Source organism: Oncorhynchus tshawytscha, linkage group LG01 (genome assembly GCF_018296145.1).
Source record: "Oncorhynchus tshawytscha isolate Ot180627B linkage group LG01, Otsh_v2.0, whole genome shotgun sequence".
In the NCBI taxonomy this organism is placed as follows: Eukaryota; Metazoa; Chordata; class Actinopteri; order Salmoniformes; family Salmonidae; genus Oncorhynchus; species Oncorhynchus tshawytscha.
In genome coordinates, this window is record NC_056429.1 from 30,094,781 (window position 1) to 30,166,869 (window position 72,089).

At 42.1% G+C, this 72,089-nt stretch overlaps 2 protein-coding genes and 1 pseudogene across 3 annotated transcripts in view; all 3 read left to right on the forward strand.

Moving 5' to 3' along the window:
• The window catches only part of gsx2 (GS homeobox 2), a 3,234-nt gene extending 1,812 nt beyond the window's left edge, over positions 1-1,422 (forward strand). Inside the window, exons 1-2 of the mRNA XM_024402784.2 lie at positions 1-374; positions 614-1,422. The exon at positions 1-374 is cut by the window's left edge and continues 1,812 nt beyond it. Of these exons, the coding sequence (XP_024258552.1) occupies positions 1-374; positions 614-954 (715 nt within the window). The 3' untranslated portion in view covers positions 955-1,422. The remainder of the gene's footprint in view (positions 375-613) is intronic.
• Positions 1,423-7,833: 6,411 nt separating this feature from the next.
• On the forward strand, positions 7,834-8,809 carry LOC112235115 (annotated as a pseudogene).
• Positions 8,810-19,468: 10,659 nt separating this feature from the next.
• pdgfra (platelet-derived growth factor receptor, alpha polypeptide) lies at positions 19,469-40,042 on the forward strand. Of its 2 annotated transcripts, XM_024418766.2 has the most exons (28): positions 19,469-19,736; positions 23,172-23,250; positions 23,604-23,888; positions 24,004-24,267; positions 24,694-24,824; positions 26,097-26,259; positions 26,776-26,968; positions 27,083-27,198; positions 27,364-27,663; positions 27,758-28,158; positions 28,286-28,454; positions 28,582-28,771; positions 28,989-29,104; positions 29,358-29,484; positions 29,712-29,908; positions 30,574-30,668; positions 30,814-30,946; positions 31,365-31,469; positions 31,910-32,020; positions 32,293-32,446; positions 34,068-34,225; positions 34,595-34,710; positions 35,434-35,556; positions 35,737-35,848; positions 36,002-36,101; positions 36,317-36,422; positions 37,609-37,844; positions 38,073-40,042. In XM_024418766.2, exons 2-28 carry the CDS (start codon positions 23,193-23,195, stop codon positions 38,212-38,214), a joined length of 4,401 nt encoding a protein of 1,466 aa, XP_024274534.1. In that variant the 5' UTR covers positions 19,469-19,736; positions 23,172-23,192; the 3' UTR covers positions 38,215-40,042. The 2 variants fall into 2 exon arrangements, with proteins under 2 accessions (XP_024274534.1, XP_042176262.1); XM_042320328.1 differs by lacking the exons at positions 19,469-19,736; positions 23,172-23,250; positions 23,604-23,888; positions 24,004-24,267; positions 24,694-24,824 and adding an exon at positions 24,902-25,193.
• The last annotated feature ends 32,047 nt before the right edge of the window (positions 40,043-72,089 follow it).

The following is a 72,089-nucleotide window of genomic DNA, read 5'->3' on the forward strand; positions in this document are numbered from 1 at the left end:
GGACTCTTTGATTATCAAGGACACGGTGCGACCCATACCTCTTAACGAGCATCCACGACAAGACTTTCTCTTCCCCATCAGTATGCACTCGCCCACCATGATGACGGTCACCGCGCCAGTGTGCCCGTCCAGGAAAAGCGGCACTTTCTGCGTCTGCCCGCTTTGCGTCACGTCCCACCTCCACTCTCCCCGCAGCGGCATTTCGATGCTGAAGAGTCAGTTCCCGAGAGCGGAGCCCCAATATTGTCAGAGGATATCACACCACCAACAGTCTCCGCCACTTGCGCACCCGTCTGCACGCCCTGTCTGCACGCCTGTCTACAAGCCCATGTACAGCGTCACAGACCCCATGAGTTACCACTGTCTCTCCATAGGTAAGACTATGTGCTCTCTGACCAACTGTATCTGCAATATAACAACCTGTCAATTCAACCTTTGAAATTAGAGCGACACATTTTAATTGAACCACTACATCATGTCTGTTAGTTATTTAGTATATCCAATTACGCACAGTAAAACCAATGCAATGTATTGCATAAAACATGTACTGCAGTGTTAGACATTTGGAATAGAACTATAATGGTTGGCTAAATTGTTGTCTTGTCTCCATCAGGCTCCTCTGAGAGCAGTCACATCCAGAATGGCAAGAGAATGCGCACGGCTTTCACCAGCACACAGCTATTGGAACTGGAGAGGGAGTTCTCCTCCAACATGTATCTTTCCAGGCTCAGAAGAATTGAAATAGCAACTTATCTGAACCTCTCGGAGAAACAGGTGAAAATCTGGTTCCAGAACCGGAGGGTGAAACACAAGAAGGAGGGCAAGGGCACACAGAGGAGCGCGCACAACGGTTGTAAGTGCGCAAGCGGTCACATGGATTACCCAAGGTCTGAGGACGAGGAATCTTTATCCCCTGCATCAGCGTCAGAGGAGAAACATATCTCCCCAATCTGAGGGCATCTCAGACTGTCACTGCACAGACTTCCATTACACTACTGGCACTTAGTCTACCATGGTTCATCACGAATTCTGCAACACCAGACGACCTCCGGGCCATGAGATGCTACTTTCAGTCTGAGAAGAAGTACTGGAAATATCCTTGGTTTCCCCTGGTTAAATTATGTAGGCCTATTCGTACGTTCATTTTATGTTAACTGTGAATACATGTTTTATTTGTTGAAACATTTTTTTTTAAACAGTGACGCTAAATCCTTCAGGGTTCAACCCAACGTCAAAGTTGTACCTCAGTGCTTGTCATACGATGCTTGATATCATTCTTATCAGTGTAAATATGATGGCCGTTGATCCACTCTGTTTCAGTTCTTATTTTTCCACGTGAAATTGTATGTACATAGTAGACTAGTATGTGTGTATATAATATGTATATTTGTATTTATTCTAATAAAACATTGGTGAGTTGTATCTCAGACAAAACATTTTTATTTTAAGGGTTGGTATGGTGGATCTTTGATGCAATCCTTACAGGCTATCGTCATAGCATATTAGTAGAGCTTTTGTGTTTGATATATTTGTCAAGAAATGTATGTTTTTAGTCTGTATTTTGACTAAAATGTTAATTTAATATAATAATTACACACATTTTACCATGAGACCATTTCAAAGAGCATATTGGACGTCATCACAGGCAGGTGGCCAGAGACGCTAAGATAAACAGTATCAGATTTCCATCCACGTTAACCTTAACTTACATCCTGAGGAAGATACTCTAGTACAGGGATCATCAACTATTCAGTCGCGGGCTGATTTGTTTTCTTGAGTGGATGGTCGTGGTAACATAATTACAAATGCGTAGATTGCAAATTGACCGCAAGAAACGCAAACAGAATGTTTGATTAAAACATAACCATTGCTTACATTTGTATGTGATCACGTCTGTCTATTAAGCGTGGGAATACTTGGGAACAGATTCCCCAAATTAAAATCGATTGGAGCTGATTTTTAGTCTTTTATGTTCTATTTCTTTGCTCAGAAAACTTGTGAAGCCAAATAAAACTACCCACGGGCTGCCAGTTGGGAAACCCTCCTCCATTATATACACTGAGTTTACAAAACATTATGAACACCTGCTCTTTCCATCTCATAGACTGACCAGGTGAATCCAGGTGAAAGCTATGATCCCGTATTGATGTCACTTTTTAAATCCACTTTAATCAGTGTAGGTGAAAGGGAGGAGCCAGGTTAAATAAGGATTTTTAAGCCTTGAACGGGTATGGTTGTAGGTGCCAGGTGCACCGGCTTGTGTCAAGAACTGTTTTGTACATCATGCTTAGGGTCATGTAGAAAAATGCTGAGCAGGCCATTATTTTGGCTACCATGGCTATATGCCCCTATCGGATGACAATGCCCCCATCCACGGGGCATGAGTGGTCACTGATTGGTTTGATGAGAATGAAAATCATATGCCATGGCTGTCTCAGTCATCAGCTCTCAACCCAATTGAACACTTATAGGAGATTTTGGAGCGCGCTTGAGACAGATTCTTCCACCATCATCAACAAAACCTACCAGCTCTCACAGTCTCACGTCAGAATTAGAAGTTCATCCATGTTTCTCAAACATCAATATTCAAAGTGTTTAACTTTAAGGTTAGTAATCTATACTCATTTTAAGAAGATAAAGAATCGATGGTTTAAAATTCTTAAAAATGTCAGTATGTTCCTTGGACTAGGGTATGCAGTGTCCAACCCACAGGGGGCTGCTCCTACTCGGGTTAACCACGTTGTTGTGTCCCTCTCTGAGGAGGTTGATAAAGAGTTCATTCACTGTTCATGAACTATACTGGCACTTAATGAGAGTTCACTTGTTTTCTATACTTAACAACTCTCACTCACTCACTCACACCCATTCTCATCAACCCCTTCCCATTATAAAAATATAAGACACATTTAAAAAATGTCAAATTATGATATAAAGCATTAGAGAAAACTAACATGTAACCTAAACTGACCTATTTCAACTCAGACTCAAATGCGTAGGCAGGCCTAAGCCTAATATAATTTAAAATTGGTCATCTGAAATTGAACAAAAGTCTAAATAAATATGTTTGTTATATTTCCATTGAAGTAGACCTACATTCGTTATTAATTATTTTTAAAGTATTATTATTATTATTAACACCACCATTATTATTACGTTATTATTGATATCTGGGCTTTATTTGAACAGTAGCTACATAAAGTACTAGGCCTATAATTGATCCTGCCCACAACGTCATGTCCTGTTAATCCCCGGGATAATAGACATTTCCATTTTTGTCATTTAAGAGACACTCTTATCCAGAGCGATGTAGAGTTAGTGCATTCATCTTAAACTAGCTAGGCCTCTATCGTTGTCCTCCATGTTATGTTGCTTGACCAAACGGAGTTTAATTGCTGTTTCAGTCCCACGTTGGCTGATTATGCTGCAATTCCTTCGAAACCACAGAACAAGGATACATAGAACTGGGCAAAGGCTTTGACAGGTTAGATTGTCCTGCCTTGGGACTCGCATTTAGCAGTGGACCCCCGACGGCTGCAGACTCTGGGGGCTTTGAAGAGACAGCTACAGGGTTCCTCGGAGGGAGAGAGAACGATTTGGTCACTGTTTCATTAAGCACTATTTGAACCTTTCAGTTTATGGTAAATTGAAGGGGCACGCTGTAAATGGAAGGATTACGTAGGAAAGGCGATAGGAAATTATCTAACGGTTAATTTAACTCGTTTGAGTCGACGTTTGGGATACATTCCTAATTGAGAAGGGAAGCAGGTGAAGTTTTGGTCCCACGCAGGTCTATTCAGACCAGGAATAAATGGTCTCTTTTCACATCCCGCTGGTGATCATATATTATCGAGGGAAAGCCACCTAATGAATATATATTGAAGTTCCTATTAATCGAATTAGACTTCACCCCTTGCAGGTGTGAGAGTGAAAGACCACCGGCCCATTAAAACTGATTAACAAAGGAACTGCAGTTTTGGGAAAGTCTCCCCCTTTTCAGACTCACGGCCCTGACCTCGAACTGTCAGTCCACTATAATAGCCTGAAGCTCATGTTTATTATACCTTCAGGCCATGGCAAGACTATCTGGGGAGACAAACGAAACTCTCAAAAACACCATCACAGTCGTGTAAGCCAGTCAAGTTATTGACTACAGTCAAAGAAAAGGAATAGCATGAAGCAGTTGTGTAAATTCCTGTGGCATGACTTTAAACAAATTGCATATTGGCCTAAATCATAAACCTAAATCATAAACCGTGATAAACCGTTTTCTCTTTGCCCGTGGAAACCTCTGCAAATGTGACAACCTTCTCTTCTGAGTCCAAGGCCTTCGAGTGACTAGCCGTTTCACATCCGTTACACTCACCCCCCTTTTGACCTCCTCCTTTTGCGCAGCAACCAGTGATCCGGGTCAACAGCATCAATGTAACAAGTATAACTTTAAACCGTTCCCTCGCCCATACCCGGGCTCGAACCGAGTACCCCCTGCACACATCAACAACAGTCACCCACGAAGCATCGTTACCTATCGCTCCACAAAAGCCGCGGCCCTTGCAGGGGTCTCAATCGGGACGTCACCGATTGAAACGAACCACTACTTTTCAATCCGGTCTCAATCGGTGACGTCAAATGGTGATGAAACTGTGAATTCTGATTATCATTTAGTGGCTGAATAAATTAATATAGCTCTACAAAACAGAGGACAATGAACTGAATATGATGATATCGATTAAATACATTTCAGAAAGACCAAATTGCAGGCCACTGCAACATAATAATGATAACACCTTATTTTGATGCAGAGTGATGTACTTTAGCTCAAGTGACTTATGAATAACTATACCACCAGAATAGAGATGTTATAGGCCAATTGTTATATTCAGTTGTATAATGGCACATTTATTTGTGTGTGTGTGTGTGTGTGTGTGTGTGTGTGTGTGTGTGTGTGTGTGTGTGTGTGTGTTGTGTGTGTGTGTGTGTGTGTGTGTGTGTGTGTGTGTGTGTGTGTGTGTGTGTGTGTGTGTATGACATTATTACTAATCACTACCCTACACTGACAAAAGTAAAAGTTCTTCAATTGTTTTTCCTTGACTGATAAAGAACCTTTGAGTTAAGTGTGGGGTTCTTGACCTGGCATCTGAGGTTCTTATGAATTCTAAAAGGTTCTTGAAATGTATGGAAGCCTGCAGATGTTTCCCTTTCATAGCACACAGCAAATTGGCCAGTGTTAACTTGATTTTTCAGTTGAACATTTCTAGTGATGAATCAGTAGTTACATTAACACTGTAAAGAGTTAAATTAACACACAGTGGCGTAAAATAACCCCAGTGTTGGTGTTAATAACCAGAGTTGAACCAAAATCGCATCCATCATTACCATACAGGTAACTGCCAAAATAATGGAATCAGTAAATAACAGATACAAAGTATAATAAAAGCTGGTGCTTCTATACAGGTGTGGTTCCTAAGTTTATGAAACAATTCATATCCCATCATGCTTAGGGTCATGTATAAAAATGCTGAGCAGGCCATTATTTTGGCTACCATGGCTATGCCCCTATCGGATGACAATGCCCCCATCCACAGGGCATGAGTGGTCACTGATTGGTTTAATGAGAATGAAAACGATGTAAATCATATGCCATGGCTGTCTCAGTCATCAGCTCTCAACCCAATTCAACACTTATAAGAGATTTTGGAGCGCGCTTGAGACAGATTTTTCCACCATCATCAACAAAACCTACCAGCTCTCACAGGCTCACGTCAGAATTAGACGTTCATCCATGTTTCTCAAACATCAATATTCAAAGTGTTTAAGGTTAAGGTTAGGCATTAACTCTGAATGGTTAAGGTAAGGGTTAAGGTTTGGGATAGACTTAAAAACATATAGAAAAAACACGTTTCTATCGCTGTGTGAAATGTATATCGCTGGACTCAAACTTTGGAATGCTTATTGTTATCTGCCATCCCTGTCAACTCCCTAGCAAAACCAAAACTTACTTGAAGTTAACAGCGCTCACTGTTGCCCCTAGTGGCCAGTTTCCACGCCCTCTCCCGACATTCTCGGACAGGGATGGACGTGACCTGGCTGAACAAAACACCAAATTATGGAATTCCTCATGGAAGAACGATGCCGCATCCCTCCGATAGAGTTCCATACACTTGTAGAATCTATGCCAAGGTGCAGTGAAGCTGTTCTGGCTCGTGGTGGCTTTATGTTGGTATTTCCCAGCATGCAGGTTGATAGAATTATTTGTTTCAATATCTTTGTTTTTTCATGCACATTGATTGATTACTTAATCCTATGCTACTGAAATATAAATAACATTGTAAAAAAAAATATTCCAATTTGTTACATGGATTTATTGCACCCGCTACTGAAATGGTTGCTCCAGTTTATATATTTAAGGTAGTCTCATGTCTCTGTTTTCTCAACGCTGGCAGTCATTAAGGTGAAGAAATATTCCCGAACGCTGGATGTCCCCACTCTGGCTGGATCCCAATAGGATAACAGACATCACATTACAACAGAGCGTAATGCGATTTGCAGGACTGATATGGCCTGTGAAATGAGATTCAGCCCACTGTATTTGGGTAAAACTAGATTCCTCAAAATAAAGCCTTATGAAATATGTATTCTCATGAAGAACTTAATTTTCATGGCAACATCATCACTTCGGACCATTAATTTCCTTTATTTAACATTAATTTAACAAGAAAACATGTCCTTTAGTGATAGCCACTGAATTAAAAATGAATGAATTCAACGCTCATCTCTCTGTAACTAGCAAACAACAGTCATGGGTGGTACTTGTAACTCAAATATTCTCTTGTAAGGCACCCTGAGAAATATGCAAACAAGGCCTAAAACCCTAAATCAGGCAGATTTACCAAGGTTTGCGCTGATGCTAAATGTAACCTGTTATTTCCAGAGGGGAATGAATCACAAACTTAAAAGTCCCAACATGAAACTTACCGGCCTTACAGCCATGTTAACTGACATGTTTGTTTTAACCTGAAACACGAAACTTTTTTCTACCTTTTAGCCTATTTGTTTGGTAAAAATGTGCACATTTTGAACAACTACAAAAGATTATACCTAAATCAGACATGCTTGATATTTACTAAATGGAATAATATATTCACATTATAAAAATTAATTCGACAAGAACAGATTCTTGGAGGCCTATATGTAGTCTATATAGAAGCACTATATATACGTGCTTCTACACCTGCATTGCTTGCTGTTTGGGGTTTTAGGCTGGGTTTCTGTACAGCACTTTGAGATATCAGCTGATGTACGAAGGGCTATATAAATAAATTTGATTTGATTTGATTTAGTCTTACAGAACCGTATTCAATTGCATAAGTTCACTATGACTTGTTGCATGAAATGTAGGGCTACTTCATCCACCTTTCGTACTCAAAGGGGTGTTTAATTTATTTCCTTTGTAAATACGTATGTAAAGCTGTCATTCACCATGACTGGCTTAGCTGATAAAATAACACCAGCGCCATTTATGGAACAACTGGGAACATATGTAAGTACACTCTTAAAAATAAAGTTGCAAGTTGGAACCAAATAAGGTTATTGAGAGTGATAGGGGAACCATTTTAGGATCTCTGAAGACCCATAAATAGGATGGCTCTTTTAAGAACTATACAACAATCCCAACCAAGAAATGTTTTGGACCTCCAAACACCGTCATTTAATAGACCCTACTGGCCGATAGCCCAGTTATTCGTTTAGTGTCAGTCACGTGACTAGGGTCAGGTATGCAGTCATAAGTGCACTCCAGGTTGTGGCCTCACTTGAAGGATATATATCAGGGACATACATAAACGTCCTAAACATTATCGCTGGGGAAATTTGCTCAGTAATGGATACCTCGGGTATTTATGATGGTGGGCGCTTCCAACTGCCGTTACGGGAGGAGTATGACTATAACCCGCCCTCCTGCCGCTACAGCGGCGACACCGAGCAGGTACGGATCCCCATTCCCGCTTGTGCCTCTGTCGAACACCAGAGTAAGGAGACTTTACTGCCCTACGATCTACCTCCCTGTCAGCACTCGAGCCCTGGTCAGACCCAGGACCAGGACCAGGAATACCTGACAGGCCAGGGTCGTGTACCGGACGACTACCATCCAGGAGACCGCCCACTAGTGGGGGGAGAGTCCCTGGGACACTTGTCATTCTCCTGGATGAGCTCCAGAGTTCACTCGTATCAATCACTCCCAGGTGAGCAGGCTACTTTGGGGCTACTTCATTATTACAATATTTATTTTATCTGCATGTCATAATTGTGAAATTGTTCTCGATTGATTTTTATTAGGCCTACACTTATGTTTTGAATCGATTTTGTGTCTGACAGGTGAAATTAAATGAGAGATGAGGGAGCAGAGCAAAGGTTTCACAAGGCATCAAAACTAGGCCTAACCTAGAATAAATAGGGTTAAAGTATAAGAGTAAAAATGCATACAAATCAAGATAAATTAACTGAAAAAAATAGCCACACTCCTTGTAACCTTGTACAGTCTTTTTTTAAGGTGGTCATTCCGAGAACACAGACCAACACAAGCGGAGCCGCACCGCGTACAGCCGGGCTCAGTTATTGGAGCTGGAGAAGGAGTTCCTCTTTAACAAGTATATCTCCAGGCCTCCCAGATATGAACTGGCCACCACACTCAACCTGACGGAGAGACATATTAAAATCTGGTTCCAGAACCGGCGGATGAAGTGGAAAAAAGAAGAAATGAAAAAAAAAAAAATCTGACCACCACGAACCGGAGAGTTCCAATAACAAATGCTAAAACGTTTGGAGCATCATATGACCCTGGGTTTGAAACTATGCCGGATATTTTTTTGCACTCGTCTATTAAATCATATACTGTATGTCCTTGAACTTTATAGCCTACGTTAGGCCTATTCCGAGGTTCAATGAACAGTTTACAATTTGAAGTTGCGAGCTATTACGTTATTTATACAGTTAATGTGCATATCTAAGTAATATGTTAAGTAGTTGCCACATTGATTTATAATATCTAACATTTTAATTGAAATGGATAAGATCACCCATTTGTTTCACTCGGAATTTATTGTCTAATTTATTTTAGACATACAACAGTTTACATAAATGAATCACTTTTTTACTGGGTTCTAAACCTGCATGTTATGACGAAAGCATGATAGGCCTACATTCATTCATTATCCATGTATGGATCAATGAATGATTGTGTTGAATAGATTGAAGTCGAAATAGGAAGAATATTCATATTCTGAGGCAACCTGGTCTCAGAGCATTTCGTATTATTCTGTACATAAATCAGAGATACCCCATTTAGTATATGTTATGTTTTATATGGTATGCATTAATTTGTGGATGTCCATCACTCATTTCATATGATATGTTATGAATTGCAATTCCTATTATATGTTACGAATTTTCACAACATATGAAATGTTATGAATTTTCAAAATGTATGATGTGTTAAGAATTCTAGCTAGGTGGCTAACATTAGCTCGCTGGCTAATGTTAGCTAGGCTAGGGGTTAGGGTTAAAGTTAGGGTTGTTTAGGAGTTAGATTAAAGGGTTAAGTTTAGGGTTAGGGGAAGGGTTAGCTAAAATGGTTAAGGTTAGGGATAGGGTTAGCTAACAGGCTAAGTAGTTGCAAAGTAGATAAAAATAGTAAGTATTTGAAAAGTTGCTAATTAGAGAATTTTTTAAAAGTTGTCCTGAGATTCGAATTACCAACCTTTCGGGTTGCTAGATGTTTGCGTTATATGTTGGGAAATGCCTTCAAACCTAGCCACTAGGGGCAGCAAATGAGCAAACCATAAAGTGGGCAGGGGTGGTGGAAGGGCGCTATCCCATGAGTCTGGTTCAGAAGTTTGCGTTATTGATCCCCAGGCAGGTTACCCATCATACTCAGTATTCGATGTCCATCCATGTTTAAAGGACATTGTGAGATGAAATGGAAACTAGACACTAGGGTCAAGTAGGTATGGTGCATGCAAGCATCTGCCTCTGGTTACATATTTGAATCCAGAAATAGACAGTTGTTTTTTATATTTTTGTTTTAAGCCTATCCCAAAACCTTACCATGGTCATTCAGAGTTAATGCCTGAATGTAACCCTGGACCGATTCAGAGAAGAAGCCAAACACTTCGACATTTGACATTTAGAATTTGGTGTTTGAGAAACATGGATGAATGTCCAAATCTGACATGAGACTGTGAGAGCTTGTTGCACTCCTAGTCGTGGACACTGGTTTGTTATTTTTTTACCTTTGTTATTTTTACCTTAATAACCCGTACATGCTGACCAGACTGCCCAAGTTGTGTGTGCGAGCTTTGCAAAATAGATGTAGTAGATAGTAGTTCCCCTTGCTCTGCAAGGGTCGCGTATTTTGTGGAGCGATGGGTAACGATGCTTCGTGGGTGTCAGTGGGTGATGTGTGCAGAGGATCCCTGGTTCGCGCCGGGGTATGGGCGAGGGGACCGTCTAAAGTTATACTGTTAAAAATACATGTTATTCAGTCATTTAATCCAAACTGCTTGTGCGTGTCACCCGGCGTCTTCGTAGCCAGGTGCTAAAATAGAATTCGGAATAGAACTTGGTTCTATTTTAGACACTTGACACGCTCCAAGTCCCGTCTCTCACATCTACTCCCTGATTTTTACGAGTAATACCCACGTGGGTGATTGAAAGGGGCACAGTAGCCTAGTGGTTAGCTCATTCGACTAGTAACTCAAAGGTTGTAAGATCAAATCCCCGAGCTGACAAGGTAAAAATATTTTGCTCTACCCCTGAACAAGGCAGTAAACCCGCTGTTATTGAAATTAAGAATTTGTTCTTAACTGACTTGCCTAGTTAAAAAATATGATGGAGGTCCAGTTGGTGGCCAAACTGTATCTTTAAATTGGTTGACAAGGTAAAATAACCCAATGTTTGTCTGCCATGACAAATTAGCTAAAAACAGCTCGCTTGCTAAATATCCTTGAATGTTTCATATGTGTTTTGACCTCTCCCCATATTAATATAGTTGTTTCACATTTGGTTTTGTTATTTTAACCTAGGTGTTATGAACGCGTCTGCAGGGAATAGACTAAATCGACCTGTGCTCACACTTAACCATTTGGAAAGAGTGCCTAAACCTAATGTTTTAACCCTTACCTTAACCATCCGGAAAGAGTGCCTAAACCTAATGTTTTAACCCTTACCTTAACCATTCCGAATGAGTGCCTAAACTTAACCTTAACCTCGAAATTTTACTGGAATTTTAATGGAACAATATAGAGCATCAGGAGCAACAAAAACACATCGAAATTTGCCATTTGGAGAACGTGGATGAACGTCTAATTCTGCACTGATACTGAGAGCTTCTTGTTCCACATAGCCTTAGCCAGCAGAATGGTTGGTCTCATAAATCTTAAAGCCATTTGCAAAGGGTTTACCTTAAGGGTGTCAAGACCTGTAATTTGAGTACAAATTATTTTATGAGCGGTTTAAGATATGATTTCCGTTTTCGATTGGAGGCCAATTTTTATAAACCTGCGGCTAAAGATAACAAAATACCTTTTCAAAATGAAGAATAATGCATATTGCAACATTTTCTCTTTCAGGGCCCTGTCACAGCCAAACTCAGAGAAAGTGAAAACCCCCCCGAGTTTGAACAAACAATTAAGTCACTGTGTCACCTCCACTGTTTGTGCAAATGCAAGTTGCTCAGCAACACAACACAACCGAGCGACTTTACTTTCAGCCAATAGGGGTTGGATTAAATACATGGTATTTTTGTAAAATCCTGGGTTATTTGTAAAACATCAATGTTGGCTGATATGAAAATGTAATTCTTTGAAGTTTTGAGGTCGATTTTTGCATCAGGACTATATTCGTTTTCAGCAGGTTCCCTTATAAATTGATGTTCAGTTATTCAAATATCTATTGGACTCATTCATTGTGTACTCTGAGGTCATCTGGACCAACCTTTTAAGCTAAATATGACGTATGCACAAGTCATTTTCATATTGTTAGAATAGTAAGATAAGGATATTTGTGTTTGAATGGGAGTGGAATGGAATGGGCTGCACCTTTTGGGTGCGGACCACTGTGTGAAACGATGAGAAAGCCCCTACAGTCCCAAGGGCGCGTTTCAGCAAGCTAGACAGCGCTCGAGGGGACAGATAACCCTATACCATGCAATGACCACTGAATATGCTCTTGAGACAGTAGACTATGCCTAATCTTACGTAAAAGACATGTGTTTGAATGTCTGAAAGTTAAGTTACATTGCTGATTGAAACAGCCTAAGATTAGACGAGTTTTGTTAGTCTATCTACGAATTACCTTACAAAAAGCTTAAAGCGGCAATCAGCTGTCGAAACAATAACAAATAGAGGTAAAAATCTGAGGGACAGGGTCGAAGAAATGTTTACAACTCTCAAATTCATAGACAGAGCTATGGATGCAAGGACTGACCAACCATGATATCAACATTATAGTTTAAACCATGTTTTTAAGTTATGTAGTATCTGTTTAAATGTACTTTGTTAACAAACATTGGAGTAAAACAAGCTTATATTTTGGTATCTGTTGGGGTGTGACAGTTGAACTAAGCTAATAAGGAATTTATAAGTTATATTCTTCAATAATCAATGAGTAGGCAACTACATATCTTTCATTTCTAAGTCCAAGAATGGATGTATCAACTGCAGATTGCTCCTCTGACATTACGTTTACGACGGAATATCGATTTCAACAGGCTGTGTATCTTCACATTTCTGTGGTGATTAAGATACATATTTTTGGCCTATTCTAATTCAAAATATGCAGATGTATGCCTTCATTAACATATATTCTGCCCAGAGGCAACACAAATATCCATATGACCTTATATATCACTGATTAGGACCTTTCATATAGCTCTATATAACAATGTTTTTGTCTTCATATAGCCTAAGTAGTGCAATCTCTTTAGAATTTAGAGGGCTCTCCCAAGCTGCTGTTTAGAAGTCTCACATGGCACATCCATAGATAGCTTATTCCTATTAATTTGTATGGGTTTACAGTATTATAGGCTATTGAAACGGTCATTTTGACTGATGCTGGGTTCAGACACTAAAACAGGTCTGGAAAAACAGTTTGGGGACAATTATTGACCAAAAAGCCTCCAGTTGAAACCAAAAACATTTGAATGCCCCCTTGTGGATGCTTGCTTCTCAGTGGAAATAGGCTACAGGTAACTGACAAAATAAAGGAAACACGATTAAATGAGGGGCACAGAGTATACTGAAAGCAGCTGCTTCCACACTGGTGTGGTTCCTGAGTTACATAAGCAATTTACATTCCATCATTCTTAGGGTCATGTATGAAAATGCCCAGTTGCCCATTGTTTTGGCTACCATGACTAGAAGAGAGCTCAGTGACTTTGAAAGTGGGGTCTCAAAGGAGCATTGGTGGTTTAAAGGGTGCGTGTGTGTGTTTCTGTGTGTCAGTCACAAGATCTCAAGAGATTCTGGAGCAGTGCCTGAGACAGTATTTTCCACCACCATAAAAAACAAAAACAAATGATGGAATTTCTCATGGAAGAATGGTGTCGTATCCATCTAAAAGATTTCCAGACACTTAAGGCACATTGAAGCTGTTCTGGCTCGTGTTGGCCCAACACCCTATAAAGACACTTTATGTTGGTGTTTCCTTTATTTCACAGTATGCAATATTTTCTTGTTGGCAGTCAATAAATGTTATCATCCTGATCCCCAGTTGGTTATTGTGCTACAGAATTCATGAATTATATTTCCAAATTATTGCTATAGACCAGCGGTTCACAAACCTTTTCACTTTGGCCCCATCATTGGGGAACATCTGTAATTCTTCAGGTTTAATAAAGCTTATATCCTCTAATTCCACAGCCCTACATTTTGCCATAGCATGGATTTTTTCCCCTTCAGTTTAACGCTCATTCCCTGCAATTCTCTACACCTTTCCATGGGTTGGAGAGAATATTTTGCAGTTTTAAAAGGTTATTTCCTGCAATTGTACACTTTTGCTATGTCTTATGTGTTCGGTGTGATATCTGAGTAACTCAAACATTACAACAAACTCAATGGGCTAAAACACCTAGCCAGTTGATCTGGACATTTCTGAAAAGTTATAAATAGCACTCGAAGGTCTGCAATGACTGACGTGACAAGAGGAAAACTGCTGATGCACTACCCATTTTCGAAAATGAACCTCATGCATTGTACTATTACAGCTGTCCAGAGTAAGTTGAATGTCCTTACATTTGTTGAAAGTCCTTACAAAATTATGTACTTTTTAGTCCTTACATTTTCCCCGACACCCAAAAGTACTTGTTACATTTTGAACGCTTAGCAGGACAGGAAAAGGGTCCAATTCACAATCTGATCAAGAGAACATCCCTGGTCTTCCCTACTGCCTCTGATCTGGCGGACTCACTAAACACATGCTTTATTTGTAAATGATGTCTAAGTGTTGGAGCATGCCCCTGGCTATCCTTAAATGTAAAAAAAAAAACTAGAAAATGTTTGTCTGGTTTGCTTAATAAAATTAATTTGAAATTATTCATACTTTTGATTCTTAAGTATATTTTATCAATTACATTTACTTTTGCTATTTAAGTATATTGAAAACCAAATACTTTAAGACTTACTCAAGTAGGATTTTACTGGGTGACTTTTACTTTTGAGAATTTTAACAAGCATTTTTCTACGGCTGGCCATGCTTTCCACCTGGCTACCCCTATCCCGGCCAACACCCCTGCACCCCCCACAGCAACTTGCCCAAGCCTCCCCATTTCTCTTTCACCCAAATCCAGATAGCTGATGTTCTGAAAGAGCTACAAAATCTGGAACCCTACAAATCAGCTGGGCTAGACAATCTGGAACCTCTCTAGAATTATCCACCGAAATTGTTGCAACCCCTGTTCAACCTCTCTTCCATTTCGTCTGAGATCCCCAAAGATTGGAAAGCTGCCGTGGTCATCCCCCTCTTCAAAATGGAGACAATCTAGACCCAAACTGCTACAGACCTATATATATCCTACCCTGCCTTTCTAAGGTCTTCGAAAGCCAAGTTAACAAACAGATCATCAACCATTTCGAATCCCACCGTACCTTCTCCACTACGCAATCTGGTTTCTGAGCTGGTCATGGGTGCACCTAAGCCACGCTCAAGGTCCTAAACGATATCATAACCACCATCGATAAGAGACAATACTGTGCAGCTATATTAATCGACCTGGCCGAGGCTTTCGAATCTGTCAATCACCACATTCTTATCGGCAGACTCAACAGCCTTGGTTTCTCAAATGACTGCCTCGCCTGGTTCACCAACTACTTCTCAGACAGAGTTCAATGTGTCAAATCGGAGGGACTGTTGTCCGGACCTCTGGCAGTCTCTATGGGGGTGCCACAGGGTTCAATTCTCGGGCTGACTCTTTTCTCAGTATACATCAATGATGTCGCTCTTGCTGCTGGTGATTCTCTGATCCACCTCTACGCAGACGACACCATTTTGTATACATCTGGCCCTTCTTTGGACACTGTGTTAATTAACCTCCAGACGAGCTTCAATACCATACAACTCTCCTTCCGTGGCCTCTAACTGCTCTTAAATGCAAGTAAATGCATGCTCTTCAACCGATCGCTGCTCACACCTGCCCGCCCGTCCAGCATCACTACTCTGAACGGTTCTGACTTAAAATATGTGGACAACTACAAATACCTAGGTGTCTAGTTAGACTGTAAACTCTCCTTCCAGACTCACATTTAAGCATCTCCAATCCAAAATTAAATCTAGAATCGGCTTCCTATTTCGCAACAAAGCATCCTTCACTCATGCTGCCAAACATACCCTCGTAAAACTGACTATCCTACCGGTCCTTGACTTCGGCGATGTCATTTACAAAATAGCCTCCAACACTCTACTCAGCAAATTCGATGCAGTCTATCACAGTGCCATTCGTTTTGTCACCAAAGCCCCACCACTGCGACCTGTATGCTCTCGTTGGCTGGCCCTCACTTCATATTGGTCGCCAAACCCACTGGCTCCAGGTCATCTATAAGTCTTTGCTAGGTAAAGTCCCGTCTTATCTCAGCTCACTGGTCACCATAGCAGCACCCACCCGTAGCACGTACTCGAGCAGGTATATCTCACTGGTCACCCCCAAAGCCAATTCCTCGTTTGGCCTCCTTTCCTTCCAGTTCTCTGCTGCCAATGACTGGAACGAACTGCAAAAATCATGAAGCTGGAGACTCATATCTCCCTCACTAACTTTAAGCACCAGCTGTCAAAGCAGCTCACAGATCACTGCACCTGTACATAGCCCATCTGTAGATAGCCTATCCAAGTACCTCATCCCCCATACTGTTATTTATGTAGCAGGGATCGGACCAAAACGCAGCGTGGTAAGTGTCCATATCGTTTATTATAAAACATAAACTAAACACTAAGAAATACAAAACAATAAATGTGAACATGAACGAAAACCAAACCGAAACAGTCCCGTGTGGTGACAACTACAGACACGGAAACAAACACCCACAAACCAACAGTGAAACCCAGGCTACCTAAGTATGATTCTCAATCAGAGACAACTAACGACACCTGCCTCTGATTGAGAACCATACTAGGCCGAAACAAAAACCTAAACATAGAAACACAAAACATAGACTGCCCACCCCAACTCACGCCCTGACCATACTAAATAAAGACAAAACAAAGTAAAATAAAGGTCAGAACGTGACAATTTATTTTGCTCCTTTGCACCCCAGTATCTCTATTTTCACACTCATCTTCTGCAGATCTATCACTCCAGCGTTTAATTGCTATATGGTAATTATTTCACCACTGTGGCCTATTTATTCCCTTACCTCCCTTATCTTACCTCATTTGCACTCACTGTATATATACTTTTTCTACGGTATTATTGACTGTATGTTTGTTTATTCCATGTGTAACTCTGTATTGTTGTATGTGACGAACTGCTATGCTTTATCTTGGCCAGGTCGCAGTTGTAAATGAGAACTTGTTCTCAACTAGCCTACCTGGTTAAATAAAGGTGAGAAAAAACTTGAGTCATTTTCTATTAAGGTATTACTTTTTTTAAGGTATTACTTTGACTGAAGTATAACAATTGTGTACTTTTTCCACCACTGTATGGTAGTAGGTGCCAGGTGCACCAGAACTGCAACACTGCTGTGTTTTTCACACTCAACCGTTTCCTGTGTGTATCGAGAATGGTCCACCACCCAAAGGACATCCAGCCAATTTGAGACAACTGTGGATTGCATTGGAGTCAACATGGGCCAGCATCACTGTGGAACGCTTTCGACACCTTGTAGAGTCCATGACCCAACAAATTGAGACTGTTCTGAGAGCAAAAGGGGATGGGGGTGCAACTCAATATTAGGAAGGTGTTCCTAATGTTTGGTATACAAAGTGTAGACTGTAATGATTATGTATTAGGTAATGCTGGGAAGTGAGTGAGTGTGAGTGTGAGTGTGTGAGTGTGAGTGTGTGTGTGTGTGTGTGTGTGTGTGTGTGTGACGTGACAAACTATACTGGGTTAGCATTAGTGCCATACATGTCTTCCACTCTTGTTTAAAAATGTGGAATGTTGAATCAACATCCAAATGTAATCATATCATATCCATAGAACACCCTTATACTTGTTTACAAACACAACGTGATAGATATGAGTTGATGCAAGAAACAGTTATCACAAACTGCATCCTCAAGGGCCAGCTGACCTTTTACAGAGTTGGAAAAAGTAACACTGGTTATAGCCACAATGCGGTCTCTGAATCTTGATCAGAGAAATTAATAACTTAGACCAGAGATTGTCAGAAAGTGAGCTCTAGCTGGCCCATATAGGCTACACATGAAAATGTCTGAATGCAGTTGGCTACACATGAAAATGTCTGAATGCAGTTGGTTACACATGAAAATGTCTGAATGCAGTTGGCTACACATGAAAATGTCTGAATGTAGTTGGCTACACATGAAAATGTCTGAATGGAGTTGGCTACACATGAAAATGTCTGAATGCAGTTGGCTACACATGAAAATGTCTGAATGCAGTTGGCTACACATGAAAATGTCTGAATGTAGTTGGCTACACATGAAAATGTCTGAATGGAGTTGGCTACACATGAAAATGTCTGAATGCAGTTGGCTACACATGAACATGTCTGAATGCAGTTGGCTACACATGAAAATGTCTGAATGCAGTTGGCGACACATGAGCCCTAATACGTGTAGGTATCCAACTGATTTGTGCAGCAATGCATTGGTTTTGTATAGCCAATTTGCTTACAACAAATCACAATTCCGAAAATTCCAATGAACTTACTATTTTAACGGACTGACGTTTTGAATGTGTTGTTGTAGAGTCTCTACACGTTTTAGGCACAAAATGTTGACTTCTTTGTTTGGAGAAAAAGGTACACTGTTGTTGTTGTTGTTGCGATTCTTCGTCTGAGCCAGGAACATGTGGAAGTCATTGTGCTGAGAGGCTGGAGAGATGTGTTTCTCTGCTAGGGAAGCGCTGCGGTGCGGGCCGGGGCACCGCTGGAAGTGCCGCTGAGAGAGAAGCCAGGTCAACCGGCCTGGTCGTCTGACCTGGCTCCGTATCGCTGAGTGCAGTGAGATATAAATTCATAATGACCCTTTATCCTGTGTGTCTGTTAGGATAGCTTCATGTCTGGGGTGAGGCAGGGAGTCACATATCACCTTCACAGAGTCCGTAAACTGGGGCAATGGTGTGCCAAATCTGCCAACAAAGCAACTATAATTGTGTTGTTTTTCTTTATAAGCTATTGCCCAAAAAACAAGAATGACTGGAAGTTATTCTATCTGAGAGTTAAATGAAGCAAATATCTGGTTGAGAGAGAGAGAGGGAGAGAGGGAGATTTGAGTTGTGTAGTTCATGGTGTTGGAGCGCCCCCTATGCGCTATGGAGGCTTGGACGCTCATGTTTCCACATTTCGGGTTTTGAAAAGTGCCGATGATCTCTAGGCTATACTAGTGTTAGACCAAAACTCTCCAAATACAACCTATTAGTATACTATTGTTACTATTTAATTACATGTGTACGACAATCACATTTATTTGACTTATTTTAAACATAGGCCATCTTAATAATTAATAAAACAACCCTGGTCATATTTGTACATTTGAAAGTGTGTTCCGTTTGCGAAATGTCGCTTGATAACTCAAATGTATATTGCGTGCTTTCCTTCTACAATAGTCTCTATACCGGATTCTTATTTCTCCCCCTTTCCTACATCACTACATAGCAGAGAAATCTGACTCCCGCTCCAGTCTCACTGAGAAAACAGCTAGGACTCTTATTTTGAAAGGAACCACATGCTGGAGCGGAGTAGAGGGGGTCATTTCCTGAGAGTTATTTACTTTGAGCCAGACGATTAGTTTTTTTTGGGAAGGATGGACTGTAACGTTGAATCAATTACAGGTCGCTGTAGCTCAAGCGCATTTGTGAGCGCGGTCGTGGACGCAGACGGAGGGGTGCACATATGCTAGCTCTCAGAGTGAAGGATCGTGGCCATTGGATTACTACTACTACACTTGAGGAGAGGAGCCTTCACTGAGAGGAGCCTTCGCTGAGAGGAGCCCTCACAGGAGTGATTTTATGCTCCTGATTTAATTCTACTGGGATTTATCATCGAGACGCATAATCCAAGGGAATTTAAAAGGTTTGTATTTTAGACAAATTAGCTAATCTTTTTCAATTTTGCAAACTTTAATTTTCTCAAGAATCCTATTAATTGAGATCATTTTTATCTGATTTTTTTTTTTAAGTTACTAAACCACTTTTAGGCCAGTTGAATATGTCCTATGTGAAAATTCACAAAATAGCCTAGCTTTTTATTATGGCACAACATTGTGATTTTTTTTCCTGATAAGAAATTATTCATTAGACCGGATCCATCCATCACACTTTGGGGGCTTTTTATTATCCTAATTTCGCTACGAGGAAACATTTCACAAAACGTGTTTAAACTTTGAAGATGCATTAGCTTGCAGGCTATGTGTTACTTCTTTCTGCATTGAACGGGATTCAGTTTTCCATGCAACATATGGTCTCACCCGGGATGCCGAGCAGAGAAATGTTGCTACCTCGACTGGATATAAACGCTCGATTTCGGCCTTACTGCTGGAGGTGTCACCTCGAGAACTGAGCCTCCATTGTGGGATAGCGCTGCCTGCCCTCTCATCTAATGGGAAACACATTGGAAATTGGATTTCAAGTTATTTTCGTTTCTGCGCTTGGAATGTGTGGAATTAAATGGAATAATGTGTATTGGGATTTGCTTTCTGAGATGGGAAACAGGCTGTAGCCGATCGGATTTTAAGTTAGACACAAGAGTCATTTTGAGACCCACTACAAAAAAAAGTAGGGTAAGGGGGACCCCATTCCTGGTTGGATGTAATTTCAGTGCGCCAGACAACAAAATGCAAAAAGCCTACACGCATATTGTCACCAAGAAAAGTATTCATAATTAGATCACAATTGAATGATGCACTATATTTCTTAAGATTTAAATAAGTGAGTTGAGCGCTGCACGAAAGTCAAATTTCGAACAGATAGAACAGTTAAAGTTTTTCATCAGTGAAACTCACTGCCTTGCTTGCCTCAATGACCCTCTTCATTTCGAAATGCTATCTTTATAAATCTCTCTGCTATATTCCCATGGAAATCAATTCTGCACACGTGGGATTGCATTTAACAGTTTAAGTGTCTGTGGAGGACAGTGAGCTGAACATCCCTCCCTCAGCTGTTGCTCCAAAGTGTCAAGCCCAGAACGGCGCGTTTGGTAGGCTGCACATTTGTTGGGACTGTACTGTTGGTGGGGGTGAGGAAAATAGGGGAGAGGAGAACCAGCGGACAAGCGGTACATTTGCACAACAGGCTGGATAGGAAATGTCCGGCACCAACGATGTGCGCAAAAGTGTTGAAGTATATTAGTCAGGATTCTCACGCTAATGTTTGTCTTACAGACTTCTCTTCAGGGAGGGCTCTTAATTACAGGCTCTCTAACCCTGGGTTTGATTTGCCAGTCATAATTAGCCAGTCCGGGATGAGACAGAGCGGATTCGCACAAACAACTCTCTTACAGTCAAAGTAGCAGCAAACTGTTATAAGACAAAAGGGATTTTGATAATGGATACAAAAATAATGTAGACTATTTTAATCGCCCCAATGGGAGAATAGAACAATTAGTAGATAATTTAAAATAATTATCCTATAGTCACAAATGTGTTTAAAACAAAGAATAGATTAGAGTAAAACTGGTAGACTGCATTCATGTTTCCAATGTTTTCAGCGTTGAGCGCGCGCCTCTGCTTGGAGTTGCGTCTGTCTCTGATCATTTGCTGATGGAATTCAGGGTCCGAAATATCACAGACAGACAGATAACACACAGACCAGGAAAATGTCTGTTGACCAGAACATGACCAAACGGCAAACTAGATTAAACCTAGATTAGTTATTTAACAGCTCAAAAACCTATATTGGTCGAGTTGCTTGGTTTTACAAGCCAACACTGAAAAACATAAAGGTTCTTAAATGGTTCTTCCTCAGCTCTTAAGGTTCCTTGGATAACTCTTGCACGATAAATAACCTTTGACTTAAGTGTGGGGTTCTTGACGTGGCATCTACAGTTCTTTGGAATTCTAAAATGTTATTTAAATGTACTGAAGCCTGCAGATGTGTCCCTTTCATAGCACTCAGACAATTGGCCAGTGTTAACTAGTGTTGATTTGTCAGTGTAACATTCCTAGTGTTGATTCACGAGTTACATTAACACTGTAAAGGGTTAACTTAACATTCAGTGGCATAAAAGAAGCCCAGTGTTGGCGTTAACAATACAGAGTTGAACCAAAACCACACGCATCATTATCATATTTCCCAGCATACTATATTACAGGTTAATTTTTCAAATTGTTTGCTTCAATATCTATGTTTTTGCATGTACATTGATTGATTTATTAATGTTATTCTACTCAAATATGAATAACATACATTTTTCTAAACGATTCGTTACTGAAATTGTTGTTCCAGTTTAGATGTAGTAGTCTATCCAACCCTAGCAGTCATAAAATTAAAAAAGTTAGATATTACAGTTCTGTCTGTATTCTAATAGGAATTACACATCTCTTTGCAAGGCATCATGATGTAACAGGCACGCCTGATGCAGCCTCTGAACTAAGAGCTTAGACTACTGTGTTAGGGCAAAACTAGGCCCTCTAAAGAAGGCCTTATGAATATTAATTATCTTAACTATTACAATTTTAATGATAACATAGTCACTTAGGATCTCAATTAGTGAAATCCACAGTACTGAACATGAATGAATTCAACAACCATGTCTCTGTCACTAGCAAACACATTCACGGGTGGTACTGGTAACTCTAAAATTCACTTGAAAGGCCAGGGTGCTAGATTAGGCAGGTAAATCAATCAAATTGAAAATAGAGAAGGCCAGATTTAAAAATGTCAAAGCAATAAGAAGAGAAGGAGCACACAATTTCTGTAGTTCTATATAGCCTAATGCACATCCAACTCATGTTGCTGCTACTAATGTGCATTGTATGGAGAAGACAAATACAGTCTGCAAGTTTGTAGCCTACCTAGCCACAGAAATATAATATTCCTTTTGAGGGGACTAGATGACATGGAACAAAGGAACTTTCCTGCTGGAGAAAGAATTTACAGTCAGAAGATGCCTGATGCAAGCAAAACATGTACTATGTCGCCCCCTAGCGACTTCAGTGCCTGCATTTATTTTTTAACCTTGGCCCCTATGCTATTCAACCATATCCAATGTTTTATTAAACATCTCCCAAGAACAAACCAGCGTAATCATTGACTCATTGTGCCCTTTACAAGACCTGGCTTGCCACAGTTACAACTGGAGAAAGGAGAAGGACAGCCAGTCTAAATGCTGTGCTGGAGCAATACAAGTCCACCTATTGATTTGAATTGAGCAAATTGCAATGTTTTCCAAAAAGACATAGGTATCTTCTACCATGAGTCAATGTATTTTCTCTTCGCCTAGGCTGATAGTTTTGTTTTTGCAACATCTGGTGGAACCATGTTTGACCTGCCTGTGTTTCTACTCTTCCAGCTGAATGAACCATCCGTGACCATGGATGAAATGAAGAGATGTCTCATCATTGGGGTGGTCTTGTTTGGATTGTTATCGGGTAAGAGGCTCATTTAAATAAGTGAAAACCTTTCTATCACCTGGGGGTGTATTCATTAAAACATTTACTCCAAAAGGAAAATGTTTTGCAACGAAAACTAGAGTTTATATTGGACAAATTCAGGTAGATCCCTCCTCATTTTGTTTTCCGTTTGATCTGTTTGGTTCTTAAACAGTAAACGGTTTCTGTTCCAAGATGTAATTAATACACCTCTGGGTGTGTTCATTAGTCAGATTCTGTTGCGAAACAAAACAATCTGCCTTTTAGTTTTAGTTTTATCACTGTTAAAAACCTGTATGTTTTTGTATTGATTACCCTATGGACGTTCAGTGAACTGTTGCGCTTTCCTTTAGTTACCTGCGGACTGACGCCACCGACCATTGTATCAACTGAAGATGAGTTTGTTCTCGAGCCACTCTCTGTTTTCAACATCAGCTGCACTAGTAAAAGGAACGTTGCTTGGGTCGAGCCCTTACCGGTCAACACATTCGTTTTGCCTGGATTTTACATGGCCACGCTCTTCATCTATAACGCTTCCGTGACACACACCGGATATTACATCTGCAAATACCAAGACGAAGAGGGCGATGAAGAGGATGATGAAGACAATGAAGCAGTCATATACGTTTTTGTCCCAGGTAAATTTGGTGGAAATGGTTGTCATTTCCATGCACCATCACTTTATTCCATTCTATTCTACTTCCCATAGCTTGCAGTTTTTTTGACCGAACAAACTTGTTTTGCCTTGTGCAGATCCCAAGGTTCCGTTCGTGCCCGAGGAGCCAGGTAGCATGGTAGTTCTAGTCTATCCTGGTGAAACCATCATCCCATGCAGGGTGTCAGACCCTCGATCCCCGGTGGTCCTAAAGAGTGTTCCCAGTGGAGTAGAGGTGGACGCTGCTTATGACAACAAGATCGGCTTCATTGGCAACCTGGACGCTGGACTCTACGTCTGTGAGACCATCGTGAACGGCGTGACAATGACCAGTGACATCTACACCGTGAAGGACAACAAACGTATGTCCAGATGTGGATGATTTGACTGCGCTGCTTAGTTGTCATATCACATTGGTTGTATGTATACATGGCTATAAGCCGCTTTGGATAAAAACATATATTTTATTATTTGAAAAACTGTCTTTGTTTAAGAGAGAGAGAGAGAGAGAGAGAGAGAGAGAGAGAGAGAGAGAGAGATCTGACTGCATTGAATTAATGACATCATGTCATTAGTACCAGGGGAGATGACTTCACATGGTTGTTGTCAGACAGACGGAGAGAGTGTGATGGCATCAGCCTGCAGTGAACTCTGAGAGGGGGATGACCTCATGGCTGTCAGGGGGAGCAGTTGACCATGCAGGGACCTGTAGATGACCATATTGTCCCTGTTGACTGTATTGTTCCTGTTGACCATATTGTTCCTTCCTCCCGTGGTGGTCTGTACAGTGATGGAGGACTTCCATGTGGAGGTGAAGGCCAGCGAGGAGGCAGTGAGACTGGGGGAACCCTTCAACATCACCTGTGTGGCACCTCCAGGACTGCCCTACCAGCAGCAGTGGCTTCACCCCATGAAACAGGCAAGGGCCTTATCCCTCTCTCCGTCTCACTCTGTCTCTCTGTCTGTCGGTGTTTGTCACTCCTCCCACACCCTCCCCCTTTCCTCTACTTCCTCTCCCGTGTTGGCCTCCTCTCTTGCCTCCCTTTTAATAATATCTATATCTCCTTGTCGTCCGTTCTCCATAGCCCACTTCTCTTCCCTCCTAAGTATGTCTCCTTCTGTCTCTCGATCCAGCTCTCCTTCTCTCTTTCCATCCTTTATCCCTCTTGGTGTCACTACGTCTGATTCATCTCCCCAGTCTTCTTGTAGTGATGAATGGCTTGGGCTCAGGCACAGTGTGGGTCCGCGTAACATAACTCTGAGGATGGATGGGCCTTAGTTGTTAAAGGTATGTGTCACTAAGTACAGCTGTATCTCAGTGCCATGTCCATTACCAGGGCTGGAGCCAAATGGTGCATCATGGATAGTATAGTGCATCATCATCATAACCCCAGTCAGACAGAGGGAAGGAGTGAGACAGTTGTTTGTTCAAAAACAGGGCAAACGGGTAGAAGCAAGAAGGAAGTTCAAAGGAGAGGGGAAACAGTGAATCACGTGACCTCTGTGACCTCTGGATGTGTAGAGGAGATATGCGCCCCCACCTCCTCGTAACCCCAGTGAACGTAGGATGTGTGTGGATGTGTTTGAGCATTGAGTGTGTGTTAGGTCAATGGCATGTTTATATGAGGTAATGAGAGTGTGTCCATTCGTGTGTATAGTCGTGCGTCATTTAGTTCATTTAAGTTTGTGTGCCAGTGTATATGATAGTAGTATGGGTAGTGGATAGAGACTTTGTCTGAAGTGTCTATGTTGATTAAAATGTACGGTGTCACCGCCATCTTTGTGTGCACTGTTCGGTAATCCCTGCATGGCATTGTGACAGAGCGTCTGTTTTAGTGGTGGGATTACTCCAAGCCCTTTTCCAGAGACAGTTAAGGTAACTAGAACTCAGGACTTCTGACTCTTGGCTTTAGTCTCAGTTGCAATTACAGGCTTTTAAAAGCCTTGGGTCCTGATTTATCTCCTGTGGACCAGCACGTGTTTTAACCATCAGCTCACAGACAGACAGAGAGACCTGCTGCTCTGACATACAGAATGAAACACTAAACCTGTAAAAAGGTGGAGAAGAGTATAGAGACAAGATATTTTATTTCCTAAAGTGTTTGTGTTTGTGTGTATGCATGTGTGCGTGTGTATGTGTGTTTGTGTCTACAGTGGTTTTAATCTCGTGTCCTCTTGTTCCTCTATCTAGGCTGTGGATGCAGTCCAGTTGAAGCAGGCTCTGCCTGATAGAGTGGTCTACACCCTCAGTATCCCAGCAGCCTCCTCTCAGGACAGTGGGGTGTATGAGTGCTCTATCACCAACAACTTCAGTGGAGAGATCAGAGCCAACATGGTGGCTGTCACTGTCTTCGGTACGCTCGCTCGTCCTTGTGGCCAATTCAAATTGTTATTGGAAAAATATGAGAGATGTTTATCGCCAGTCAAAGCATGCATTGTAGACATTTTGTCTTAAGACATTGCCTATCCTTCAAAAACATGTATATTTATTACCAATACCACTTAGTTGTAGATGCATTAAACAGAAACGACTTGGGATTTTTTAAAGATGTATTGGAATCCAGCTGATATTTGGTTGGAGTCTTTAGAAGTAGTCTCATTGAATTCACATGAATGCGTAGAGTTAATTCATCGTGCCGGTCAGTGTCAGTATGAGGCGCTAGAGGGAAGGGGTTCTACAGTCTCCCTACAGTAGAGTCGAGGCACACCTCTGCTTTCATCATCAGCCCCGATGCTTTATGGGATGGCTTCAACAGATGTGTGCCAGACTTTCATTTCTCTTTTTCGGTTTCTCTTGTCCTTCCTTTGGGGTGTCCCCCCTCTTCCTCTCTCTTTCTTCTACTTCCTCTCTTTTGCACCCCTCTCTGTAGAGGAGAACTCCTTTGTGATGTTGGACCACAGTGGGATTGGAGCGGTGGAGTTTGTCAGTATGATGGAGGACACAGAATTCACCATCAGTATTGAAGCCTTCCCTGCTCCTAAAGTCACCTGGCTGAAAGACGGTATCGCCATCACTGAGAACAGCTACTTCCTCACCAAGACCAGACGTCTGGCGGGCAACCAGTAAGATCATAACATTTGTATATAGCAACGCCGGTGTCTGTGTGTCTGTGTGTCTTTGGAGCTTTGTGTGGTGTGTGCTGCACTGAGCTATGTGGTTCTCTGCCCATCTCTCAGCTATCAGAGCACTCTGACTCTTCGGCAGTCACTAGAGAAGGACAGTGGGAATTACACCGTCGTGGTCCTCAGCAGCGCTCACACTGCCCAGTTCTCCTTCACCCTCAAAGTGAAAGGTGAGAATAACCTCAAGCCAAATGAAAATGCACTTCTACATGTGTGTGAACATGCATTTATGTTTCTGTGTCTTCAAATGTGTTAGCAACGGAATACGTCAATGTGTGTGTTATCTCAGTATCGTCCTAAATATGACATTGTCTGCCTGTGTGTGTGTCTTCCAGAATCAGGCCCAGTACTGTTCCAGCCAGCCTCAGCGCCAGTGCTGTTCCCCCAGAGAGAGGAGTGGATTGTTCCCCTCCACACCCCCTTCACCCTGACCTGCAGGGGCGAGGCCGAGCTGGCCTGGGACACGCCCGTCTACCTATCGGAGCAGACCGAGGAGGACAACAGCGGCCTGTTCATCACCACTGTTACCGTAGAGAACGCGACAGCAGGGCACACTGGCTTCTACACCTGCTTCTACAAAGGAGGGAACTCCACTGAGGAAGGAGAGGACAGCAGCATCTACATATATGTGCCAGGTATAGGGAAGACAGCACTGTGGTGCTGGATTTACATGTGTGCTAGCAATTTGTATTATAGGAAACTTACCATGCCCTCTTCTCTCTTCCTCAGATCCAGAGGTGCCCTTCGTACCCTCGCTGGTGCCCTTTGGAAACCACGTCCTGAATGGTCATGATGAGATGGAGATCCAGTGTCGCGTATCAGACCCCGGTGCCAATGTGACCCTGGTCAACGCTGATACCCAGCAGGCCGTGCCCATGGTGGTTTACGACAGCAAGAGGGGTGCCGTGGGCTTCTTCAGCGCAGGAACCTACGTCTGTAAGGCCCTCGTCAACGGAGAGGAGCACCTCAGTGAGGAGTACATCGTCCACGGCTGGGCAGGGGGGTCGGAGCTGCGTGTGGAGCTGAAGGCCCAGAAGACAGCCCTCTTGGTGGGAGACACCATTACTGTCATTTGTGTGGCCCGGGGGTCTGAGATACTGGAAGACCACTGGAAGTACCCTGGAAAACTGGTAAACAAAAGCACATACATAATTATTATTCTCTTATTGGAGAGGAAATTCATTGACTCATTTTAAAATGCATTTGTTTGTTTAATTATAAATGGGTATAACTTGTGTGTGTCTGTGTGTGTGTCAGGTGGACCGGGGCTTGAAGTCGGTGCGTGAGAATAAGAGGGACCAGGAGATCCAGTACACATTGACTGTCCCCCAGGCCTCAGCCAAAGACAGTGGCATCTATGTCTGCTCCATCACTGACATCATCAGCAACGAGAACCAGACCAAGAAGCTGGCCATCACTGTCTATGGTACGTTTGTGTCACTGTTTATTTACCTAATAACAAGGCAATAATCTTGGTTTATCATCTTGCTATAAGTACCTGTAACCTTTACATAATGTATTAATGGTTCTGTCTCCATTTTCTGTCCTGATAGAGAGGCCATTCGTGTCGCTGCGCCCGGCGTTCAGTTCACAGGAGTCAGCAGATTTGGATGAGGTCAGACAGTTCCAGGCTGACATTGACTCCTTTCCCAGCGCTCAGGTCACATGGCTCAAAGATGGCCTCCCTCTCAACGACGTGGCGGCTGAGATAACCACCAGCCTCCGGCAGGTCAGCGAGACCAGGTGAGAAAGACTGCCACTCAACAACACCTAAATACTCGCACACTACACTCATTGGCTAATAACATGTTCAGGTCAGCAAGATCAAGATCATGGCTATTATTAAAGTCTGGTGTTGTTGTGCGATGTTAGTGGAACTAGTCTCTCGTGACAGACTTAACAGCGTGCTCATGGTTGCCATGATTAGAGTGTAATCATACATGTTGTTTGGACTCTGTAGGTACCAGAGTGTTCTGACCCTGATTCGGGCCAAAGAGGAGGACAGTGGAAACTACACCATCAGAGTGCAGAACGGGAACCAGACCCACAGCCACAACTTCAGCCTGCAGGTCAAAGGTGAAGCAGAGGAATGCTCCAACCACTTCATTTGGATTGACCTTTATTTTACTGACCTAACAGGGCTCCCATACTCCCTGACACTCTCTTTCTTTTACCCACCTCTCTCTCTCGTTCCCACTCTCTCTGTGTCTGTATTGTGGTCTGACCCCCTGTTCCCGCTGTCTGTGTCTGTATGGTGGTCTGACCCCCTGTTCCCTCTGTCTGTGTCTGTATGGTGGTCTGACCCCCTGTTCCCTCTGTCTGTGTCCAGTGCCTGCAGTCATTGTGGACCTGATGGACCTCCACCATGGCTCAGCCTCAGGCCAGTCTGTAGTGTGTATCGCTGGAGGCATGCCCACTCCTAAGGTGGAGTGGTTCATCTGCAAGAACATCAAACAGTAAGGGCACACTCTCACGACCCTGCCTTCTTCCTCTTCATCTCTCCATTCTATCTCTTTTAGTCCAACAATAGCCCGTTTTTTTTCTTAGAATCCACATACACCTACTGTACATTGTTCACCTCTACCTGGCCACTTCATATGCTACTATGCCCAATGTGACAATGTCATGGTATCATTTGGTCTCATGTCTTTACCCTTCCTTCCTTCCTTTCTACCCTGTCCAGCTGTGCCAACGACTCGTCTGAGTGGGTGCCCCTGCCTACCAACAACACAGAGATCACTGTGGAAGCGCACATCGACCAGGACAACCAGCTGGAGAGTCAGGTGATCTTTGGGCATCTGGAGAACACCTTGGCTGTTCGCTGCCTGGCCAGGAACGAGATGGCCACCGTCAGCAGGGAGGTCAAACTGGTGTCACAAGGTGAGACATACACTCACTAAGTCACACTTACCTCTTCCTTCAGTTAAACAACAAACATGGTTGGCAGAGTGTGGTGAGTAGATTTACAGTATCTTAGATTGCCATTTTGCCTGCGGTATATTTTCTTCCTCCTGTGGTCTCCTCTTTTACTAGCTAGTTTCTTCCTGTAGTTGCTTCCCTTTGTGACACTTGAAATGTGATAGGCGTTGAAGAGACTTTGGTGGGCTGTCAGTGTTGAGGCAGCTGTCTGGTAAAGCTGTCTGTGGTGGGGCAGCGTGTCCCACACTGTCATTGTGCAGCTGTGTGTTAGCCTGGGAGACTTTTACTGTGAAAAGTGAATCCCCAGTAGTTTAAGCCATTTGGCCCCTCCAGCTGTGCCCCCCCCGCCCATCTCCTTAATCCCTTCAACACACCGTTTGAGGCCCCACTGGTTTGGCTGATTGGGTGTGAGACTGCATGCTGAACTATACAATTTAAATAGGGTATTTGGATTGCCATGTTGAAGTTCTTCATATTTGACCTCATTTGATGTTTTTCAATTCATCAAACTAACATTCCCATATTGACTTACATTGATTTCTCCATGTTATTTTTGTTCTCTGTGGCATTCTCCATGTTGTGCTCTCCATCTCATGTGTGTGTGTGGTGGTTCTCTTCCTGAACAGACCCTCACTCAGAGCTGACTGTAGCTGCTGCTGCCCTGGTGCTGCTGGTCTTTGTCATCATCTCACTCATTGTTCTGGTCATTATCTGGAAACAGGTACAGCAGATGATCAATGCCCCTCACACACAAGCACAAACCCACCCACTCACTCACTCACTCACTCACTCCCTCACTCATCTACACTTTAAGTGTCCTAGAGCCTTAGGTACTGATCTGTTTTGCTACGTCCTCTGTCCTCCAGAAGCCTCGCTATGAGATCCGTTGGAGGGTGATAGAGTCAGTGAGCCCTGATGGTCATGAGTACATCTACGTGGACCCCATGCAGCTGCCCTATGACTCCAGATGGGAGTTCTCTCGTGATGGGCTCGTACTGGGTGAGCCGGCTGCACTGCTTCCTCTGTGGTCCTGCTGTGGTCATGTTCTGGTCAGAGTGTCACATCACCACGTTCGGGTGGTCAGAGGTTCACAGCACCATGGTCTGATGGTCGTGTTCTGGTCAGGCTGTGGTCTGGATGTCTCCCTCTGGTCTTTGAAGTGAAGATGTGATAAGGCCATCTGGCCTGGCAGACAGGGGTGGCTGGGACGTGCTGCCTAGGGTTTGGGTTGTGACTCACTGATCAAAGAGAATCTCAACCACTGGGGACCTGGGGAAGTCACTGATGAGAGGGCAGAGACAGACGTGTGTACGTGTGTTTTTGTCTGTGTGTGTGTGTGTGTGTGTGTTTGCTTGCCTGTCTTGGTTTGTGTATTTGTTTACACTCCATGTTAACTGATTGTATGCCATGACCGCAGGACGTATCCTGGGCTCTGGGGCGTTTGGGAAGGTGGTGGAGGGAACTGCATACGGACTCAGCCGCTCCCAGCCCGTCATGAAGGTGGCCGTGAAGATGCTGAAACGTGAGTTGACCACAGACAGCTATACAGAGAGCTATAGAGAGGATCATTAAGGCCTGTGGAGATTGCCTGGAGAGAGCTGTGTCCTTGAACACCATCAGAGTCACAACAATACCTTTAGGCTCAGACACACCGGTAGCCTTTGCCGGCCGAGAGTACTTAGCACCTCTGAACGGAGTGCCGGCCGTAATTTGTAAACTGAGTGCAAACCGATTCTACACGTACAATCACATGAAAATGTTGTCAGTCAGACGTCCATCAGCGGGTGGTCCATAAAACACACACATCTGGACGGCAGATCCACATTCGGTGCGGTGTGTGTGCTCCCTTACGTTGTGATTGATGAAACAATTGCAGGCATTGATGGGTGTTGTTGATTAGTTGATTGATTTGTGTGTGATGGACTGATAGTTGTGGTGTGATTGATTTGTTTCTCGTTGCAGCCACGGCCCGCTCCAGTGAGAAACAGGCCCTGATGTCAGAGCTGAAGATTATGACTCACCTGGGCCCTCACCTCAACATCGTCAACCTGCTTGGGGCCTGTACCAAGTCAGGTGACTACACACGCACAAATGAGCGCACACACATATGCGTATAGGCACGCACGCACACACACACACACACACACACACACACAGTTTTGATAGCCAAGAAGGGAAGTTGCCATTTCTCTCTGAGCCGATGGTGGATGTGGTATTTTAATAGGATTTTTATGAGTGTAAAAGCTTGCCCTCTTGACGTTGCTTTTAGCCTTTACGAGCCTCTGATAAGACTAGCCAGCAGACTGATGCCTGTGTCTCTATCTCTTTGTTCTGTTCCCATGCAGGCCCCACCTACATCATCACTGAGTACTGCTTCTATGGAGACCTTGTCAACTACCTGCACAAGAACAGAGAAAACTTTGTCAGCGTGCACCCAGAGAAGACCAAGAAAGACCTGGACATCTTTGGCATCAACCCTGCAGACGAGAGCAGCAGGAGGTAAAGAGACATCCCAGCTAGCACATTTGGTTCCTTGGAAGTTGTGACAACCTACTTTTTTGGTTTCGCATTGGTTCTGGGAACGAACACATACGTTTCCTGACTGGTAAAACTTAATGTTTTTTAAATGTTCTGAGAAAGGAAAGTGAACATTTAGCCAGTTTTGGGAATGTAGATTTTTAAGTTGCAGGGAGGTTCTGAGAACATTTTACTGTGATTCCCTGAAAGTTTTCCTGGGAGATTTTATTAACGTTCTGAGAACGTAAATTAGAGGTTATTTGAAGGTAATTAAATCATGTTCTGAGAACATGTTTCAATAAGAATTAATAACCTTGCTAGCTTAGGTTAACGGTTTTGAACAGATAAGACACATGGAAATGAATTTGCTTAGGTATTAATCATGGAAACAAATAAAAAAAAATATTATGGCACAGCATCAGTGAGATTCAAACCTATGATCTTGTGTGTTTTGTCCATGGAATTAGTCACTGCGCCACTAGGAAGGAGCAAACCGATCCCATTTCAAAGGAAACAAGCACTCATTAAGATTAGGTGTGGCCAATTAGTTGGCGGGCCAACACTCCTGAGCACAGAGGACAGAGAGAGTCTTGTTGACGCTAAGATTAGAATGTCTATGTTTTAAATAACACTCTTAGAATGTTCTTTGAACGTTACTAATGTTTTCTTGTGTTTTTTTATGGAACATGTTCTTAATGTTCAGAGAACATGACTTGAAATATAATCATGAGGAAACCTGCAGAAAACATTATATTGAATAACTGAAATTCTCACAGAAGAACATTTGTTTATTAACATTCTCTGAACAATTTCAGAACATCACTTTAAATAGAACCGTGATGAAACCTGTAGGAAATGTTATGATGAAGTACTGAAATTCCCACTTAAGAAACATATGGTTCTCAGAATGTTATGTGCTAGCTGGGTATCCTGCACCATTCCCAGAAGGTTGTATGCAACTTAATGATAGGACAACCACACTCTCAACCAAGCTCTAAAAATCATATGGTTCTCAGAACATTGTGTGCTAGCTGGACTATAGGATCAGCTCCGAAAACATACACAGGAGCGCACACTCACACACAGGCCAGGAAACACAGACACAGACACACACACCCACCCCTCTGTCGTGTGTCCCCCTCTTCAGTTGCTCCTCCTTTACCCCACTCAGTCATTCTGTCTCATTGACGCAGCACTTTACTGCACTCACTCAGTAACATAACGTAACCCTACCCCAGGCTTCCTCATGGCTGAGGGGGTTGTCTGGCGTCTTCCACTAATCAAATCTGTGTCTGAAGTGGTACTCGGCTTTCAGGCTAATCACATTACTCTTGTTTGGTACCTGTTAATGGTCTCTGTCCAGCTCCTCTCTGTTTGCTGATCTGTGTTGACGGATGACTCACAATGACCACATTTCAGAGTGTGACCACACCACTATTTAATCTCAACCACCCTGACCATCAACCACACCCTCTATGTAGGGAACCTCACAACATACAGTAAACTGGGCCTTCTTAGAGAACCAATGGCGACTCTAACATGTCTGTTGTTGGTCTCCTCCCGACCTCCCCTTCTCCCTCTCTCCCTCCCTGTCGCCATGCAGCTATGTGATCCTGTCCTTTGAGAGTGGTAAAGGGGACTACATGGACATGAAGCAGGCAGACACCACGCAGTACGTGCCCATGCTGGAGATGAGTGACGCCTCCAAGTACTCCGACATCCAGAGGTCCGAATACAACCACCCGCCATCACAGAAGGGTGGTGAGTACACAGTCTGACAGCCTCCTTCTCTTCCCTTTTGCTCTTCCTCTCTTAATCTAACTCTCCTTGCCCTCTCGCTGTGTGGCTTGGCTGCGTTGGCTGAAGTGCAGGGTTTAAGTCAGTGCTGGTTGTGTTGAGGGGTCCACCCTTCTCAGTATGTAGGCCTGCCTGGGCCGGCCTGTAATCATATAGAGCGGGTAATTGTAGCACACATAATAATGCCTCGTTCTCCCTGCCATTAGGAATAAACAGGTTACAGCAACCAGTTCTATATTTACATGCACATAAACATACAAACACTTTATTCACTCACTCATAGACCGACTGAAGCTAAATGGGTTTGTGTGTCTGTGTGTTTTCCTGATCCAGATAGTGAGATGGACAACATGCTGTCAGGGGATGGTAACGAGGGCCTCAGCACCACAGACCTGCTCAGCTTCACCTACCAGGTGGCCAGAGGCATGGAGTTCCTATCCTCTAAGAACGTGAGTGACCAAGGGCTGGGAATGATTGTAGATCAGAGGGACTGGTAACATGATGTTAGTTCAGTGCGGTGGGCTGGGGAGGATGTCATACAATAGAATAGCTACCCAACAGACAGGTGACGATATCAACTAGAGACACAGAGGTGAGCCTAGGAAACCATATCCATCTTTTAACAGTCTGACTTAGCAACTAAAGAAGGAAGTGGTGGCGACATGATTCCATTGGCTTAGGAGAAGCTGGTGCCACTGGCAAGCTGGTTCTGTCCTCTCTGTTGGTACACAGCAGGGAGTGGGTCGGTTGCCACGTCAACCCTGTACATTTCAGAAGTAACCACGGTAATGATGGCAGGCAGGTTGTGGGCTGCTGTTGTGCTTGATGACAGCTGTGAAAGCCAAGAGGTTGGCTAAATCAGGGGTTGTGTGATAAGCGGCCCTATGAAGGCTGAGCTCACTGCTCAGGAGACAGGCCAGGTCTTTATATAGAACACCCAGTAGGCTGGAATTACACTGAGTACAAAGCAGTTATAAGCTCCTCATAACAGCCTCCTAGTTATTATCCTTGAATATACTCTGGGCCGGAGTGGTCAGTCAAGGCCGTGTCTTAGGCTGGCTTGTTGACATAAAGCCACCCTGTAAAACACAAGGAGGTAAGAGAGAATAAAAGGAAAGAATGTGTGTTCTGATTGAATTGAGATTAATGAAATGCTGAATTTTGTGGTGTAGTGTGTGCATCGGGACCTGGCTGCCAGGAATGTCCTGCTCTCTCAGGGGAAGATAGTAAAGATCTGTGACTTTGGCCTGGCCAGAGACATCATGCACGACAACAACTACGTCTCCAAAGGCAGCGTGAGTTTTCCTCTAGGACGATACTGACTGTTTGTGTACCCTGATGAACTTAGACGTGTATCTGTGAAGGTGGTTTGTCCCCTGCTAGTTCATGTTAGCACTCCATTATGGTCCACTATTGTAGTGTCTGTTATACGCGTGCAGTGTGTTTGATCCATCTGCGCTCTTTGTTGACCACAGACCTTCCTGCCAGTGAAGTGGATGGCCCCGGAGAGTATCTTTGACAACATGTACACCACCCTCAGTGACGTCTGGTCCTACGGCATCCTCCTCTGGGAGATCTTCTCTCTAGGTGAAACTCAGCTGACCCCTGACCTTTTTCAGTGACACATTAACAACAACGTGTTAGGGAGACGGCTGACTCCAGATCAGTGTGTAGATACAGTGTGTTGACAGTGATACGGGTGTTTGCTGGTGTACTGATGGCAGTGTGTTTGTGTTAAAGGTGGCACCCCATACCCAGGGATGGTAGTGGACTCCAGCTTCTACAACAAGATCAAGAGTGGCTACAGGATGGCCAAACCTGAGCATGCCCCCACTGATGTGTATGTACATATATTTTTATGTATAATAATTACATCTTGTGTTGTGTACATTATTATGCCAAAACACTATTTGAAACCACTACGGAAGGCTATGTACTACTGCTGTAAAAGTCGAACGCACAGTACTAAACTGTGATTTACAATGCCATGGCTGTTCCTCCCTGCACTGTTTGTCCTGTTCTATCTGTTCAACTAGTGTGTTTTCCCTCCTCCAGGTATGAGATGATGATGAAGTGTTGGAATAGTGAGCCTGAGAAGAGGCCTTCCTTCTTCAGCCTGAGTGAGAGCGTGGCCTCACTGCTGCCTTCCGGCTACAAGAGGGTGGGTGTCTCTACTGTATGACCTCTGACCTAACGGCCTCTAACAGGGTTCCTCACACCTGCTTTCTAATCTTCCTCTCCTTTTCATTTCTGACCCTGACCGATGACGTTTGGACCTACTCTTCACTCCTATAATTTATTTTCCTTTCTATCAGTCTCATCCCTCTTTTACCTTACCTGACCGATCCTATTTTTCACCAGGAGCGGAGTAAGTGTGTCAACCATCCTCTTTCTCCTCCCCCTAGCATTGGGTCATGTTATAGTTCTACATTACTAATAAAGTGTAGAAGTTCATCTAAAGCCAGGCTCACAAACTCTAACCACTTCCCCCCAACTCTACAAGTTGAGTGTGTTTCTGTGGGCTCTGCCAGTTGAGTGTGTTTCTGTGGGCTCTGCCAGTTGAATGTGTTTCTGTGGGCTCTGCAAGTTGAGTGTGTTTCTGTGGGATCTGCCTGTTGAGTGTGTTTCTGTGGGTTCTGCAGTCGAGTGTGTTTCTGAGTGATTTTCTGTGGGCGCTGTGCATTTCCGCTGTGTTAAAGCCCAGCCCTGGCGGTGATTAGAATGCTAATGCTCCAGCTGGTGGTCAGTGGCCAGCCCCAACCACTGTAGTGACGCAGCAACAGCAGCCCCAGCTCCTAGGTCTCGCCTCCGTCCACCGGCTAGGCTAACCGCAACGAGCCAATTAAACAGCACGCCACACATGGCACATCAAACCTCCTCCTCTCCCCACTACTCTACTTTAATGGCCCAGGAGAGTGGAGGAGCTGGCTCCCATTTTAGCACCTCTGATTGGGGTTGGCTGGGCTAGGGTGGGGTGGGAAATGTGGTTCACTGTATGGGTCTCACCACCAGGCCAACAGACGGACTGAGTGAGAACAGACATACCAATGACAGCTGGTTGAACTGGTTCACGTGTTATATCAGTTTTAGGATTCATCAGATTTCTGAGTTTTGTGATTTCTGAAGCCGACGCAGCTGTTTTGGATGTACTGTATGGGAGTTACCAGAGCACTAAAGAACTCTGACTAGTACAGGCCAAAAGTATTGCCTTTATATGCACAGTGCTCTTGGCTTTAGAAACAGCTAGCCGTATAGCAACGTTTTCTGCATGGTACTGTAGACATTCTGCTCCAATGCTACTAGATAGGTTGATGTTCATTGTGCCCTCTCTTTCTCTGATTGTGCAGTGTTTCGAGAGGGTGAACCATGAGTTCCTGAAGAGTGACCACCCGGCAGTGACCAGGGTCCAGGTGGAGAATGACGACACCTACGTTGGGATCACCTATAAGAACCAGGGCAAGTCGAAAGACAGGGAGAGTGGCTTCGACGAGCAGCGCCTCAGCTCTGACAGTGGTTACATCATCCCCCTTCCTGACCTGGACCCCCTGTCTGATGACGAGTACTGCAAGAGGAATCGCCACAGGTAGGCTACCACCTCAGTGTCAGACATGTCTATCTTCATTTCAGACCCTTACAAGTGGTACAGATTGATAACACTGTTTTACACCAAAACATGTGCTAGTCCTGTCTAGCAAATCCAGGAAGTGAGATGCCTGTCTTATTTAACTCATGGTCACTCCTGTATACTATACTCCATCTACTCCCATTAGCTGTTTAGTAACACTAACCTGCTCCTCTCTGTCCTGTGTAGCTCTCAGACGTCTGAGGAGAGTGCCATAGAGTCGGGCTCCAGCTCCACGCTGGCCAAGAGAGAAGGAGAGACCCTGGAGGACATCACCCTATTGGATGAGATGTGTCTGGACTCAGAGCTGGTGGAGGACAGCTTTCTGTGACAGGCCTGGAGAAACCTAAAGCCTGCCAAAGAGAGGGGGATATTGGTGGGAAAGACACCTGAACATAGACCCTTAAACCACCCACTCGTCCTCGCCACCCCCTATCTCAAACCCACCTCATCCCCCACCCCACACACCTTCAGTCCTCTTAGGAGGACAGAGAAAAACCACTTCACTGCTTGGATGAGTCTGTGGCCAGATCATGGTATGCCTTCTGTTCCCTCCTCAGAAAGCGCCCCCTGTGGGGCTGGAGGGACGTGCATAGATAGATGGATAGATGGGACACTGAGGACTCGCCACTATCCTGTGGTTACTGAGTCTCTATAGAAGGTCAGTTTTGGATGGGACTAAGTGCACATGAGGAGAACATGGAGGAAGATAGATTTTTATATAAATGTATAGAACCTTATTGTAATGGGCATTCCGAACAGCAACATAAGCAAGGATGGATGGAGGGATCAGAATGGATCAGGCGTGAAAATCAAAGACCCAGAATGAACAGCAATTTATCTCAGCCATGCAGAACCACTACAGACAGACCCACTATTTAAACCACATCACACCAGTGCCAGCAAACAGACCAGTACGAGGCCAGCTACACAACAGACAGCTTTACTTCACAACTCACCTACCTGCAGCATATGATCTATAACTCCAATATATCTGATGCTGGCACAATCAGTAGTAATACTTTGATTAAAAAGCACAACATCTGGACTATGTATATGTTTTTATATGCAATTATATGGCATATGTTGTCAATAGCTAATTAAGTGCAGCAGTTCAACAACAAAAAATGTAAACTTCTTATCACGCATATATATATATATATATATATATAAATATGTATATTTTTTAATACTGCGTCGAGGAAGGTGACGATATGGGTTTTAAATTAAGAATAAAACTAACTTCCAAAACTAGACTCCATAGAACATAAACCATTACATTATGTAAATTATGAAATGGTAATTTGTTTATTCAAATTGTAAAATGAACTCATGCTAAGTATGAGTGACATTGAACCTGGACCAAAGTACATTTATGTGCATTAGTACAGCATGCAAGAATATGTGTTGTTTTCAAGCTTTGAGCTTATGCCATTGTAATAATAGTAATGAATTGATGTTAATAATAAACACAGAGCGTTATTCACTGCAGATAAAGGAAGGGAACAAGTGAGAAAAACACCATAGTCGTCTGATTTGACAGTTTGACAGATCTCATGCTTCTCAAAGCCAAGGAGCTGGTACATCTTCCAAATCAGAGAGGACGTTATGCATGTGTTCTTCTGATTGGTAGCAGTGATTTAGCTGATGTCGTATGTACAGCCATTTTGCTGTCCTGTACAGAGACAGAAGTACAGGTGTTGTACCAATGTCAAATACACTAGTTTTCTACACATAACGTGATGTCAGCAACATACATCATTATGTGTACGTTTAATGTTCAGTCCTGCAGTATTTCCTGCCAGCTGTCCAACTGCTTTCGTCTGTCTCTACCGTCGACTGTGATGTTCTCTGTGATCACATTAAAACTGTAGCACTTTTTTGTATTTTCCTTGTATTTGATGTGTGAAATGATTGGACTTTTTGTTGAGAGAAGGGCTTGGTTTGGCTCTGGAAGGTTTCCTCTCTATGGCAACAGCGTTGTGAATGTAGAGTGGAAGAAGTGGGGGGAAGAGACGTATGAAGTATAATCCACGGTACAGTATCTATAATTATAGGTAGTTATCACCAATACCCGGAAGTTATCCTCATGTTTCAATGTTTCATTATGCATTATGTACATTCAGATGATTTATATTTCAATAAATGATTTAATAGTGTCTCTTGTTTGAAAATCTGTTTTTCTGTCTGTCTATCTGTGTTTGACACACACACCATTCTCCATGATAAAAACTGGTAAAACTAAACGATATCTTTTTATAGAGGCGGTTTATAATTATGGTTTGGTAGGTAAGATAAGGGGTCAAGGGTTAGTTTACCAGACTGACGTCATTTCCGATTTTCTAAAGGCTTGCCACTTGTTGTGCTTGTTCTTTCTAACTCAGAAACTGATAAGTGGTCGAGGAGAGGGTCAATTCGTTAGTAGGTGGAGGAGTATGCTTGCCTCATTACCTACTATGAGAGAGGATGCACAAGAGTACAGTGGGGCAAAAAAGTATTTAGTCAGCCACCAATTGTGCAAGTTCTCCCACTTAAAAAGAGAGAGGCCTGTAATTTACATTGTGATTTTCTGGAGAAAAAAAAACTCATTTTGTCTGTCATAGTTGAAGTGTACCTATGATGAAAATTACAGGCCTCTCTCATCTTTTTAAGTGGGAGAACTTGCACAATTGGTGGCTGACTAAATACTTTTTTTTTGCCCCACTGTATGTTGTTTTCTCGATTGGAGAAAGCATGCACACATTTAAAAACAGTACGCTACTTCTCCTTTTATCTATAAAATGTCTTGCACGACCTGCTACATTTGTTTTTATCACTTTACACATTTCATTGGTATTCCACCTCAGTAAACGTCATTTTCCTAATGATGCACGACTGGAGGAGTCTCATTTCATACAAACACATTTGTCTCCATGTTTCCTCTCCTCGCCTCCTATACAAAGACAAACTATAGACTACTAGGGCTAGGCTACACAACACAACACAACAACCAACACACAATTCTGGTGCAACTGACATTGATGATTAATTAGCCCTGTAGTGTTGTCGTCTCCACCCCATAATAAACCCCCATGACACAATTTCATAAACAGAATACCTACACTGAATGCAGTCTCAGAGAAGGCCACTAGGTTGCATGATAATCCCAGCATAGAGTTCAGGGATAAAATCCATAGTTATAGTCATGCAGATGATGTATAATCATAAATGATTTGTGGGAGGAAAATGTTGTGTGTCATTTCTTATATATTGTTTTTTATATTGTTTTTTTCATCAAAATAATATTTCCAACAATCGGTATTAATACCAAAGTTTTTTTTCATAACTAACCAAATATATACCACAGCCTCTTGTTTCTAATGGGAGCAAATTAATCATAGTGGGCAGAACAAGCGAAGAGGTGGGCAGAGCCAAGCACGAGCTAGTGAGATCCTATTGGTGCATTCTAATTTATATTTGCATTTCTATGATGCGCATGTGTGCAATAACTCAATTCGCTCTTGCACTCCTAAACAACACACTTAAAAAAAAAACTTTGCTAAAGGGTAAAGTCTACAAAACGTAGTCCACTCTGTTCGTAACATATTCTAGTTTTGGGAACAGAAAATTGTATTGAGATCAAATATTCAATCGTTGAGACAATTTGCAGAATGTAGGCCAAAATCCGTCTATCCCCATCTTCTCCCACTGCCGGCCACTGGGCTTCCTCACATCACCATATTTGGTGGTGAGTGGAAATGCCAACCAGGTGGCTTCAGATTTATACATCCGGTAACACATCTGGCTTATTGTTCTATCTGTGTTAATACTATATGTAATGTGTGAATGTCAAGTAACTCCACCAGAGGGAGATATTCCATAAGTCATTCTTACATACAGAAAGCATCTCCAGTTTTATGCTTGATTGAGGACCAGGGGTCTCATTTAAAAATATGTTTTTAACTGTCAGTGAATGGTCAGTTCTTGGAAAGGAGAAACCTAATTCAGAAAATGTATGTTGTGTGTCTGATGTGTGTGTGTGGTATATATTGTTCCCCCCCCCCAAAAAAAAAGTATTGTTTTCAACTTTTGAACATCTCAAATTGACTTTGGTCAAATGTACTTTTCTCCATACTATTTATGTTTATGTTGTGAAGATTCCTTAGGTGCAAAAGCTGATTTGCTTGGAGCAATAAAAAAATATGGTATCGCTTTGGTGCAATTTTCATAAGTATGTGTTTCATTTTCCAAACACTTAGTACAAAACCCAAAACAGATCATCAAAAAGGCAGTTGCATCAAAACTCTAAGCACATTTTCAACTGACTAAGTACAACACACAAAATCATACAATCCCCTTTTCACCAAACTTAATCCGTGTTTCATCTAGACATACATGTTTCACTTTGCAATACATGTTTATATAAAGTCATTGTGAATCACAATGCAATGCTCACATTCTTTTTGATATGATTGTCTTCCCACTTGTTAAAATACATTTTACTATTACTTAAAGATGCACTATGCAGAAATCGCTCCGCCATTTCCTGGTTGCAAAAATTTGAATAGCAAGTATCGTGAAGAGAATCCATGTAGAATCTAAACCGCTGTGAAATATGTTTTCTATTACCAAAAATATTGTATTTTTAGCTGTTTGTATCCAGTTTACAAAACCAAAAGTAATAGACAAACGTAAACATGGAAAACATAGAAATAGCACATATATAAACAGATCTACAGCTTCTTAGACTGAGAATGACAGATCTGTAACACATATTTCCATGTGAATTTGGTAAACCTATATATTTTAAATTAGTTTGTCTACTACAGATTTTGAGAACTTCATGACAATGTATGTTTGTAAAGTATAAACATATAAAGTATGGTATTTATTGTAACGTACTATTATGATGATGACTATTATGATTTTACAGTAAATAAAAATACAAATCTGATAGTGACAAGATCAGAGATGTACTGTATGTAACAAACGCATCCCCTATACAGTAAACATTTCTACAAAAATAACTGATGGGGTCTTTTTTCACACAGTGTTATTAAAATTACATTGGCCAAAATACAGTAATATATGTATATATATACAATTCCTGTGTGGGGCCAATACAGCACTGTAATACAGTAATATATGTATATATATACAATTCCTGTGTTGGGCCAATACAGCACTGTAATACAATAATATATGTATATATATACAATTCCTGTGTTGGGCCAATACAGCACTGTAATACAGTAATATATGTATATATATACAATTCCTGTGTGGGGCCAAAACAGCACTGTAATACAGTAATATATTTATATATATATACAATTCCTGTGTGGGGCCAATACAGCACTGTAATACAGTAATATATGTATATATATACAATTCCTGTGTGGGGCACAATACAGCACTGTAATACAGTAATATATGTATATATATACAATTCCTGTGTGGGGCCAAAACAGCACTGTAATACAGTAATATATTTATATATATATACAATTCCTGTGTGGGGCCAATACAGCACTGTAATACAGTAATATATGTATATATATACAATTCCTGTGTGGGGCCAATACAGCACTGTAATACAGTAATATATGCCATTTACGTAGCAGGCGCTTTTATCCAAAGTGACAAGTGAGTGCACATATATTTTCGTATGGGACCACAGTGGGAATCAAACCCACAACCTGTGTGGACCACACAGGATGACTACAATACATAAGTGCAGTACTGTATTGTAAATATAATTCATGATTACAATACAGGTGGAAGGTGCATGATTGCCATCCCCATGGAAGTGCCTTCCTCCTTCAGACCATGGATGAGGACAAATGCTCAAGACAGGCTTGATGTAACCTAGTGCCTACTAAACGTTATGTTTCTTTCTTTCATTCATTTAATTTGTTTCATTTGATTGCAGTACATCTACGTGGTAATTATATCTGAACAATACATTTATTTTTTGATTGTGAAAGATGTCTTCAGGGATCAAACCTTGAATTAATCACACATGGTACCAAAATGATGGAAATGAGATTATCAGTCCATTTTGATGCGTAGTGCAAGTGTATTGCCAAATGTTTTTAAAAAACTGTGTACCGTATTGTAATTTACAGTACTGTAGCATATAGCATATTCAAAGGTCAAATGTTTAAAATGTATCTTGCATTTGTTTACTATTGGATTAACTGGTTGTTAAAATAACTACATTGAGAAGTTTAGGTGATTTAATCAATGTTCTCATGCAGTGGTGATTTTAGCATTTAAATCTTGGTGGGGCAAAAAATATATAATATGGGATGCATGCCAGCAAAGCCACTACACAACACAACACTAAACAATACATTAATTGCACTATAGCACCACAACACCTGGCTATCAGCAGAGCCTTGTATGGCAGCGAAAGAGTTCACTCAGCCTCATTTACTGTGTTTAAGAAAAACATAGCTGATATGGCTGACTTGCTTAAATGTGGTTTCTACTGACAATTGAGATGTACTAACTATGGCATAAGGGGACGACGAGGGGATAAGAGGCAATCCGTAATTTCGATTAAGACATTAATGAGCGAGCTTGGACGGGCGTAGTTGAAATGTACAGCGACAGAATTCAGAACATGGGCCGTTCTTACAGTGTTCCCCCTGCACAACAAGTCAGAACCGTAGGATAAAAGGGGCATATAAGCAGACAATGAAAGCTCTTACAATATTGGATGATTAGATTTCTCAAAAACCGGTTATAGGCTACATGTGCACCATCAAGTCAGAACAGTAGGCAAAACTATGAGATGAAAATAGACCAAATTATTAGGGTGAGGCACATACCAACAGCTTACTACACAACATACACTTAGTATTACTTTCTTAGCGACAGCATACATATCTCCCTGACATATTATGGATATAACAAGTTTGGACTCACCTTGTTGTGCTGTGTTGACTTGAATAGGAAGGTGGTGCGGTGATCCATTGGGGGAAAATGTTGTCATCAAACTTCAGGTTGTAGTTCTAGAAGAGGCCAGAGTTCCCAATTTACAATTCCCAGTTGTAGCTCGTTTTCCTGAGTTCCCAGTTGTCTTGAACTCACTAAAGTCAGATTTTGCAGTTCCGAGTCAATAGCTGTTTTGAACGCGGCACAAATCATGCTTCATTGACAGCATGGCCAATGTTGAACTTTTTTCATTTTAAACTAGGAAAAGAGACCCTTCATCTTAGATTTGAGAGCACACAGCCACTTCACTGAATAGCAGGCTAATGATTGCTTTGCAATGCTTGCAGTTAGCCGCTGATTCCTTCCAAACCACTCATTGTTGAATTTGCGATTTCCAATGGTCGATGAGCACCGATACGTTTTATCTATAATTTCTCTTCATATGACAAGGATTAAAAAGGATTTGCCAGTAGATTGTCGACTTGATTCATAATGATGACTGCTGGCTAAGATTTGGTCAAATCAAAGCTACTGTAGATATAACATGATTTGATGTCATTTTATCTGTGGCCAATGACCTTGAGCCTTCTTGGATGGACACTCCTAATGAAACTCTATGGCAGCACCCAAGGGGCTAGAATTTTGAGCTTTACCCTTAGACTCGGTGGTGACGTAGTGTTCTCATGAGTGATAGAACACTGAGCCAATCACAATACGCAATACTCGTAGTTTCTGCTGGCTTGCTCCACCACCACAGAAAGCACTGAGCTAGGCTGAAACACCTGCATTTTGAAGATGCCTTACTCAAGAAAACAAAAATGAGACCATGTTTGTATGCCGCTTTATTAACCCAATGACATATATGTTTATATATGAACTGATATGTCTATTACGTATTAATGCCAAAATAACACGCAAAACAGGCAAGCCTAAAACATGTATTTTTTGGGGGGTTGCTAAAAATGTGGTGCTCAAAACAGGTGGGGCATCCCTGAATGACGGGTCACCACTGTTCTCATGGTATTTCACAGTAAACTTATATTCTGGATCAATGGTTGTTTGGTGAAAGGTGTGTGTGTGTGTGTGTGTGTGTGTGTGTGTGTGTGTGTGTGTGTGTGTGTGTGTGTGTGTGTGTGTGTGTGTGTGTGTGTGTGTGTGTGTGTGTGTGTGTGTGTGTGCAGGCGTGATGGAGTGAGTGACTGCATGTTTGCTAAGATACCGAGAGTCAGTGCCGGTGGTCAGTCCAGTTCAAGTGTTAAGCAGTCTGAGGGCTTGTGGATAGAAACTGTCTTTGAGCTTGTTGGTCCGAGACTGGATGCTCCGATCCCGTCTGTGGGATAGTAAGGGAGGGAACAGTCCATGGCTGGGGTGTATTGGGTCCTGCGTGACATCCTCAGGCATCGTTTTGAGAGTTGGGAGCATGGCGCAAGTGTTGAACTGGGCCGTCTTCACCACCCGCTGGAGGGATTTGCGGTCGTTGGCAGAGAACCTCCCTTACCAGGCCCTGATGCAGCATGTCAAGACACTCTCGATAGTGGAGCGGTAGTATTTGGAGAGGACCAGGGGGCATGACAAATTTCTTCAGCCGCCTTAGGAAGTAGAGGTGCTGTTGCGCCCTCTTGACATATTGGTCCATGACAAGTTCTCGAGGAACTTAAAACAGCTGATTCTCTCCACTGCACTCCCTTCGATGTGGATGGTGACGTGTCCTATCCTCTGCTTCCTGAAGTCAACGATTAACTAATTTGTTTTGCGGACTTTGAGGGAGAGGTTGTTTGTTGTTCTGGCACCACAATGCCATTTCAGTTACCTCCTCCCTTTAGGCGGACTCGTCATTGTTAGTGATCAGGCCTACAACCGTGGTGTCATCAGCAAGTTGATGTCATGCTTAGCCCCGCAGTCATGGGTGAACAGGGAGTACAGCAGAGAGCCGAGGACTCATCCCTGGGGGGCCCCTGTTTTAAGAGGAGATGTTGTTGCCAATCCTGTGGTCTGCCTGTCAGGAATTCCGTTATCCAGTTGCAGAGGGTGGTGTCCAGACCCAGGACCCTGAGCTTGGTGATGTGCTTGGAGGGAACAAAAGCGTTGAATGCTGAACTGTTGTCAATGAACAGCATTCTGGATTTTGTATGGTAGGCCTATGAAATAATTTGGCAGCTCTCATACATTTCTGTCAGTGAAACAAAACCAAAGGCAAACTAACCAGAAGATACCAACGTCATCCATCTAATGTATATTATTGAATTGGTATTGGATCTGATTTAAAATTAGAAGGATCTGTTTTAACAGTAAGCAATGCTTGGTGAGACACCTTACAGACCATAACTCAGCTGGCCAAGTTGGTGAAAGAGGGAAAGAAATAGAAGGAAATTTGATTGTATAATGTTTTACTTTATGAGAGTGAGAGGGAATCAGATTTTTATGTATTTGGCCATATGAGCGAGTGCCAGACAATTAGATTACTAATCTCTTTGGCTTGTTTGATATGTAACATCAGTCTCTCTTGTGAAACTTGAAGCCAGGCGGATGAGTAAACTACTGTGGCCGGCCTCCACTGCCCTGCACTTTTCTTCTCCGTGAGGAGAGCCTACTTACTGTTTGGACTGCTCTGCTGTAAAATGGATTCGTCTCTTGGCCCCGGCAGGTCCCTCAAGGCGCGTATCCTGTTACAGATGCGTCTCCGTGGACCGGTGCTTTGCCAGGCTTTTGTTTAACAGAGGTATCATTTCCAGATTAAAACACCATCTCTGTAAGTGATACTTCCATTGATTTATCACTTAGATCAAAACCTCTGCCACAACAAAATAAAAAACCACTCACAACTGGAGGATGGAGTGTCCATAGGCCTATCACTTTCTTAAGTCATTTGGCAATATCAAAATATCAATTTAAGGATTTATACACTATTATATTAGCTCACTTAATGAATAATGCACTTTTAGGCACAAAAGGGGATTGGAACATACACAGTAGGCCTAAAGCAATAACCAGTTGCCCGATGGAAAGAAAATTATAGGCTAGTCTTAAACAGAAAAGTATTTTAAGACCATATCCAGTTTACTCATATCTGTTATAGTTTAGATAACGATAATTGTGTAGGATTGACTTTGAGTTAATATATGATGTAAAATCATTTTGAGATTCTATTTAAGGATTTGTTGTAAATGTAACTAAAGTGGTCTCTCGTTTCTCTTTGAGGCACACACACAACTATACAGAGAGAGAGGGGAAGAGGGAGAGAAGGAGAGGAGAGAACTGCTGATTTAGGACAGTGATATGTTTGTCATCATATTGCTGCGAGGTAGAACCTAATATAAACAGATGAGAAAGAGTGCTTATCTTATGACTGGTGTAAAACCCTATCTTGGTTTTATCATGTGAGACCCTGCTTCTGGGCAGTACAATTCAGGCACTAGACAAAGTACAGTTTTGTACTTATTTAGGCTATATTTGCCATACACCTCTTTCTATCCTTAAATTCATGCCTAAACATATTTTCCCTTTGTACAAGGCACACATTTCCAGGTATCAACTCCATTTTTGGCTGTATAGAGTGCCAGCAGTAAGAGAATTAGCACTGTATTCAGATCAGATGATAACACTTTCCAGTTGTGAAACGTAAACTTCCCTTTATCATTTACAGTTTATATTTCTCATTTGTGAATACAGTCGGATATTTTCTTTCTCTAGGATCAGTTACTGTATATCCATTGTTTTTGGCTGCAAATCCCATTTACTAGTTATTTACCACAGCACAATGTAATTTCAATGTTATACGAAGAATATGTCTGATCTCATCTATAGATAATTTTCTCATTATGATGCCACAAACAGTGATGAGTAGCTGTTCCCTCAGAAATAACATGTTCTTCCTTGATGGACCGACATGAGTCAGTCAACAGCTATTTGTTGGTGGAATTAAAGGTCAGAGGTCAAGTGCCAAATTATGCCTCACAAATCAGGTGAGCATTTGATCATCTGAAGTTCACCTGAGAACACAGTTCCTCTATTCATCAGATGTGTTATTCCATGAATTCCATGTAACAGAGGTCAAAGTTCACACAATCAGACATACACTAAGTACACAAAACATTAGCACCTTGCACCCCCTTTTGCTCTCAGAACAGAACAAAGACATTGTCTGGAACAAAGGCATATTGTTTGGAACAATATACTCTACAAGTACAACAAATTTTCAGAGCGGGCTCCGCTTATTTTCAAGTTGTAATACATTTTATTTGACCACCAACACAGTAATCTCCGTGGACAGATCTACATAAACATAACAGGTACCGTAGAATCTGTTGGGAAGAAATGGGATGTGTGTAATAACAAGCAGCAGTAGGTCCGATGTTTGGGTTTTTAGTCACTGGTTATTTGGGCAAATCACAATTGAGCATCTTTCCAATTTCGGAAGGGGGGGAGGTATTCGGTCCATAACTTGAAAAGAGAGAGGGTGGAGATCCTCGTTCGTGTTCTGCTCTTCATTCTAGCATCTCTTAATCCCTTCTCTTAACACATCTGAACCCTGAACTTAATTGAGCAGCTGACCAATTACTTGAAACTTTAGTTCTTGGTTAACCGAGATTATCAACACAGTGAATGGGAAAATGGAATCATAGAGAACTCCCTCAGCTGGTGATTTGCTGAATATGCAATCCTAAAGGAGGGCTGATCAGTTAATGACATGTAATGTCAATTTCTATGTATAAAAAGGTACCACAGAGCACACTCTCGAAATTCAACGTGTTTGAAGAGTATATTGTTCCAAACAACATGTCTGAAAATAAGCGATCAAAAAGGGTACTTTTGAGATGTTCTATGTTGAATAAATATGTGTGGCAGAATCAAGGCACACTTTAGAGCTCACTATGAGGAGCATAATGACGAGATGTTGTCTACATCATGTTCACGGATCATAGGGTCTTACTGGAGGCCTGTGTAGGTCTAAGGGGCCTAAAATGGTCACTTTCATAAGGATTTCCTCAAAATAAAAGTGTGATATAAATGTAAAAAGCATGTCAAACAACTTTTCTCTCAATGAAGTTTCTATGCGAGAATTGCCAGAACAATCTGAGATACCAAAAATATTTCCGGTCACTCTGGCGTGGAATCGCCCCAATGTTTCTTTCTTTCCCCCAGGCCTTCCAGCACAGCTCACTGCTGATGCTAAACTGCTCAAATAAAGGTCAGTGAGTTTATCTAACTGACACAAATCGACAAATACAGTCAGATGTTCACTCATCAGTCACTGACACACATATGTGGAGCTCTATATTAAAAGATTTGCACTTAAACCATTTTCCATTTTTAACTGGGGTTGGGACCCCAGAGGGCATAACTGGCAAACTGCTCGCCCCAGCAGGGGTGTAGGCATCCTGGGAGCTTCTCGACAGAGTCTAGCCTGTTCCTTTCAGCTGTGTCACTGTTGGCCATATTGCTCTTTGTTAAAGAACAGTATCTTATTGTCGAATACTAGAAGAACCTTGACCTGTCTCCCTCCCATGTTTGCTGGGAGCATGACAGATTTTTTCCCCAGGGTGTGTGTGTGTGTGTGTGTGTGTGTGTGTGTGTGTGTGTGTGTGTGTGTGTGTGTGTGTGTGTGTGTGTGTGTGTGTGTGTGTGTGTGTGTGTGTGTGTGTGTGTGTGTGTGTGTGTGTGTGTGTGTGTGCGTGCGTGCGTGCGTGCGTGCGTGCGTGCGTGCGTGCGTGCGTGCGTGTGTGTGTGTGTGTGCTGTATGCACCATAGTCATGTGCTCTCTCTGTGTTGAGCTGTAGCCTGGAGATGCCACCCCTTTCCTCATGTGATTAGTGATGGTGGGGTTGGCCCAAGGATTCAAGGTTGAGGGTGGATGCTTAATCTTCTTGCAACTCAGAAACACTGAAATAAACGTTCTACACCATGATGCTAAGATGTCTGCTCAAACATATTCTAAATATTTTCTTTCTAGGGAATCTATTTTTATCTCTATGAAATGTATTGACGTGTACCAGAGACAAATTAAACCCCAAACTCATGCATTTTGTGTCTTTCTAGCTCAGGGTTTGGTTAAGAGGGAAAAAGGATTGTTAACACAAACAAATATTTGTCCTGAAGATCAAGTTTAATCATTTGGACTGACCTGGCACCTTGGTCTGGGCAGCAGTGCCGGTGTTGCAGCACCTTTAGTGATTTAGCACTGGGCCAGCCATGGGCTGAGAAGACACTCCAGGCGCTCCTTTCATCCACATGCGCTTTCTTCTCATCCACAAGGAATACAAAACTATCCCCCTTTCCAATTCCTTCCAGGTCCACTGCCTTCTTCTCAGCCCTCAGAGAAACAACATGGCTACCGTTTACTGATAGTAAAACTCATTGGTCCTGGTAGTTCTATCAGGCCTGCCACTTTTCTTATTTTTTTTTCTCTGTCTTCACACTGTGGAGCAGAACAGTACTGTTTGTATATCAAACAATGTGTTGCACAGTCATCGTACAAAAACATTCAGACACACGCATCAACCTGATCTTCCTTACTGTCATGCTTAACAAAAGAAAACGTTACTAAACCTAGCTTTGACTTGTTTGCTAACAAATACCGAAAATAGGAAAGTCATTGTATGTGATGAATGGGAACTATTTAGAGTAATTATTCTCATACACTAATTAAGGAGGAAAGAGTTGGGTAGCACTTCATAGTAGTTTATCCATCATTATTCCCACATTTGTACATGTTAGTGAGGTAGTTATTCACACAATTATAAACAACTTTTAAAGTATGTAAAAAATGATTAATAATATTGATTAATAATATTTAATAATTAATGATTAATAATATTTGGTCAGGCCAGGGTGTGACATGGGTTTATTTTGTGTTGTGTTTATGTATGGGGGTTTTTCGTAGGTTTTGGGATTGTGGCTTAGTGGGGTTTTCTAGCATAGTCTATGGTTGCTATGGTTCTCAATCAGAGGCAGGTGATTCTCGTTGTCTCTGATTGGGAACCATATTTAGGCAGCCAAATTCTTTGAGTGTTTCGTGGGTGATTGTTCCTGTCTCTGTGTTAGTTTGCACCAGTTTAGGCTGTTTTGGTTTTCACGTTACATTTCTTGTTTTTGTATTATCGTGTTTCATCTTTATTAAACATGTATCGAATTAACCACGCTGCATTTTGGTCCGACTCTCCTTCGACGGAAGAAAACCGTAACAGCTATGTATAATTTATAAATACTTTATAAATGTTTTGAGTGACCAGTGTAATTTCTCACAAAAAGATGGACATGCCTTTGGTAGAAATTCCAACACTACCTGATGCTCCTTAAAGGAAAAATAAAACATACAAAAATAAAAATGCTCCTTTACGCTCCACTCAAAAATGATATTTTTGTATTTTTTTCATCCAAAATATTTTGCATGTCAGCAGTCAAGTTTTCAAGATATTGGACTTTCAAGAAGCAAAGTGTCACTTGCCACATCATCATGATGCCAAATGCATCATCATGTCTCAAAATAGCCTAGACCATATCAATTGTAAAACACAGGAAAAATATTGAACACTTTATTCACAAAAACTGTTATAAAACAACTGTTTCAAGGATGTGAGGAAGAGTTGTAAACACAAATGTCTTGCTAGTGTTGTCAACCTCGCGAATGTGAACGAATCATAAAACAGGTAGACAGTAGCTTACACAACAGCTGGCCGGACCGGACAGTTTTTCTTCATTCCTTCATTACTTTATTGCTTCCTTACTATTGATATCTGATTGAGGTAGAAATGTTACATGTATGATTTGCAGGTGGAAATGTGACATGAAAAACATTTAAATTCTTCCAATGCTTCAGTCTTTTAATGTCAATAGGTTTGTTTGATGTCTCTTGCACAAGGGTAGACTTAGTGTATGTTAGCTTTGCTGAATAGTCAGAAGTGTAGAACTTATCAGGGTATTGGGACATGGCCACAAGTCTACAGCTGGTTTGTATGGGTATTTTGGCTGAGATGCGGTTGTATATCTGGTTAATAATAGTATTGGGAAGTATACCTATTTTTATTACCATTGCGGATTCATGGTTTCATGTTTGTTTAAATATTGGGTTAGTTGTACACCTGGTCTGTATGAATATTGGGGTTAAAGGACAAGTGTAGACCTGGTTTGAAGCTTGGGTACTGGGGTAGACCTGTTTTATAGGAGTATGCCCATGGATTTACCTGGTTTATATGAGTAATGGTGTGTAAGGATACAACTAGCTCTCACAGTCTCACGTCAGAATTAGACGTTCATCCATGTTTCGCAAATGTCAAATTCTGAAGTTGTTGCAAACGTCAGATTTTGAAGTGTTTAAGGTTAAGTTTAGGCATTAACTATGAATTTTAAGGTTAGAGTGAAGTTTAAGCATTAACACCGAAATATTAAGGTTAGGCATTAATTCTGAATGGTTAAGGTTTGGGATAGGCTTAAAACAAAAATCTCAAACAACTTTCTATCACTGGATTCGAAATTGTAACCAGAGCCAGATAGAAATAGATGGTGCTGCGTTTAAACTTTTTTAACCAATCAACCAGAGCTTAAATTTTCAACATGTAAAATGAAATGAAAGATAGAATGCGAGTCATTGTAATCTCTAATGGATTGTGTCCCTTCCCTTTACAGAGCACAATGGCAGTTTTACTACTGCAAAACCGCTGTGTGTTTGTTGTATTGTGGGAACTGTGGCATTACTGTACAGAGAGGTATTAATGTGAAATGAGACGTGTTATTGTGCAGGGGCGTATATAATGCAGGGAAATAGTGCTTGCTATTTAAACTTCATGCATACTTTCACTCTATCTTCTATTTTTAATGCCTCTCCTATTAGACCTACTCCCCCAAAGCCAGTGCAACGCTGCTCTTGAGTAAAATCACATTTTGTAATTGACATCCGAAAGGCTGGTGAAATAATGTGACCCAGTGAAAAGATGAGCTTAGTCTTTCACAATCACAGACACACATGGGTGGAAAACCACTGTGAATAAATTGATGAAATGCATTTGTTTGAGACAAATCCATTTTCATCACTTTGAGGCAGTAAGTAAACACTAACACAGACTCCACAGCTGTCAACAAGCTAAGATATGGTTCTAGGGTAAGATAAAGCCTATTCTACCTCCAAAGTCAAAGTTTGAGAGAGTTTCAATTTGGGAGAGAGAGAGAGATAAAGTATATGCAGAGAGAGGTTACAAGTGGATTTGAACTTGCAACCTTTGAAATCATAGGCAGATGCTCACAGGTGCATACTTTGTAGGTATGTAAATTCAGGGTGAAGTACAGGTGTTGACCTGGTTTGTTTGAATATATGGACTGAAATGTGGAAGTATACCTATTTTTAGACAATTGCGGTTTCAAGGAATAGACATGTTTATTTATATATATATATATATATATATATATATATATATATATATATATATATATTGGGTGAGTTGTACACCTGGTCTGTAATTAAAGTACAAGTGTAGACCTGGTTTGAATTAATGTTGAGGCTTAGACCTGTTTTATATGAGTATGCCCATGGATTTACCTGGTTTATGAGTATTCCCATGGATTTACCTGGTTTATATGAGTAATGCCCATGGATTTACCTGGTTTATATGAGTATGCCCATGGATTTACCTGGTTTATATGAGTATGCCCATGGATTTACCTGGTTTATATGAGTATGCCCATGGATTTACCTGGTTTATATGAGTATGCCCATGGATTTACCTGGTTTATATGAGTAATGCCCATGGATTTACCTGGTTTATATGAGTATGCCCATGGATTTACCTGGTTTATATGAGTATGCCCATGGATTTACCTGATTTATATGAGTAATGGTGTGTAAGGATACAACTAGCTCTCACAGTCTTACGTCAGAATTAGACGTTCATCCATGTTTCGCAAATGACAAATTCTGAAGTTGTTGCAAACGCCAAATTTTGAAGTGTTTAAGGTTACGTTTAGGCATAAAACTACAGAATTTTAAGGTTAGGGTGAAGTTTAAGCATTAACTCCGAAATATTAAGGTTAGGCATTAATTCTGAATGGTTAAGGTAAGGGTTAAGGTTTGGGATAGGCTTAAAACAAAAATCTCAAACAACTTTCTATCACTGGATTTGAATTTGTAAATAGAGCCAGATAGAAATAGATGGTGCTGCTTTTAAACTTTTTAAAAAACGAATCAACCAGAGCTTAAATATTCAATATGTAAAATTAAATGAAAGATAGATTGTGAGTCATTGTAATCTCTAATGGATTGTGTCCCTTCTCTTTACAGAGCACAATGACAGTTTCACAACTGCAAAACCGCTGTGTGTGTTTGTTGTACTGTGGGAACTGTGGCATTACTGTACAGAGAGGTATTACTGTGAAATGAGAAATGTTATTGTGCAGGGGCGTATATAATGCAGGGAAATAGTGCTTGCTATTTAAACTTCATGCATACTTTCACTATATCTTCTATTTTTAATGCCTCTCCTATTAGACCTACTCCCCCAAAGCCAGTGCAACGCTGCTCTTGAGTAAAATCACATTTAAGCTCCTCACACGATAAGCTCACTTGTCTTGCCCACGTTAAGGGAAAGGTTGTTGTCCTGGCACCACACTGCCAGGTCTCTGACTTCCTCCCTAAAGGCTGTGGGTCCATGTTTTTGGGATTGTGGTGTTGATGTGAGTCATGACCAGCCTTTGAAAGCATTTCATGGCTACAGATGTGAATGCTACGGGGAGGTAGTCCTTTAGACAGGTTACCGTGGCGTTCTTGGGCACAGGGACTATGGTGGTTTGCTTGAAACATGTAGGTATTACAGAATGGGTCAGGGAAAGGTTGAAAATGTAATCTAAGACACTTTGCCAGCTGGTTATTGTATGCTCTGAGTGTGCGTCCTGGTAATCCATCTGGCCCTGCGGCCTTGTGAAGTGATCATATAATTAATTTAGCTCGTCTGGTTGGTTCGCGTCACTGAGCAGCTCTTGGCCGGGTTTCCCTTTGTCATCCATGAAAGTTTGCAAGCCCTGCCACATCCGAAGAGCGTCAACGCCGGTGTAGTAGGATTCGATCTTAGTCCTGTATTGACACCTTCCCAGTTTGATGGTTCGTCATAAGGTGAACCGGGATTTCTTATAAGTGTCCGGATTAGTGTCCCGCTCCTTGAAAGCACCAACTATAGCCTTTAGCTCAGTGCGGATGTTGCCTGTAATCCATGGTTTCTGGTTGTGATATGTACTTACGGTCACTGTGGGGACAACGTCGTCAATGCATTTATTAATGAAGCCATGGCTGATGTGGTAAACTCCTCAATACCATCGGATGAATCTCAGAACTTATTCTAGTTTGTGCTAGCGAAACATGTAGTCATGTAGCTTTGCATCCTCTTCATAGGACCACTTCCGTATTGAATGTGTCACTGGTACTTCCTTTTTAAGTTTTTGCTTGTAAGCAGGAATCAGGAGGATAGAGTTATGGTCAGATTTGCCAAATGGAGAGTGAGAGGGAGCTTTGTATGTCTCTCTGTGTGTGGAGTAAAGATGATCTAAAGTTTTTTCCCTCTAATTGCACAGTTGACACGCTGGTAGAAATGAGGTAAAACAGATTTCAGTTATCTTGCATTTAAATCACCCACCACTAGGAGAGCAACCTCTGGTTGAGCATTTTCTTGTTTGCTTATGGCTCTATACAGCTCATCGAGTGTGGTCTTAGTGCCAGCATAGGTTTGTGGTGGTAAATAAACAGCCACAAAAAATACAGATGAAAAGATTCTTGGTAAATACTACATTCCACATCTTATCATGAGGTATTCTAACTCAAACAAGCAGAACCTCGAGACGTCCTTAATTTTAGAGATGGTGCACCAGCTGTTGTTGACAAAAAGACCCCCTGAAGTCGTAAGTTTACATATACTTAGGTTGGAGTCATTAAAACTTGTTTTTCAACCACTCCACAAAACTTTTGATAAACAAACTATAGTTTTGGCAAGTCGGTTAGGACATCTGCTGTGTACATGACACAGGTAATTTTTCCAACAATTGTTTACAGACAGATTATTTCACTTACAATTCACTGTATCACAATTCCAGTGGGGCAGAAGTTTACATATACTAAGTTGACTGGGTCTTTAAACAGCTTAGAAAAATCCAGAAGATGATGTCACGGCTTTAGAAGCTTCTGATTAATTTACATAATTTGAGTCAATTGGGGGTGTACCTGTGGATGTATTTCAAGGCCTACCTTCAAACTCAGTGCCTCTTTGCTTGACATTATGGAAAATCAAAAGAAATCAGCTAAGACCTCAGAAAAAAATGGTAGACCTCCACAAGTCTGGTTCATCCTTGGGAGCAATTTCCAAACGCCTGAAGGTACCACGTTCATCTGTACAAACAATGGTACGCAAGTATAAACACCATGGGACCACGCAGCCAACATACCGCTCAGGAAGAAGACGCATTCTGTCTCCTTGAGATTGCAAAAGAGTGCAAATCAATCCCAGAACAACAGCGAACGACCTTGTGACAATGCTGGAGGAAACAAGTACAAAAGTATCTATATCCACAGTAAAATTAGTCCTTTATCGAGATAACCTGAAAGACCGCTCAGCAAGAATGAAGCCACTGCTCCAAAACCGCCATAAAAAAACAGACTACGGTTTGCAACTGCACATGGGGACAAAGATCATACTTTTTGGAGAAATGTCCTCTGGTCTGATGAAACAAAAATAGAACTGTTTGGCCATAATGACCATCGTTATGTTTGGAGGAAAAAGGGGGAGGCTTGTAAGCCGAAGAACACCATCCCAACCGTGAAGCATGGGGGTGGCAGCATGTTGTGGCAGTGCTTTGCTGCAGGAGGGACTGGTGCACTTCACAAAATAGATGGCATCATGACATAGGAAAATTATGTGGTTATATTGAAGCAACATCTCAAGACATCAGTCAGGAAGTTTAGGCTTGGTCGCAAATGGGTCTTCCTGAATGGACAATGGCCCCAAGCATACTTCCAAAGTTGTGGCAAAATGGCTTAAGGACAACAAAGTCAAGGTATTGGAGTAGCCATCACAAAGCCCTGACCTCAATCCCATAGAAAATTTGTGGGTGTCACGATCGTCGTATTGAGGAGACCAAGGCGCAGCATGATATGAATACATGTTCTATATTTAATGAAGAAAGAACACTAACACAAACTTACAAAACAACAAACGAACGTGACACTATATATCAACAGTGCAGACACAGGCAACTAGACATAGACAATAACCCACAAACCACCATACAAAACAGGCTACCTAAATATGGTTCCCAATCAGAGACAACGACAAACACCTGCCACTGATTGAGAACCATATCAGGCCAAAACACATAGAAACAGACTAACTAGACATGCAACATAGAATGCCCACTCATATCACACCCTGACCAAACAAAACATAGAAACAAACAACGCAAATAATGGTCAGAGTGTGACAGTGGGCAGAACTGAAAAAGCATGTGTGAGCAAGGAGGCCTACAAACCTGACTCAGTTACACCAGCTCTGTCAGGGGAATGGGACAAAATTCACCCAACTTATTGTGGGAAGCTTGTGGAAGGCTACCCGAAACATTTGACCCAAGTTAAACAATTTAAAGGCAATGCTACCAACTACTAATTGAGTGCATGTAAACTTCTGACCCACTGGGAATGTGATGAAAGAAATAAAAGCTGAAATAAATAATTTTCTTTACTATTATTCTGACATTTCACATTCTTAAAATAAAGTGGTGATCCGTTTGGAACAGGCAGGCAGACGCACGCAGTATCGCAATATTGCAGAACGATTACTAGCTAGTTTACTCTATTAAAGTATGCTCGACTGCTGTAGTCTTCCATGCAATAAGAGCTAAAGATATCGGCGGTAGCCATAAACTGATCATAACCCAAATGTTATAACATTTGTGCGTGTGGCTCAAAACTAATTTCTGGGATTGGTTATTACTAGTGCATTCAATGTGTAGCCACTGTAGTGTACTGGTTTCAGTGCACATGAGCTTTGATTGATTGAGTTTGCCCCACCAATATTGTCATGTTAAAATTGCCACTGGTGCTTGGGGTAATTGCCTTGCTGGAAGTTCCACTTGAGGCCAAATGTAAGCCTTCTGGAAGAGGCAACCAGGTTTTGGCTAAAATATCATGGTACTAGGTAAAGTTCATGATGCCGTTGACCTTAACAAGGGCCCCAGGATTTCATGCTTGCTTAGTTTATTTTTTGTTTATACATTCTTATTTACAACAATGAGTAGGATTTAGTTCTTATTTTAATTTTACAATTTTTAACCAGCTCATCCTTCACCAAATTCTGATATAAAAGCACCAACAAAATGAAAACGCTTCCTCTTTCAATGGTAACCTTTTTCAGTCACATCGCCATAAATGCCTCTTCATCAGAGCTAAAAATGACATGCCTGGGAAACTTCAGATATGACCCCTGTATGATATATTATATCATATCATCTGTCAGAAGTCACATTCACTGTGGCCCAGAGTACAGTACTATAGAGGCAGACCTCACTCCCACTTACTTTCCCTCTCTCATGGCAGTTCGAAGTGTTAATTACTGCTCATTAGGCCTGTGATGACGGGTTTACGACAGATAACAAACACTTCATTCTGTTGTGCAGAGATAGGGACAGGATCATTTTTACAGTACTATGGAAGAAGTTTGCTCCCGTACACAAATAGTGTTTTAGTACTTCTTGCTATAGGTGTCTTTCTGTCACCTCAGATTAAAACGTATTTCAACACCAACCTCCCTGTCCTTCACCTCTCTGTTTCTACTCTTTTATCCATCGAGTTGTGGGAGGGTGTGAGGAACACAAATATCTCTAGTAGTGTTTGGACAAGCGAAAGGAACAAAGAGGAGTTGTTCCTGTGTCAGATTCACAGTGGATGTTCACTAAATCCCATACACAACCCAATAACTATAACAAGCCCCATCTCCCCTCCTTTCCATTTCAACCATGTACAGCTTGCAGAATGCTGCTATTATGTTTACCATGACAGCCATGTCACAATGCAGTACATACTGTATTTGATGGTTTGATGTTACTGTGGCTATGACGTTGTTACTAATGATCAACGTGGGGTAAACAGAGAATGTGAAAAGCGTTCCATCATTCATGCCGGATTGCCATGGAATCGTTCATGCACTAGACTAGAGTAATGTATATTCCTTTGTATGTTGCCACCCATCATCACTGGTGTTCATCACTACAAGACTGACTACCATGGTGTTCAGTTACAACATCATTTTCATGTCTCTCACCCTGTTTCTCTTTGTCTTTCATTTTTCCTCTCTCTCTAAGCAAACGCTGCATACATGCATGCTGTGGGATTTGAAAAGGGTCATGTGAGAGAAGCATGTGGCATGAGGCACAGTAGAGGCTCTGTTTTAGGGGGGATAGTGGGCGGCGTCAATGTCCCCTCAAAGAAACGTCTTTACTTGGTTTAAGTGTGCTTGCTGAAAGCAAAAACAACTTTAGAAGGCCGACATACTTCTTCTTATTATTTGCTGTAGCGCCAAAACCATAAAAGCTACTTTTCACACTACGACAATATTTGCATAAATCCCAATGCATTTTAATGGCCGTAGACATGAATAGGAACATTTCTGGTCGTAACTAGTCTTCAACCATTTAAGCTAGAAACGCCATTCAAATGTTAAAACATGCGGACTGGTATAGAATAGGTTGCTTGTATAAAGATTTTTTGATACCATTTATAAATGTGAACTATAACCTATTTACATCTGCATAAAAGCTCCATAGGCTTCAATGGGAAGTATTTGGATTAACCACTGCTCTTGAACTTTTAAAGCTTGATGGATTTCCACCCCTAAGGTCTAAATGAGGAACTGGACCTCATGTTTTTTCTAATAATGTGTCTAGACTTTAGCTGTGTCTTCTTAAGTGTGTGTCTCCTCTAAATATGTAGCCTACAGCACTGATGAAGTTGTATGACAGTGTCTCACTTGCGCAGGTGAAATATATTTTAAACCAACTAAAATAATTCTAGAAGAAGCTGTTACAACTGTAGGAGAATAGCATCTAAAGTTTTTTCAAAAATACTGGTACAGTAGATTCAACAAACAAAAAAATGGACGATTTGACCAGAGAGGTCCAGGACCTGATAAACAGTCTGTACGTCTCTCAGGGAGCGATTGATGGGTTGAAAGAAGATTGCAGCAACATGACAACTAACTGTAAGTCCATGAGAAACGACATCCGCACTGTCTGTGAATATATGCTAACAGTGATAAAGAAACAGGATTATCTAGAAGGACAATCAAGGCAAAATAACATTGTTGTGGATGGAATCCCAGAGTCTCCACATGAGACCTGGACAGTGTCTAAGGAGAAAGTGAGGAAAATAATTGATGATAAGCTGCAGATGGACCACAAGAAGATTGAGGTGGAGCGCGCCCACAGGACTGGTAAACCTACTGTATCTCCAGCCCAGGAGACAGACTCCGTCGATAGTGATACAATTCCTGAGGTACAAGGAAAAGGTGGCTGTTATGGAGAGCCCAGAATATGAGAGAAATCATTATCTTCCCCAACGAGAACTACTCTGAAGCTGTGATCCCAGCCATGAAGACTACCAGCATGGGGACATACGCTACGACAGGCTCATCGTCCACCCTCTCTCCCTAAAGCCTGAAAGGGGTAAGAGAGCCAAGCCAAAGGCTCCATGGATTCAACCCTGCATCCTGATTGACTGCTTGCTTGGTTTTATTTGTTTTCCATATCAGGTCCATCTCTAAAAGCTACCCATAACAGCCCATAATAATACTGTATGTGCAGCCTCAGAAATAAGGTTAATGAAATCAATAACTTGCTCACTTCATGTAACATTCATATATTGGGCATCACTGAGACTCACTTAGATAATTCCTTTGACAATAAGGCAGTAGCAATACAGGGACATAATGCCTTTTGGAGGGACAGGAATACATATGGGGGAGGTGTCACTGTATGTTCAGAGCCATATTCCTGTGAAGCTCAGAGAGGATCTCATGCGAAAGGTTGTTGAAGTGTTGTGGTTGCAGGTTCACCTTTCAGGCCCCTTCTTTTGGGGTGCTAATATTAGTCACCAAGTGCTAGCAGTCAGTATCTGGATAATATGTGTGTGTGAAATGCTTGATACTGTATGTGATGTTAACAGAGAGGTCTATTTTATGGGTGATCATGATCTGAATATAGACTGGTTTTCATCAAGTTGTCCGCTCAAGAGGAATTTGCTCACTGTAACCATTGCCTGTAATCTGGTTCAGGTTATTATTCAACGTACCAAGGTGTTTACAACCAGTACAGTAACTATATCATCCATGTGTATTGGTCATATATTTACTAATGCTGCAGAATGTTGTTCCGAAGCTTTATCCGCAAAAATTGGATGTAGTGATCACAGAACATAGTATCTAGAAAATTCCAAATTGTTAATCTTATGCTAAAGCTGTAAAAACAATTTTTTGGTCTGAAGTGTGTAATGAGAGGCACCCAAATGCTGCACTTCATTGTGACAATGGCACCGGAGGAGATGGCTGCCTTTTTACAGTCTCCTAACCAATTGTGCCATTGTGTGTTTTTTTTGCGTTATTTATAACTCATTTTGTACATACTGCAAACTATTACAGACTACAAAGGGAAGCACAGCCACGAGCTGCCCAGTGACACGAACCTACCAGGCAAGCTAAATTACTCCTATGCCCCCTTCGAGGTAAGCAACACTGAAGCATGCATGAGAGCATCAGCTGTTCCGGACGACTGTGTGATCACGCTCTCCGTAGCCCCTACAGATCCAAAGATGATGCAACACGGCGTCTAGGACGCTGATCCTCAACACGGGGGTCCTTCAGGGGTTTGTACTCAGTCCCCTCCTGTACTCCCTGTTCACTCATGACTGCATGGCCAGGCATGACTCCAACACCATCATTAAGTTTTCCGATGACACAACAGTGGTAGGCCTGATCACTGACAAAGATAAGACAGCCTATAGGGAGGAGGTCAGAGATCTGGCCGTGTGGTGCCAGGACAACAACCTCTACCTCAATGTGAGCAAGACAAAGGAGATGATTGTGGACTTCAGGAAAAGGAGGACCGAGCAGCCCCTCATTCTCATCGAAGGGGCTGGAGTGGAGCAGGTTGAGAGCTTCAAGTTCCTTGGTGTCACCATCACCAACAAACTATCCATGGTCCAAACACACCAAGACAGTCATGAAGAGGGCACGACAAAACCTATTCCCCCTCAGGAGACTTAAAAGATTTGGCATGGGTCCCCAGATCCTCAAAAAGTTCTACAGCTGCACCATCACTGCCTGGTATGGCAACTGTTCATCCTCCGACCGCAAGGCACTACAGAGGGTAGTGCATACGGCCCAGTACATCACTGGGGCCAAGCTTCCTGCCATCCAGGACCTATATACTAGGCAGTGTCAGAGGAAGGCCCAAAAAACTGTCAAAGACTCCAGTCACCCAAGTCAAAGACTGTTCTCTCTGCTACTGCATGGCAAGAGGTACCGGAACGCCAAGTCTAGGACCAAAAGGCTCCTTAACAGCTTCTACCCCCAAGCCACAATTAATCAAATGGCCACCTGGACTATTTACACTGCTGCTATTTGCTGTTTTTTATCTATGCAAAGTCACTTTACCCCTACCTACATGTACAGATTACCTCGACTACCCTGTACCCCCGCACATTGACTTGGTACCGCCCCCTGTATATAGCCTTGTTATTGTTATTGTTATTTTATTGTGTTATTTTATTATTTAGCAAATATATTTTTTAAATGAGATTTTATTTGAATTTGAATGTATAGTAGTAGGTACACTAAGATGGGCTATGTCAAGAATACAGTATATACATAAACTGAGTGTACAAAACATTAGGAAGAAATTAATTGTTCAAACTATTGTATTTTTTTTCTCTTTGAGTCAACTACTCAACATATTTTATGCACTGCAGTACTAGCTAGCTACATCTTATGCTTTCAGTACTAGATTAATTCTCTGATCCTTTGATTGGGTGGACAACATGTCAGTTCATGCTGCAAGAGCTTATACATAGAGGAGGATGGAAACTAGCTGTCCTCTGGCTACACCATGGTGCAACCCTACAGAGTGCTTTTGAGGCTACTGTAGACCTTAATTGCAAAACTGTGTGTTTTAATCAATTATTTTTTTATATATGTAGTATAGTTGTATCAAAAATAATATATTTTTTAATGTTCACTGTTATTATTTGTATTTTATATGAAATTGACAGAGTTTTGTTCACGTCAGGGGAATTTAGCTGAGTGTGCTGCACTCCATTCTAGTCAAGGTTGCTCCCTTCATGTCAGGAGAACATAGCAGCAGTGAAATTTAGGTTCAACACCATACAATATACAATGCCTTCGGAAAGTATTCAGACCCCTTGACTTTTAAAACTGTTGTTAGGTTATAAAATAAAATTGATTAAACAGTTTTTATTTTTTTCATCATCTACACACAATACCCCATAATGACAAAGCAAAAACAGGTTGTTAGACATTTTTGCAGATTTATATAAAAGCTTTGTCAGGTTGGATGGGGAGCGTTGCTGCACAGCTATTTTCTGGTCTCTCCAGAGATGTTCGATCAGGTTCAAGTCCGGGCTCTGGCTGAGCCACTCAAAGACATTCAGAGACTTGTCCCAAAGCCACTCCTGCATTGTCTTGGCTGTGTACTTAGGGTCATGGTCCTGTTGGAAGGTGAACCGTCACCCTGGTCTGAGGTCCTGAGTGCTCTGGAGCAGGTTTTCATCAAGGATCTCTCTTGACTTGATCCAGACTAGTCTCCCAGTCCCTGTCGCTGAAAAACATCCCCATAGCATGATTCTGACACCACAGCTAATACTTCCGGCGCCGACAGAGATGGCCGCCTCGCTTCGCGTTCCTAGGAAACTATGCAGTGTTTTGTTTTTTTACGTGTAATTTCTTACATTAGTACCCCAGGTCATCTTAGGTTTCATTACATACAGTCGAGAAGAACTACTGAATATAAGATCAGCGTCAACTCACCATCAGTACAACCAAGAATATGTTTTTCGCGATGCGGATCCTGTGTTCTGCCTTTCAAACAGGACAACGGAATGGGTCCCATGCAGCGACCCAAAAAAACGACTCCGAAAAAGAGGGAAACGAGGCGGTCTTCTGGTCAGACTCCGGAGACGGGCACATCGTGCACCACTCCCTAGCATTCTTCTCGCCCATGTCCAGTCTCTTGACAACAAGGTTGATGAAATCCGAGCAAGGGTAGCATTCCAGAGGGACATCAGAGACTGTAACGTTCTTTGCTTCACGGAAACATGGCTCACTGGAGAGACGCTATCGGAGGCGGTGCAGCCAGCGGGTTTCTCCACGCATCGCGCCGACAGAAACAAACATCTTTCTGGTAAGAAGAGGGGTGGGGGCGTATGCCTTATGGCTAACGAGACATGGTGTGATGAAAGAAACATACAGGAACTCATATCCTTCTGTTCACCTGATTTAGAATTCCTCACAATCAAATGTAGACCGCATTATCTACCAAGAGAATTCTCTTCGATTATAATCACAGCCGTATATATCCCCACCCAAGCAGACACATCGATGGCTCTGAACGAACTTTATTTGACTCTTTGCAAACTGGAATCCATTTATCCGGAGACTGCATTCATTGTAGCTGGGGATTTTAACAAGGCTAATCTGAAAACAAGACTCCCTAAATTTGATCAGCATATCGATTGCGCAACCAGGGGTGGAAAAACCTTTGATCATTGTTACTCTAACTTCCGCGACGCATATAAGGCCCTGCCCCGCCCTCCTTTCGGAAAAGCTGACCACGACTCCATTTTGTTGATCCCTGCCTACAGACAGAAACTAAAACAAGAGGCTCCCACGCTGAGGTCTGTCCAACGCTGGTCCGACCAAGCTGACTCCACACTCCAAGACTGCTTCCATCACGTGGACTGGGATATGTTTCGTATTGCGTCAGATAACAATATTGACGAATACGCTGATTCGGTGTGCGAGTTCATTAGAACGTGCGTTGAAGATGTCGTTCCCATAGCAACGATTAAAACATTCCCTAACCAGAAACCGTGGATTGATGGCAGCATTCGCGTGAAACTGAAAGCGCGAACCACTGCTTTTAATCAGGGCAAGGTGACTGGTAACATGACCGAATACAAACAGTGCAGCTATTCCCTCCGCAAGGCTATCAAACAAGCTAAGCGTCAGTACAGAGACAAAGTAGAATCTCAATTCAACGGCTCAGACACAAGAGGCATGTGGCAGGGTCTACAGTCAATCACGGACTACAAGAAGAAATCCAGCCCAGTCACGGACCAGGATGTCTTGCTCCCAGGCAGACTAAATAACTTTTTGCCCGCTTTGAGGACAATACAGTGCCACTGACACGGCCTGCAACGAAAACATGCGGACTCTCCTTCACTGCAGCCGAGGTGAGTAAGACATTTAAACGTGTTAACCCTCGCAAGGCTGCAGGCCCAGACGGCATCCCCAGCCGCGCCCTCAGAGCATGCGCAGACCAGCTGGCCGGTGTGTTTACGGACATATTCAATCAATCCCTATAACAGTCTGCTGTTCCCACATGCTTCAAGAGGGCCACCATTGTTCCTGTTCCCAAGAAAGCTAAGGTAACTGAGCTAAACGACTACCGCCCGTAGCACTCACTTCCGTCATCATGAAGTGCTTTGAGAGACTAGTCAAGGACCATATCACCTCCACCCTACCTGACACCCTAGACCCACTTCAATTTGCTTACCGCCCAAATAGGTCCACAGACGATGCAATCTCAACCACACTGCACACTGCCCTAACCCATCTGGACAAGAGGAATACCTATGTGAGAATGCTGTTCATCGACTACAGCTCGGCATTCAACACCATAGTACCCTCCAAGCTCGTCATCAAGCTCGAGACCCTGGGTCTCGACCCCTCCCTGTGCAACTGGGTACTGGACTTCCTGACAGGCCGCCCCCAGGTGGTGAGGATAGGCAACAACATCTCCACCCCGCTGATCCTCAACACTGGGGCCCACAAGGGTGCGTTCTGAGCCCTCTCCTGTACTCCCTGTTCACCCACGACTGCGTGGCCACGCACGCCTCCAACTCAATCATCAAGTTTGCGGATGACACAACAGTGGTAGGCTTGATTACCAACAACGACGAGACGGCCTACAGGGAGGAGGTGAGGGCCCTCGGAGTGTGGTGTCAGGAAAATAACCTCACACTCAACGTCTTCAAAACTAAGGAGATGATTGTGGACTTCAGGAAACAGCAGAGGGAACACCCCCCTATCCACATCGATGGAACAGTAGTGGAGAGGGTAGCAAGTTTTAAGTTCCTCGGCATACACATCACAGACAAACTGAATTGGTCCACTCACACAGACAGCATCGTGAAGAAGGCGCAGCAGCGCCTCTTCAACCTCAGGAGGCTGAAGAAATTCGGCTTGTCACCAAAAGCACTCACAATCTTCTACAGATGCACAATCGAGAGCATCCTGGCGGGCTGTATCACCACCTGGTACGGCAACTGCTCCTCCCACAACCGTAAGGCTCTCCAGAGGGTAGTGAGGTCTGCACAACGCATCACCGGGGGCAAACTACCTGCCCTCCAGGACACCTATACCACCCGATGTTTCAGGAAGGCCATAAAGATCATCAAGGACATCAACCACCCGAGCCACTGCCTGGTCACCCCGCTATCATCCAGAAGGCAAGGTCAGTACAGGTGCATCAAAGCTGGGACCGAGAGAATGAAAAACAGCTTCTATCTCAAGGCCATCAGACTGTTAAACAGCCACCACTAACATTGAGTGGCTGCTGCCAACACACTGACACTGACACTGACTCAACTCCAGCCACTTTAATAATGGGAATTGATGGGAAATGATGTAAATATATCACTAGCCACTTTAAACAATGCTACCTTATATAATGTTACTTACCCTACATTATTCATCTCATATGCATACGTATATACTGTACTCTATATCATCGACTGCATCCTTATGTAATACATGTATCACTAGCCACTTTAACTATGCCACTTTGTTTACATACTCATCTCATATGTATATACTGTACTCGATACCATCTACTGTATCTTGCCTATGCTGCTCTGTACCATCACTCATTCATATATCCTTATGTACATATTCTTTATCCCCTTACACTGTGTATAAGACAGTAGTTTTGGAATTGTTAGTTAGATTACTTGTTGGTTATTACTGCATTGTCGGAACTAGAAGCACAAGCATTTCGCTACACTCGCATTAACATCTGCTAACCATGTGTATGTGACAAATAAAATTTGATTTGATTTGACAATGCTTCACCGTAGGATGGTTCCAGGTTTCCTCCAGATGTGACACTTGGCATTCAGGCGAAAGAGTTCAATCTTGGTTTCATTAGACCAGAGAATCTTGTTTCTTATGGTCTGAGACTCTTTAAGTGCCTTTTGGCCAATTCCATGTGCCTTTTACTGAGGAGTGGCTTCCATCGGGTCACTCTACCATAAAGGCTTGATTGGTCTCCACAGAGGAACTCTAGAGCTCTGTCATTGGGTTCTTGGTCACCTCCCTGACCAAGACCCTTCTCCCCCGATTGCTCAGTTTGGCCGGGCGGCCAGCTCTAGGAAGAGCCTTAGTGGTTCCAAACTTCTTCCATTTAAGAATGATGGAAGCCACTGTGCTCTTAGGGACCTTAAATGCTGCAGACATTTTTCGCTACCTTCCCCAGATCTGTGCCTCAACTCAATCCTGTCTCTGAGCTCTACGTACAATTCCTTCGAACTCAAGGCTTGGTTTTTGCTCTGACATGCACTGTCAACTGTGGGACCTTATATAGACATGTGTGTGCCTTTCCAAATCATGCTACATCTATTGAATTTACCACAGGTGGACTCCAATCAAGTTGTAGAAATCAATGGAAACAGGATGCACCTGATCTCAATTTCAAGTCTCATAGCAAAGGGTCTGATTACTTATGTAAATAAAGTATTTCTGCTTTAGTTGTTTTTATACATTTGCCCCAAAATTCTAAAAACCTGCTTTCTCTTTGTCATTATGGGGTATTGTTTGTAGATTGCTGAGGATTTAATCGTTTTTATAATAAGGCTGTAACGTAACAAAATGTGGAAAAAGTCAAGGGGTCTGAAAACTTTCCGAAGGCTCTGTAATATGTGGTTTTGTTCATGATAGGGGAACTGAGCAGCAGTTAACAACTTTGGTGAAACTCCACATGATTATTGTATTTCCATTTTAGTTTTCGTGTGTTGCACATGCATTCAATTGCATCTATGAATCACATGATTGTGCATAGTATTGTTGTCAATCGGAAGAACCAAGGACACAGATGTTTCCTGATGTTGTAAGATGCTGTCCAGTGTTTATAGAACAACTTGTGCTGTGAGATTAGGATATCAGGATTCAAGGTTGCTGTAAGATTAGGATATCAGGATTCAAGGTTGCTGTAAGATTAGGATATCAGGATTCAAGGTTGCTGTAAGATTAGGATATCAGGATTCAAGGTTGCTGTAAGATTAGGATATCAGGATTCAAGGTTGCTGTAAGATTAGGATATCAGGATTCAAGTTTGCTGTAAGATTAGGATATCAGGATTCAAGGTTGCTGTAAAATTAGGATATCAGGATTCAAGGTTGCTGTGAGATTAGGATATCAGGACCTGCTTAGAAAAAGCAATTGTAACATAAGAGCAAAGGATCGCAATATATGGGGAAATTATTGGCTGCAGCATTGCCGTTATAACGAGCATGTGACGCATGGAATGTCAAGGCATAAATGTATGAAAGCGTATATTCTTTTTTTTTTTTTTTTTTAAATGTATGTAGTTCTGTACTTGTCTATTAATGTTATTTATTATGTCATGTTTAATGTTTTGTGTGGACCCCAGGAAGAGTAGCTGCTGCTTTAGCAGTAGCTAATGGGGATCCTAATAAAATATGAAAATACTAGAAGGAGCAACGTATACTCCTTTTTTTGGTTTAGCACATTTTAGTACTTTGCTCTTTCACCTTTTGTATTCTTTCAAGCATGGATTAAATTAAGTATATTTTTGCATCTCTGCCTCCTTGGTTTTTCCTTTTTATGGCTTGATGGCGAGTACCTTTTGAACACTTCATTCTAGCCTCAGCGCAAACCATCATACTTGCTTTCAACTTGCTTGGCTGCCATGGATTCCGTAACTTCATCCATCTTTCACTTAACAATGGGGCCTACTAGAATTCTTTGCAGCTTTGTTGGTTTCAGCTGTTAAGATCCCTTGCCCTTGGCAATAAGAGCAACCCTTAAGGTCAATCCTTGATTACTACTGCCGTCACTACTACTACCTCCTCTACAACTATTTCACAAAAATAAATACTTCAAGACTAGCAGACACATATTTTCTTTAGGAAATGTTATTTTCTAGTTATAATTATTTTCATGAATAACTTGTTTAAAATATTTATGAAAAAGCAATAAATGTATGTCATATCTTACAACTGTTCAAAACTTGTCCTATATCTGATAGGCCTACATTTTGTATACTTCTGGCCCTTCTTTGGACACTGTGTTAACTGACCTCCAGACGAGCTTCAATGCCATACAACTCTCCTTCCATGGCCTCCAACTGCTCTTAAATGCAAGTAAAACTAAATGCATGCTCTTCAGCCGATCACTGCCCGCACCTGCCCACCCATCCAGCATCACTACTCTGGACAGTTCTGACTTAGAATATGTGGACAACTACAAATACCTAGATGTCTGGTTATACTGTAAACTCTCCTTCCAGACTCACATTTAAGCATCTCCAATCTAGAAACAGCTTCCTATTTCGCAAAAAAAAGCATCCTTCACTCATGCTGCCAAACATAGGCTCGTAAAACTGACTATCCTATCGATCCTTGACTTCGGCGATGTCATTTACAAAATAGCCTCCAACACTCTACTCAGCAAATTGGATGCAGTCTATCACAGTGCCATACGTTTTGTGACCAAAGCCCCATATACTACCCACCACTGTGACCTGTATGCTCTCATTGGTTGGCCCTCGCTTCATATTCGTCGCCAAACCCACTGGCTCCAGGTCATCTATAAGTCTTTGCTAGGTAAAGCCCTGCCTTATCTCAGCTCACTGGTCACCATAGAAGCACCCACCCGTAGCACGCGCTTCAGCAGGTATATCTCACTGGTCACCCCCAAAGCCAATTTCTCCTTTGGCCGCCTCTCCTTCCAGTTCTCTGCTGCCAATGACTGGAACGAAATGCAAAAATCACTGAAGCTGGAGACTCATATCTCCCTCACTAATTTTAAGCACCAGCTGTCAGAGCAGCTCACAGATCACTGCACCTGTACATAGCCCATCTGTAAATAGCCCATCCAATTACCTCATCCCTCATACTGTTAATTATGTTATTTATTTTGCTCCTTTGCACCCCAGTATCTCTACTTGCACACTCATCTTCTGCACATCTATCACTCCAGTCTTCTTTGGGACTGGGGGCAGTATTGAGTAGCTTGGATGAATAAGGTGCCCAGAGTAAACTGCCTGCTACTCAGGCCCAGTTGCTAATATATGCATATTATTATACGATTTGGATAGAAAACACTCTGAAGTTTCTAAAACCTTTTGAGTGATGTCTGTGAGTATAACAGGCAGGCAAAAACCTGAGAAAATCCAACCAGGGAGTGGGAAATCTGAGGTTTGTAGTTTTTCAAGTCATTGCCTATGGAATATACAGTGTCTATGGGGTCATATTGCACTTCCTAAGGCTTCCGCTAGATGTCAACAGTCTTTAGAACCTTGATGGTTCTACTGTGAAGGAGGGGGGAATGAGAGCTAAATGAGTTAGGGCTCTGGCAGAGTGCCATGAGCTGATCACGCAAGCTCACGTGAGAGCGACCTGCGTTCCATAGGATTTCTACAGACAAAGGAATTCTCCGGTTGGAACGTTATTGAAGGTTTATGATAAAAACATCCTAAAGATTGATTCTACACTTCGTTTGAAATGTTTCTACGAACTGTAATATGACATCTCGTCTGAACTTTCGCCTGGACTTGCCCGCGTGAGTTTGGATTGTGTACTAAACGCGCAAACAAAAAGGAGGTATTTGGACATAAATGATGGACTTTATCGAACAAAACAAACATTTATTGTGGAACTGGAATTCCTGGGAGTGCATTTTGATGAAGATCATCAAAGGTAAGTGAATATTTATAATGCTATTTCTGACTTCTGTTGAC

What these genes read in the sequence shown, in the direction of transcription:
- pdgfra (XM_024418766.2), top strand. Translation starts at nt 23,193, where the DNA reads ATGGATGAAATGAAGAGATGTCTCATCATTGGGGTGGTCTTGTTTGGA. An exon ending in GCTGGCCATCACTGTCTATG is followed by an intron (nt 28,455 to 28,581) that starts GTACGTTTGTGT and finishes CTGTCCTGATAG; the next exon opens with AGAGGCCATTCGTGTCGCTG. An exon ending in AGTTCCTATCCTCTAAGAAC is followed by an intron (nt 34,711 to 35,433) that starts GTGAGTGACCAA and finishes TTTGTGGTGTAG; the next exon opens with TGTGTGCATCGGGACCTGGC.